Below are 71711 nucleotides of genomic sequence, written 5' to 3'. Positions count from 1 at the left end.
CAAAGATGTTTATAGCATCACTATTCACAGTGGCTCAGTCTTGGAAACAACCCAAATACCCTTCACTAGGGAAATGATTAAACCAGCCAGGGAACATGAGCACAAAGGAATAGTATACAGCCAGTCAATCCTCAATGAAATCAACCCTGAATATTCATTGGAAGCACTGATGCTGAAGCTCCAATACTTGGGCCACCTGATGAGAACAGTCAACTCATTGGGAAAGATTGAAGGGAAAAGGAGATGGGGGTGGCAGAGGATGAGATGGTTAGATAGCATCACTGATTCAATAGACATGAGTTTGAGCAAATTCCAGGAGATAGTAGAAGACAGAGAAGCCTGACACGCTGCAGTCCATGGGTTCACAAAGAGTCAGACATGACTTAGCAGCAGAACAATAACAAATTCAAATTGCTAACTATGACACAGACAAGCAGCGGAACATAACATCTTCCTTGGTGAAGATGCTGAGCAGTGTAAAAATATCAATATTCCCCAAGAAAATTTACAGACTGGATTTACTAATCAAAATCACCCTAGAAATTTTCTTGACCTCAGAAAAAAATTATTCCAAGTTTCACATGAAAGAGTAAATAGGTGAATATATCAGATAACTTTCTAAACAAGAGCAATTTTGACTAGATGTTCAAACATTTTGTTATAGAGCAACTAAACGGAAACAGTGTGGTGTGGCACCAAAATAGACATTGAAATCAGTGGGACAGAAGAGAGCCCAGAAACAGACCCAATCACACATAAGAATTTAATATAGATGTTTGAGCACAAGGGAGAAGGGAGTGTAACTCAATAAACAGAGTTGGGGAAAGGTTTACCGCTTGAACAATAAGTTATTTTATATCATAACATTTAACACAAGAGGGACTAAATAATTAAAATGATGACTAAGAGGATGCAGGGAAATGAAGTACAATGTAATGTTAAATTTTAAAAATTCACAAAAGATTGTATGTTCTTGCTGACTATAGGGGCTTCGCTGGTGGCTCAGACAGTAGAGAATCTGCCTGCAAAGCAGGAGACCCAGGTTCAATCCCAGGTTGAGAAGATCCCCTAGGGAAGGGATAGGCTACCCACTCCAGTATTCTTGCCTGGAAAATCCTATGGACAGAGGAGCCTGGTGGGACATGACTGAGTGACTAACATACACACTCACTGACTACAGTGCTGAAAAAGTACAGGTCACAACCTTGATAAGGATCAAGGGGTGGAACATTACAATTGCTGTAATAGTTGATGTTTCAAACTGATGGAATTTTTTGTTGTTGAGAAGATAGGAGTTCGATAAAATAGGGAAAGGAGAGGGTGTGAGTTATCCCACCTTTCCATTAACACAGAGAAGTTGGTGCTGCTTGTAGAAGGGCTAGGACTACGTCTGCCCTAGGTCAGATGAGGGGACCCTGGCAGCAGAGATTCAGGACAGCTAGGATACTCGCTGCCTTCCAAATCTGACTCCTGAACTTGGGCTTCCGTGTCCCCACGCCAGCTCCTACCAGCTGGTTATACTCACCAGCTCCCTAGAGGCTAGATTGCTGGGTTCCAATTTCAGTCATTCATCTCAAAACTGGGTGACCTTAGACTAGTAACTCAACCTCTCAGGATCTCAATTTTCTCATCTGTAAAATGGGGATAGTAGTAGCACCTATTCTCAGAATCATTGTGAGGATTAAATCATTTAATTCATGTAATTCCACATAATAGTATGTGGCCCAGAGTAACTGCTCAGTAAAAGTCAGTCATGATTTGGGGGAATTGAAGTTGATGGAATTCTAAGGGAGAAGTCAGAAAACAGCATTTGATTTCTGTGATACCTATGTCTTCTGGGTCTCCAGCTGGTTGTGAAGCTGAGCCCACCTGGCTCTCTCCCTCATCTCGACTGATGAGGCAAGAGAGACTGGGCCAAGAGGGGCCCTCCAGTGCAGACTAAGAATCCAGTGCTGACACACAGGGCTCAGCTGCCTCAGATTCCTCCTCCCTCCATGGGGGTTCGGCCTCCCCTCCCCACCCAGGGACAAAGACCAAGCCAAGTCACCATCGGGAGTTTGGGGGAAATAGGCTTTGTTCCTGGGGGATAAAAAGGGGCCAGGTTCTGGGAGCTTGGCTGCAGGCCATGTCTCACTGGCCAGAGGCAGCTCTCCCAGCCAAGAACTGGGCACTACCCCCCACCCCAGCGAGCTCTGTCCCACTTGGAGTATGTTTGTGTCCTTCATCAATCCCTCCCTCCTGTTCAATTCCAGCCACAAGTCTTCAGGCTTACAGGAAAATGGAGATGCTTTTCTTGTACTGTTTTCCCCTGCTCCTCTTGCTAAATCAGCCATAGATGGGTGGCAAGGGTAGGGGTACAATGGTCTGTTTCTCTGTATACTCCTCACACATAAACCTGGGAGTACCCTTATCTTTTGATGAACACTTCTGTGTTTATTGCTATATGGCATTGTCATTATTACATTTATTATCATTAGCCAAGGCAGGACTTCCCAGGACCTACTTAGTGTCCTCCAGGAGGGGCAAAGAGAGTGACTACTGGGTTCATTCAGGAGTGAGAGACATACAGGGCAGGGCTCTTTGAGAACCAGATTGCAAAGCACTTTCTTCTCCTGGGGACCAGACCAGGGGACCCTCTAGGAACAAATGTGATTATAGAATAAAGTGAATGTCAGCCCTGAGGAGGGGCATCCAGAGGGTCAGCTGCAGAAAGAAGAGAAGGAAGAAGCCTGAAAACGGCTGAGGGTCCTTCCTAACTCCATAGTGAGGCTAATCCCACAAACGTGTTGAAAGACTTTTAAATCCAGACCCACGGAATGAAACCTTCTTTTATTCATCCATTCACTTATTTATCCATGCAGCCAACTTTGTGCTCTGTGCAGACGAACACATATAAGGACAGCAGCTGGGATGCCCACCACTGACGACCATTTCAAAGCCACTGACCCAAACAACGTTTTCTCCAAACCAGTTACTGAGTTGGACAGACCTCCTGGAGGGGAGTTCACAGCGGGCAGGCCCAGAAACACTCTCATTTCTGTCAAAGCCGGAAACAACCACTTCTCAACCTTTCTGGAATTCCTGGTGACTTTGTAGTTCGCCTGTGTTTGTTATTTTTGCTAACCCCTGTTTGCCTGTAGTTCCTGATGATTAGAAAAACAAGCAAAGCAAGCCTTAAACACAAGAAGGGGGACATATGCTTGTTACAGAGCTCAGGAGCAGGAGACCTGGAGAGGTAGAGAGAGAGAGAAGTCAGAGCCTCCTCCCTGTCCCCACTACTCCCCCATGAATGTCCCCAACCTCCACCTCACATCCTCTACTCCTTTCTCCTCCCCCCGCTCCCTGACATGTACCCTAGCATCATACAGGGGCTCAGGTCCCCTCCCCCTCCCCCGTGGGAGTCTGGTCTTGAGCCTGGGGTGCTGGAGAACTTGGGCTGGGCCTGAGCACCCCCTCCCCAGCTAATGAGCATTCGTTCTGGGATGAGCCCTGGCCTCCAAGGGTCAAAGGTGGCAGCTTTATTTACTCACAGCCATGCTCTCACTGCTCCAGTCCTTTCATCATTTTTTTATAATGGAAACAGCCCAGTGGCCACAGGCGCCCTGGGAGACCACCCCACTGCCTCCCTTCTCCCCGCAGCCTCCAGATACACAGACACTTGTATCCCTCCAATAAGGGCTCAGATTTCTCAACAAAGTACAGCTTTGCTCTCAGGACAGTTCTCAGCTGTCGATTTGATCACATTCCTCTGTCTGTTTAGAGCTTGAACCAGAGAGGCTGGGGGCTGGCCTCAGCCTGTGAGAGTGGGCACGGGAGTGTGAGAAACGGGTGTCATGCATGAACCTGGGGGTGCATGGTGTGAGGGTGCATTTGTGTGGGAAAACCAAGGTAAGTATAACATATCTGTCTTGAAAACATGTTTGTGTGTGTGAGAACCCCTGTGAGTGTGTATAAGCATGAGTATCTGTGTGTGAGTATTTATATATGTGCATGATAGTCACTTTTGTGAGTGTAAGAGAATGTGCACATGTGCATGAGAAGCTGGGTGTGTGTGCATGTGCTTATGTGTGAGTTTGTGTGCATGCTTGTGGCAGAACCATGTACACATGCGCCTGCTTGCCTGTGTGTGAGCACACATATAAGTTTGTGTGCATCTCCAGGTATGAGTAGTGCTTTTTTTTTTTATGAGTAGTGTTTAAGGCTGTGTCAGCACAACCTAGAAAGGTCTCAGAACTAATATTAAAGCAAAGACAGACACAGAAGTTAAGGTGCTCTATGATGCCGTATGTATGAAGCATGTGTGCATGCATGCTAAGTCACTTCAGTTGTGTCTGACTCTTTGCAACCCTATGGTCTGTAGCCCACCAGGCTTCTCTGTCCATGGGATTCTCCAGGCAAGAATACTGGAGTGGATTGCCATGCCCTTCTCCAGGGGATCTTCCCAACCCAGGTATTGAACCTGCATCTCTTTTGTCTCCTGCATTGGCAGGTAGGTTCTTTACTACTAGCGCCACATGGGAAGCCCTTATATGAAGAATAAAAATAGGCAAAACTAATCCATGTATAAGAAGTCAGACTAGGGTATTGTGCCTGGAAAGGGGGCATGAGGGAGTTGCTGGGGTACTGATAATATTCTTCATTTTGATCAGGATACTCTCTACATGGGTGTGTCTACCTTGTGGAAACTCACTGAGTTCTATTCACATATACAATAATAAACCATAAGGTGCATAATTTAGATATTGTCTGAATATATGTTGTAATTCAATAAAACATTTACCCCCAAAATGTACATGAAGACTGTCTCCTGAATCTCCACCCACATGCCTCACACATGCCCCCATCATCCCTTCTGGCCACTTGCTCTGCATTCTCTTTCTTCCCCTCCTCATACCCCATGAAGGTGGGGGCATCTGGGTGTTTAAGAGCTGTATGTGTCAGGGTTGCTGAGTCTGGCGTCCTCCCCAGCTTCATGGCCCTCCTCCCTACTTCCATCTCACCTTCCTTGGCCTCTTCTTAAAACTCAGGGACCCCATCTGAGACAGTGTCCTGGGGGGTAGAGCTCAGATGAGGGGAGATTTGGGTCCACCCTGTAGGAGCCCTCACGATGAAATTCTGCAATGGGCCAGACCTCAGGTGTATACACTGACGTGACAGTGTTAGAAGTCCAGTCACTCTTAAGAGGGACAGAATGCACATGGGAGGGAGTAGGTACTGCAGGGCATGTGTTCAGTGTGGGTTTTTAGGAGAGAAAAGTCTCAAGAGGGTCTCTCTTTGGAAACTCCCAAAGACAGACTTTGGCCGCACTATTTAAGCTTGGGATCTGGTTTCTTAAAGTGAAAGAAAGCATTCCAGGCTCCCGCACCGTCCCTGTGATTATGTGTGTACGTGATTGTGTGCACGTGCCTGTGGGTGATGTGTGACCATGCGTGTGCTTGTGGCTGTATGTTAGGACACACACATGAGCCCCTGTGATTCCAAGGGGAACAAGAGTGCTTGTGCTCCATAAGGGGGACAGAGTAAGTACGTTTCCTTTCAAATTACTTTGCCTTGTGAGTCCCACAAACACTGGCCTGCCACACATCCCAGTTGGGGGTTCAGACCCTCAGATATCTGCAGGTCTCCAGGACCTGCGGTCTACACTGGGAAGGGGGCTGTGCCTCTGAGGCAGGAGGGTCAGCTTGGCTCAGTCCTCTCAACCTCCTCCAGGCAGACTCATTCACTCCCTTCCGCAGGCTGGTGCCTGCCCTGGCACCCTGAGGAACCCGGCTCTGTCAGCTCCATCCCAGGCACCCCCCCACCCAGCCCCCTGGCCCTCCCTGAATCAGGGCCCCTCCCACCCTCTCCCAAACCTGTTCAACCAGCCTGGCGGCCCAGCATCTCCCAGAGGTGCCTCCTGCACCCCTCTTCAGGGGAACAGCCATCATACAGAACCAGGAGAGACAATAAGAGCTGGGAGTGGGGTAGGTGGCGGGCGGGCTGACCCCTTCAGAAGGGGTGGGGAGATTGGGCTCGCGGCTTCCAGAGCTGTCCTGATGCTTCTCGCAGAACTTAGCTATATGGCACCCCCTCCCCCATTGCCCAGGTCTCTCCTGCCAGTCAGGACTCTGATAGTAACCTCCTTCTTCCCACCCCCACCCTCAGCGGCTCAGTCCACCCTGCGGGCTCAGCTGACATTCTATCTAAGTGACCCAGAGGGGCCACTGGGACTTGCCACACCCAGGAGTGTCCTGGAAGCATGGAAGGGGTGAGAGACAACTGTGAGTCACCACACCCCTTCCCAGGGCTCCCTTTGAGGATGGGGCCCTGGCTCTGGACTCTTGGAATACTGACCCCAATTTCCTGAAGCACCGAAGGTCAGTAGGAATCTACAAAGGGCGGACAGACCCACCCAGTCATCGCCCCCTCCTCGCTGGAAGACAGGATAAGATAGTGTTCCTCCCTTTGAGGGCATGAGAAACATTAACATGTATACACAGATACTCAAAATAAAGAACAATTTGTTGAGTGCTCATTATGTACCAGGGACCGTTCTAAGAGTTTTATACAACTTAGCTCTTTTTGGGCTTCCCTGATAGCTCACTTGGTAAAGAATCCCCCTGCAATGCGGGAGACCTGGGTTTGATACCTGAATTGGGAAGATCCCCTGGAGAAGGGAAAGGCTACCCACTCCAGTATTCTGGCCTGGAGAATTCCATGGACTATATAGTCCTTGGGGTCTCAAAGAGTTGGACATGACTGGGCAACTTTCACTTTCACTTTTGCTAGCTCTTTTCACTTCACAGCAATCCTATGGCAAAGGTACATTCATTATCCTCATTTTAAAGATAGGAAGACTGAGGCAGAGAGAGGTTAAGTAACTTGGTCAAGATCATATCTCCAGTAAATGGTGGGTTCAAACCCAAGCAACACAAATTGCACTCTTAACTGCCACCCTATGACATTTGTATAATTACCCTTAAAGATACACACACCTACTCATACTTAGGACAAGCATAGAAATACACCATTACTCAGATGTTAATCATACCTAACATTCATACAGCAATTCATTTACAAATCACTTTCACGCCTGGACACAATACCTACTGAAGGAGGGATTGTTATCCCATAAACAGACAGCAATTTAAACTGCCATTTACTGAATCAACTGAAGTTCAACTATTTGCTGGAAGTGGTTCATCTTCTCTTTCCTTTCTCTCTTTAAATAAAGGTAAAATATGATTTTACTAAATTAATTTTAGCAGTAAAATTAAAACTGTACAAATGAGAATAAAGTGAAAAGTAAAAGTCCACCTTCTTCCTCCCGATAGTCCCACTTTCAGAGGTAACCACTGTTAACAGTTTCTCTGTATATCATTTCAGAAATTGTCAATGCACACAGAAGCAAATAGTATTAGAGATTATATGAGGATCTAATCCTTGGGAAGAAGCTTTGCTTCTCCTCTTTTACAGATGAAAATTTCTTAAAGGTGGGGCAGCTCTCCAAGGTTGCTCAGCTATGGCATCGAGCAAGTTTGGTTGCGAATCCACCTACCTGGCCTGAAACCTGTGTTCTCATTCCCTCTGCTCCCCAGGCCCATTGCATCTCTTTCACATGCTGGAACTGATGGCCCAGTCTAGGTGAGAGGTTCCATCGCCCCCATAAGCAGGTCTGGCCCCTGCTGCTCTGAGCTCTAAGGCAGGGTGGGGAGCTCAGCGGGAGAAGGTCATTCCCTCCAGCAACTCAATCCGGGGGACAAGTAGCTGGGCCAATCCCTGCTAAGAGGAGGGTAGGGAGCAGGCCTGGGAACCTGACTGAGATCCCTGCATGGTCCACGTCACCAGAGGAACGCATCCCAGGGTGCCCCTCTCGAGTCCACATTAGGCTCCCCAAGGCCTTGAGGATTAGGGAGTGCTGCGGGAGACAGGCCTTGTCTTCACGGTACTCCCAGGCAGGTTCACAGGAGCAGGGAGCAGGGTGAGTCCAGGGCTCCCAAGAAGGAGAGGGATGTTAGATATAATGTCAGTTTTTAGATACGAACTTCAACCCTCGGCTCTGCCTCCAGGAGAGGCTGACCATGGACACAGCAAGGACTATTCCTAGCTCCCGGGTGCAAGAGGCTCTGGAAGCACCCTGCCCTCTGGGTAAACTTTCTGTGACTGCTCCTGGGTCAGCCTTCAGAAGGACCTCCCTTCAACCTGTCCTCAACTTCTTTTCCTACAGAGCCTGCAAGGGTGGGACCTGGGCAGGTGTGAGTTGCCAGGGTTTGGCTGCAACCCAACTGCTGAGACTTTTAAGACTCCCAAGTGGCTGTTCTGACTCCCAGTAGGTGTTCTGACACAGTTGGCCCAGGCTGTCCCTGATGGTCCTTTGTGCGTTGGAGTTACCACCTAGTACCCACATTTCCTGTCCTTATACATAATCTGGAGAATGGGCCAGGGCTGGGATGGGACCACTCTTCCCCAGTCCTCAAGGGAGACTCTTTGGGATAGAATCCTCAGCAAGTCGCCCCCTTCCTATGTGAACAAGAGGGAGTGTCCATCAGGAATGCCTGAGGTCCTTTCTGAGGGGAGGGCGAGAAAGCCAAGGTGAGGCTTGCGAGGGCCACAGGAGGCACTGAGGCTTTACCCATTGCTTAATCATCTCTGGGCCATGCTGACTCCATGGGACAAGGCGACTCCTCAAGAGCTCACCCTCTTCCTCCTCTGCGCATGGCAGGGCCTCCCCAGGTCCCTGTCACTCCCAGGATCACGACCACACACCTGAACAGGGACTGTTTTTGAAAGCCCACAGCTCTGTTGTGCACAGGATGGGTGTTTGTGGGACACCCCATTTCTGTCTGTTGATAGCACTTGTGCTGGACCTGAAATACAAGGACACAAGTCTTTCCAGCTTGGCTTGACTCTGGACTAGTCAGTTTCCCACCCTGAGCCTCAGTTTGCCCATCAGTAAAATATGATTTGGACTAAATTTAGAATCATGGGAATCTGGGAATGAGCTGGGGTGAATGAAGTTGGCAGTGGGGGTTCTGCTTGTGGAAGTGAGCAGGATCTCTCTCCAGGGGGAATACTGTGGAAGGCAGGGGCCCCTAAAAAGACATCATTAGTCAAGGAGAAAGGAAGCATGTATGTTTGTTATGAGTGTTTTTACGAATGTATATGTGATGTGCAAATGTGTACACAGGGGCACGGACTTATGTGTAAGTGTGTGTGTGTGTGTGTGTGTGAGCAGCTAATTGATCCCTCCCTCCCAGTTGGGGTGGGGGGAGGGCCAAGAAGGCAGTCGCTCATTAGGAGGCAGCTAATGGGCCCAAATGGCCGTGTCAGCAAAGGCTGAGCTCAGATGAGCTGCCTCCCGGAGGGGGAGGGGGAGAGATGTGAACTAGGAGGAGGAGGGGAAAAGAGAGCGAAAAAGATGGGATAAGGAAGGGGGAAGAGTAACGCTTTCCCAGAAGAAACTAGAAGACTTGACATGTCTCCAACGCTGTCCCCATTAATAAACCCTCCCACCTGTGAGGAGAAAAAGCTCTTTGACCAGAGAAGTGGAGATGGAGAACCGGTGGGAAAGAACCCGGAGGGAAAGGAGGCCTCGTGGGTTCCTGCCCCAGACACAGGTAGATCAGCCTGCACTCACAGTCATAGAGACACGAGGACACAGACTGCATATCACACACCCTCAATATGCATCCATGCATGTAGGGGGCCATGTGCTCACCCTGGGACATGCCCCTAGGGCATCTGTGCCCACGAGAAAATACGTGTGTGTTCACCCAAGGATGACGGCTCTGTGTCTGGTGCAAGGGAAATAAAAATGAAGAGTCCCTGCTCCAGGAGCTGACATTTAGTGGGGACAGTGCTAAGGAAATAGACCTTTCATGTGGTGTGTGTGACACATGCTGTACCGTAGATGCACCTGTAAAGACCATGAGGGGATCACCAGCAGTTTTTCTTGCCTGGAGCCATGTTCAGACTGAGGAGCAGGGAGCGAGAACTGAGGCCTGCAGCCCATACTTCTCTTCACTCAGCTGAGTCCTGTGAGGGGACCCTTCACGTCCCACCCACCCATCTCCACCACCACACCTCCTTCCCCACACCAGATACCTGCCATTGCTTACAGTCGCTCACTTCCAATTGTGAAAACACTACCGGGCAAGCCCTGATTTTGGCAAATCAGATTCCTAGTCCAGGGACCCCAGTGATGGTGGAGGAGGTCTCCAAACTTTACGTATTTCTTTCTATTTTGCACCATTCACAAAGTAACCTCCAGAGGAAATAACTGTTAGACCCAAAAATGCTTGAAGACACGTTAAAATTAAATAATTTTGGATTAAAGAAGGCTGTTTAAAGCAAGATACAAGCTATAAAAGCCATAAAGAAGAACACTGACAAATAGACTACAACTAAATTTAAAACTGCTATGTGACAAATGGTCAGAAATTGCATAGAAAGACAGGCAACTGGAGCATAACAAATGTTAACATCCAGAATAAAGAATGCTAACACACTAAAAAAGAGATTTTTAAAAGCACATTAGGTGGGAGTTCCTTGGTGGTGTAATGGTTAGGATTTGGTGCCTTCACTGCCATGGCCTGAGTTCGATCCCTGGTCAGGGGGACCGAAGCAAGCAGCATGGTGCCACCAAAAAAACATGCTCTAGAAAGATGGGCAAAGTATAGGAATAGGCAATTTATAGAAACAGAAATACAAAATGTCCAATAAACTTAGGAAAATATACTCAACATTACACATATACAATTCTAATTATAGAAACGCAAATTAAAACAAACACCAGATTCATTTTTGCTTAATCCAATAGATTAGCAAAAATTCAGAAAACTGATGGTATCCAGTGTTGGAGAAAGCATCCATAACTGGGTGGTCTCATTGGTAATTGGAAGCACTGTAAACAGATCCAGTCTTCTTAGAGGGTACTATGGCAGTTTCTATTAAAATTAACAATGGCCATCTTTGTCTTAGCAACTTTATTTATACTCATTATCCTAACGAAATATTCATGTCTGCCCACAGAACCATATACCAGAGAATTTACTAAGCATTGTTTATAACAATGAAAAATTAGAGGCAACCTAACAGTCCACTGGTGAGGGGTGGCAAATAAACAGTGAAACCCCATGCTACAGAATATTTAACATGTCACAGTTAAAAATCAGGAAGTAGATCTCCAGGTATTGATTCAGGAAAATCTCAAAGACATATTTTTTCCAAGCCATATTTTTAATTAGAAAAGCAAATTGCATAAGAATAAGACTACTTGTCTGCAGAGATAAAAACACACCCCAAAATGGTGTGTTTCTTTGTATATATAACATAGAGATAAATGCATAAGAAATGGTCTGGAAGGATAACCAGTAAACTGACCACAGCTGTGAACTCTGGGGGGAGATTCTGGAATTGGAAAGGGTGCTTCATCTATATTTCTTATAGCAAGAATTTTGAAATTTAAATTTGAATAAAAGTTTACTGAATGAATTAGTAACAGGATCAGCAGTGAGACTTGACATACACATGAGACACCAAGAGTCTTGGCCACTGACTGCAGAGGGAGGCCCTCTTTGGCAACAATCCTGCTTTGGCAAATGTCACAAAGGTTTGCCTTCCATTCCACTCCTGGAAAGTGAAAATTAGGGAGCTGTCCAGATGAACTGGCATGGATTCCTCATTTTACAGAAGTAAGGAAAGATGGCCAGGGCTCAAAACACAACTGCTGCAAGATCACAAAAGGTTAATGGAAGGGGGAGAGTGGCAAGTTGACCTGAAATTTGTCATCTTAGATATGGGAGACCTGGGTTCGATCCCTGGGTTGGGAAGGTCCCCTGGAGAAGGGAAAGGCTACCCACTCTAGTATTTTTGCCTGGAGAATTCCATGGACTGTATAATCCATGGGCTCCCAAAGAGCTGGACATGACTGAGTGACTTTCACTTCACACTTGTCATCTTAGATATAAGTCCAGGCCCAGGGGCTCCTGGTTGTACCCACAGCCTCTGAATTCCGCCCCAGCAATCATGACAAATTTTTTAAAATTCTTTTTATGTTATATATTTATTTATTTATTGGCTGTGCCTTGCAGCATGTGGGATCTTAGTTCCCTGACCAAGGATGGAACCCATGCCCCCTGCATTGGAAGCAGAGTCTTAACCACTGGACTGCCAGACAAGTCCCATAACAAATACTGAGCAGTGGCTGGCGCTAACAGTCATTTCATCAGACAGCCCTCTGTAGTCAATAGGATCCTGCCTTATATTGGTGCATTTCCCCACTTGTTCCTCAGTCCAACTCTGAGAGGTAGCTTCTGCTGCTACCCTCATGTCACTGATGAAGAAACTGATGCTCAGAGAGATTCAAGATTTGACCAGGTCCACTCAGACAACAAGGGGCCGAGCAAGACAACCTCAGTCCTTTTGAATCCTAATCCCCAACTCCTTCGGCTGCAGCAAAATCCCTTCTGGAGTTCTCATCTGTTCCCCACCTAGTTTTTCTGGGCCCAAGATTTAGACCTGGCCTGATATTTGCTCTGGGAATAATCGAGACTCTGAGGCTGATCCCAGGGAGAGGACTTAACTGAGGCCTTGGGATGCTGATGAAGACCACGAGAGGCAATACTGAGTGGCGGTTAAGAGCAGGCACTCGGCATTAGATGCAACAGGGCTCCAGTCCCAGTTTCTAGCCTGGTGACCTTGAGAAAGTTACTTAACATCTTTGCCTATTTCCTTATCCAGAAAATAGGAACAATATGAGAATCTCTCAGGGTTGTATTGAACATGCACAGAGATAACACATGTCAAGTCCAGTATATTAGTTCTCACTAGTATGCTGAAGATGCTATGGCAAATATTCATGGTGGACGGCCCAACCACTCTGGTCAGCATGACTTGAATTTCAGGGTTTTTTTAAAATTTCTTTTTTAAAAATAATTTTATTTATTTATTTGGCTGTGCTAGGTCTTCATTGCTTCAAGTAGGCTTTTCTCTAGTTGTGGGGCTCAGGCTTCTCATTTCGGTGGCTTCTCTTGTTGCGGAGCACAGACTCTAGAGCACAGGCTCAGTAGTTGTGGCACATGGGCTTGGTTGCTCTGTGGCATGTAGGATCCTCCTGGCCCTGGGATTGAACCTGTGTCTCCTGCATTGGCAGGTGGATTCTTTACCACTGAACCACCAGGAAAGCCCTGGATTTCAGTTTAACTGCACACTTGTACCATAGAAGAAGTGGTATCAGAGAAAGATGTGACGGAGCAGCTTGGAAACTGTAGAGGAGCGCCTGGCTCTAGGAGATGCTGAGTAGGCATCCAGTTGCAAACAGGAAGTGAGTCCTCTCAAAGATGAGTCCCCACACAAGAAAACAGGTCCTTGGAGTGGGCAGTCCAAGAGGCAGTCTGCACTCACTGTGGGGCGATGGGGGAGGGCTGTGGTCAAAAGCAGGATGGGCCAGTATGCCAAGCAGAGTTGCCAGGAGGTATGGACTGGAGAGGTCTTGTGATACTTCGGGTCCAAAATGAGACTCTGCCAGATAGGAACCATGGGCCCAGGTGCTTCGTGGATCCGGATTTCTCTTCATCTGGGCGTCTGTGTCTGGAAGGAAGCCAGAGAGGGATAAAGAGAACAAGGTATTCAGAAGACTTCATCCCCAAAGCAGCCTCCAAGTCTTGGCAACTGCTGACAGGGAGCATCCAGAGCTTCCGAAGGTCAAGGAGAGAAGCTAAGACATCAATTCCACATCACTTCCACAAGGCTGCTTCTGTTGCTTCTCCTCAACCTAGTCCTGCAGGAGCCTAAGGCCTAACAGCTACTGGATCGTGGGGCAGCAGGTGTGGAAAGAAATGTCCATCTTGCCAAGGCATGGGGGACTCCTCTTCACTAGCTGCCAAGTCAGCAGCTGACCCAGGGGCCACTCTTAAGCCTCCTTACCCTCCACCTCACCCCACATCCAACTGATCACCAAGCCCTCCCCAGTACTACTAACTTCTCTCTCCCTCTTCACCACCTCCTTCGCCTAGGCCAGCACCTTCCTCCTGGACCAAGGCAACAACCTTCTGTGCTGTGCTGTGCTTAGGCGCTCAGTCGTGTCCAACTCTTTGCAACCCCATGGACTGTAGCCTGCCAGGCTCCTCTGTCCATGGGATTCTCCAGGCAAGCATACTGGAGTGGGTTGTCAGTCCCTTTTCCAGGGGATCTTCCCAACCCAGAGATCAAACGCAGGTCTCCCACATTGCAGGTGGATTCTTCACCATCTGAGCCACCAGGGAAGCCCAACAACCTCCTGGCTGGAATCTAATTCTCTGACCCACCTCCCACATGGCCACAAGAACAATCTTTCTAAACTATGTGTCTGAACAAGCTACCCTTCTGTTAAATACCCTCTGGGGTTCCTTATTGCCTTGGAAGTGAAATTCAAGTTCAAACTCTTTGTCAGGTTTTCAAGGTCCCTGTTTTCTTCTCTAGTCCCATCTCTGATCATTCACCATCTCGTAATTTATGCTCTGACTGGACAGAACTACTTAAAGTTCCTCAGACTCTCTCCTCAGAACTCCTGAACCAGAATCTGCATTTTAACCTGATCCCTAGATGAGTCGCCTGCACATTAGAGTTTGAGAAGCACAGCTCTAGGCTAATTCTCCAAAATTCCCTGAGAGTTAGAATTGCAAATGCTTGTTCCTGTGCCCCATCCTAGCTACACCAAGTCAGAATTTCCAGGGCAGGGGCCTGGGAAGCTGTGTATTTATCAATACACAAGTGATTCTTTTTCACCAGGAAAGTTTGGGAATCATTATCAATGCTTCTCAATTTCAACTACACATTAGAATCCCCTGGTTGGTTGGGGGGAGGGGGTTGTAAAACTATTTCCATGATTAGAGAGGCTGGTCCGCATGCAGCCAGGCACCAGGCTGGTTCAGATCATCCCCAGGTGATCCATGTGAGATGTAGAGGTAGAGTTGAGAACCACCACACTCAGTAGATGTTTCCAAAGGCAGGTGTGTGGACTAGTAGCACCAGAATCACCTGAGAACCTCAATGAAGGCTGGGACCAGGGCTGCCATAGACCTAGAACCCTGGGGTCTTAGTGGGAAATGGTCTGTAGAAAGTTAAGTGAGAGACCCAGCGAGAGAGCCTCTACCCTGGGGCCCTCACCTCCATAGAGGGAGGCAGCAGTAGTTTCCACAGTGTGGTAGGCTGTGGCAAGATGGGGGTTCCCTGGAGCAGAGCAGAGGAGGATAGTGCAGATGGGAACCTGAGTTCAGCACGCAGAGCCAAGATGGACAGACTTTGCAGCTCTGCCTGCTCACTCTCTCATCTAACCAACCCTCCTGAACCTGGGCCTGGAGCCTCGTCAGGTGGGCTGCGGCTCTGGCATGCTACCCCACCCCAGCTTGGAACCTGGCTGGGGTATGAGCCTGTCTTGGAGGTGGGAGTCAGGGAAGGGAGGCAGAAGATGGAGAGAGTTCACTGACTTCCCAAGAACCTACAGCTGACGGATTACAAAATGCTCTCTGCCCTATAACTGCATTTGGTGCTCACGGTTACCCTGTGAGAGGTTTTCTCCATATTTGTAGGTATGGAAACTTAGAGGAGGGATACATCCAAGCCACAGAGCTGGTCAATAGCATAGCAGTGATCGGATCCTGGACTTCTGGGAATTTTTACCTCTAAGATATACCGACAGGAACAGTCTTTCCCACTCAGGTTGGTGCTCCCACACCACTGCACGGTCATTTACACTCAGAAGCACCCATACCCCACACAGTTACTCGTGCACATGCCTAGTCACACTTGCTCTTTCTGAGACCCACACATTCACACTCTCACACTGATGAATGCACAGCCTCACAGACACACACACTCCCAGTGGCCCGCTTACATACTTGCACAGGCCCAAGTGCACCCACACTCACCCTCATAAGGCCCTGGTGACTCACCTTCCTTCCCAGAGGCCAAGTCTCTAACCATAACCTTGACCCCACTACAAGTCTCCACTTACTCATCTGTAAATCAGGGCTGCTATGTCTACCTGCCTGAAAGGACTGACATGAATGTCAAATTACAAAAGCATTTGGCACAACACATGGAAAATACTCAATAAATAGGAGCTGGTTTTGTTACCCTTGCTTTCGTCGTTGCTCAGTTGCTAAGTCATGTCTGACTCTCTGCGACCCCAAGGACTGCAGCACTCCAGGCTCCCCTGTCCTTCATTATCCCCCAGAGTTTGCTCAAACTCATGTCCACTGAGTCAGTTGTGCCATCTAACCATCTCATCCTCTGTTGTCCCATTCTCCTCCTGCCCTCAATCTATTCCAGCATCAGGGTCTTTTCCAACAAGTCGGCTCTTCGCATTAGGTGGCCAAAGTATTGGAGCTTCAGCATCAGTCCTTTCAATGAATATTCAGGGTTGATTTCCTTTAGGATTAAGTAATCTCCTTGCTGTCCGAGAGACTCTCAAGAGTCTTCTCCAGCACCACAACTGGAAGGCAACAATTCTTCAGTGCTCAGAATCCTTGATATTATGATTGTTATTGAACATGTCCCAGCTGTGGCCTATTGTAGAGATCACCCAATGGGCATTTGTGCAAAGGTGACTTTTCCTGGGCAAAGCAGAAGGGCAAGGGTAGGGGTAAAAGCAGGCACTGGGGTGAGAAACCAGAGAGCAGTGAGTCAGGGGCTCCTCCCACCTGGGGGCAGGTACAGCTGGTTTGGAAGGCAGTTCCTGCCCCATCACGGAGGCCCATGAGAGCTGGGGGCCTTTCCCAAGTCTTGGCTGCCTGGCATCCCACCCCTCCGAAGCAATAGATAGAAACCAAGGCCCGCCCCTCAGCAGTACCTGCCATCATCCTCTTTATTTCTGGCCCCAGAGCCCCAGCCGGCGCCACAGCCTTCTCACTGTTGCTCCCCCAGAAGCTTTGCTGCATTCTCCAGGCACCCCAGGAAGGTTTGAAAGATTGGGACTTTCTTCCTCATGGACAGTCAGACTGGGAAGCGTTTTCTGCTAATTGACCCTGAGATGGGAAAATGAGGTTCGGGACCGCAATCCAATCCAGAGAACGCATCCAGCAGAGCTGGGCCCAGAAGCCCGGCTGTGACCTCCATCCTCAGACACTGAGTAGCAGGTCTGTGCCAGCCAGCCTGGGCTGAGGAGTCCAGCCTGCCCCTTCTGGAGAGGAAGGACAGACTTACTTAGCCAGTGACTGGGTCAAGACTTTAGCCACCTGATGCAAAGAACTGACTCATTGGAAAAGACCCTGATGCTGGGAAAGATTGAAGGCAGGAGGAGAAGGGGACGACAGAGGACGAGATGGTTGGATGGCATCACTGACTCAATGGACATGAGCTTGAGTAAACTCCGGGAGTTGGTGATGGACAGGGGAGCCTGGCATGCTGCAGTCCATGGGGTCACAAAGAGTCAGACACAACTGAGCGACTGAACTGAACTGAACTGAACTGGGGCAAGACGAGAATTTCCAAACCACTCCCAGGGCTCTATTAGATGAGAATGAAGGGAAGCTAGAGGTGGGAGGGCAGGGCCCGGAGACCAAGACTGCCCTCTCTTGGCAGTCTGGGCCTGGCTGAGGAGGTCAGTTACCCACGAGTCCCCGCTCCCCAGGGCCCCATCACTAGAAGCGGCTCTCGCTCTCATCGCCTCTAAGCCCAAGTGGATCCTCCTTTATCAGCCCCCCTGGCACCAGCCTGTCTGAGCCTCCTGCATCTCTGTCACCTGGGACATTTGTTTTGGAATCTGTGGTGACTGTGGTCAGAGCATAATTGGGATTGAAATGCCCATTCGGACCCCCTGAAGGATAAACAAGCTGGGCTGGGGCAGCCCTGGAACCAGTGCGAAGACAGACATGAAGACAGTGGTCTGAGGAAGCCAGGCGAGCCGGGTGTGGCAGGCTGGCTGGGAAGGGAGGGGGCGGTGAAGAGGCCTGCAGTGTGCCTGCTGCCAGGGCAGCTGCTGCAGGGAAGTCAGTCCTGGAGGCCAGCTCCCCAGCTGCCCTGGCCCGTGGCTGCCTTCAGGAAGCTTTGGTTTTACGAGGGCTTTCCTTTGGCTCCAGGATGGTCTCTGGTGCAGACTTTAGGAAGCTTGGAGACAGTTCCATTCCCTGGACTCCATCCCCACAGCTTGGTCAGTAGGCCCAGGAGTCACACCTGGAGAAACATGTGTTCTTTGATGGGGACTTCCTGACCTTGTCTTCAAGGAGCCTAAGAGCAGGAAATAGGGTCCTGCCTGGGTTGGGAGATTCCATCAGGACACAAAGACCCTGGTAGGAGCCAGGAGGGGCACCCCAGGATCCCAGCTAACATCTGCTGAGAGACAGGGTGGGTGTGGTTTACAGCAGGAGAACTGCAGAGGGGACAGTCATTCCAGTTGTTTTCCTAGGACTCCAATTGAGGCAGCTGGGCTTGAAGGAGGCCTGGCTGTCCTTCTGCCAGCTCCACCCTCAGGGCTCAGGACGTTTAAAGGGCCTATGTTGCGGGTATGTGTGCTCAGTAGTGTCCGACTCTTTGTGACCCCGTGGACTGCAGCCCTCCAGGTTCCTCTGACCATGGGATTTTCCGGGCAAGAATATTTGAGTGGTTTGCCATTTCCCCCTCCAGAGGATCTTCCTGACCCAGGGGACTGAACTTGAGTCTCCTGCATCTCCTGCATTGGCAGGTGGATTCTTAACCCCTGAGCCACCTGAAAAGTCTAGAGGGCCAGAGCCCAGCATGTCCGGTGGAGGTATTTCATTGGCTAGGGAGCCACGCAGTGCCATGCATGCTGTGCACACCATCACTTTGCAGTATCAGCCCAGCCTCAGTAGATGGCCTATAACTGTACCCTCAAGGCACATGTCGGGGCTGAGTGACTTGGGGAAGGGTTAGACTGGGGGTCTCTGGAAAGCCCAGTGTTTAAGCCACAAGTCTCTTGTATCTTAGGAAGCATTTGCCTCTTTGAGCAGCTGACCACTCTACTCGGAGGAAGAAAGAGGAGTGGGTCTGTAGGGGAACAGAGGTCCTTGAATGGAATGAGTCCAAGCAGCTCACAGGCCTGTGATGGGTTTGTTCCAGATGCTGAGAGCTGGGTTTTGCTGGACACCTGCTGACCATATTATGCCAGTAACTCCTGTCTTGGATGCTACCAAGGGTCTCCCAGCCAAGAGAGAAGGAGTGAGAACTGATGGACTTGAGTGTAGGAAGGCTGGTCATTTCAGGGGAGCTTGGCCAGGGCCAGTGAAGCCAGGACTGGCTACTTGCATCCCTGCAGGGGTCCCACTGCCCACATGCACCTCCTGGGCTTCCAATTCTTCTCCTGAGAGCATCTCACTTGGGTATGCCACCAAATGGTTTTGATGTGAGATGGGCCCTGTCTTTTGGTCCCGCCAAGGTTCAGGGCCCTTTCCCTAAGTGAAATTCCCCTATCTCCGCTCACTCCCCATCACTCTTCTTCTCCTCGGGGCAAGCTGCCTTTCCTTTTACAGAGTGCCGTTTCCCCTCCTCGGGCAGCTGCCATCCTGGGTTTTAGGTCTGCCATCTGGTGGACATTGCCATAACTACTGCCACCACCTTCTGAGGCTGAGGCCAGAGGCAGCGGCACAGACCCCAGGATAGGACAGAGGGCTGGGGCAGGCAGGACTTTAAGTCCCGTGGACACACCCACATCCTGCTTCCTGGGACCGGGAACTCCTAAGGGCTGGTCTTGATTGGCAGCAGAGACTCGGGTGTTGAGCAGGATCCTCCAAGTAAAGTCTCACTGCTCTACCCAGCCCAGTCTTAGGAAGCCCAGGGGCCACCAACAGGCCCCATTCTAAACCCCGTTTCTTCTGTCCAAAACTGCAGAGGTGCCTGAGGGCTTAGCTCTATTTCCTGGAGCTGAAAATTTCCTCTGAGTGCTCTTGGGTAGAACAGATACTCATGAATGCGGCCCCTTTCTCAAGGGGATCAATCCCCCTTGATCCCCTTGCCTGGGGCTCCATGTCTAGACCAAACTAGTGAATGGCACGGCTGCCATGCAGACCCAGAGGTCTGAGGATCCACATTGGAGAAGGAAGGATGGAAGCCCTCATTACAGGATTCCTCCATGAGGCTGGCAATGGTGAATAATTTATGTACAAGGTGGAGAAGACAATAAATCAGCTGCAATGATTAACATGAGCTATTTTATGTGTGAGAAAGATCTATGGCAGGAGGCTGGTGATTAATGCTGCTGTTTGAGCTGGCTTCTGGGCCTTTATATTCAATTATGGTCCTAGAGTATGTGGGGGGTCTTGGAGCATGTGGAGAGTCCTGGGGATGGCATGAGGCAGACAGGGAGCCCAGGGAGGGAACCGTAGATTCCTAGGACCAAAGTGAGATGACCACAGGTGGCAGCCTAGCCCTGTGGGCACCCTTACTGATGAGAAGTTTCAGTTAGTGGGATGAAATAGTGGCTATTTCTGTAATGGAAGTCACAATGCCTCTGGGGTCACCTCTAAATACTTCGTCAAGGGGATGCCCTGGGAAGGGGACACAGATGGAAGGTGGCATCCTTGGGAAAATCAGACTCTTCTGGCATCAAATGTTGGGTTTCTGAGCCCCCATCCGCCCTCTCCACTCCCACCCCTGTTGCCACCACCACCATGCTAGGAGTCGAGTAACATCCAGTCAGCCAGCCTGGGGCGGGTGGGCAGTGGTGAAGACTAGAAAAAGTTCCCTGTCAGCAACAGAGCTGGGGAGCCAGGTTCTGGCTCCAGATCCTCCGCAGTGATGGTGGCAGCCAGGCAGGCGGGGGACGAAGGCTCGGGGTGTCCCCCTCCCAGCTGACCCCAGGAAGCCCTGGGACACCCCCTCCCTGGATTCCCACACTGGGGCCTCTCGTCCTCAGCCAGCTCCAGCTGGCCCCCATCAGTACCGGGGGTTCCAAGGACCAGTGGCGGCTCTGGGGTTAAGTGATTTCGCCCTGCCCTGCCCCTCCCAGCCCTGGCTCCTATCAGCTCCCTCCTCCCTTTCCTCCTCCTCCTCCTCTTCAGTGACCTCTGTGCATGTGGACATGCCTCCCCTCAGAACCCAAGGGCTTGTCAGGAGGCCCAGGGTTGGGGGTGGGGGTTCTTCGGGGAGCTGACCTGACGGCTGGGCACAGAGACCCTCTGGGGGACTAGGGGCTGTGGAGTAAGAACTCCCCTCTCTCCCCCAGCCTGGCTGGGAGCCTGCTCTAAGTCATTCTACCCACAGGCCAATGCTTCCTTCCAAATCTCAGTCCTGGGGCAGGAGGAGTTGCTCAAAGAAAAGGGAAAAGAACATCATCGCCCTGGTCGAGGTGGACGGGCATCAAGGGAGGCTGTCAGGGGCAGACCAGGGTTTCTGGCTGGAGAGAGTCTCTGGTTCATCTCCCCCAAGTCCCCAGCCTTGCAGAGCCCGCAGCTTCCAGGGAAGCAGTTCTGAGTCAGGACAGTGTGAGCCTCTGTGTGTGAGCCTGCATGAGTATGAAATCTGTGTGTCTGGTGAGTATCTGGCTCCAAGGCGGCGTGTGTCTGTACGTCTGAGCACCTGCTCTGTCCCTGAGCATCTGTGTGGTGAACACACACACACATACTTGACGCTGATCCCCACCTGGGGCCCCACTCACAGCCCTGTTTAACCAACCCATCGTTCCCCAACAACAGTCTTCCTTGGCCCCTAATCCCCTGTTTACCTGGCTCATCCCCTGGACTCCTTGGGACTCCATTAATGAGCCCTGGACGCCCCAGGACAAGCTCCAAATTAACCCCACTGCTGACCCCGACACGGACACCTGTAATTAGGCCAGGAGTGGCTGAGGCAGAGAAGGCCCTGGGGCTCAGTGGGGTGAGGGCAAGGCTGGGCTGGGACAGGGAGCCTAATGCCCAGGAATGCTCTAAAAGCTGTGCTTGGCTCCAGGGCCCGCCGCCTGGCTCACCTCTAATACCTCACAAAGCCTCCCAGACAGGGCTCCAGAGGGATTACCCCATGGAGGGGCCCTGAAGTCCAGCAGGACTGCACAGCAGGCCCACCCTGCCAGCTCTGGGCTGAGAGGCCCTATGGAAGGTGAGGACTGCTCCGTGGTCTCAGAGCCCAGCAGCTGGCCATCAGGTCTTTAGCTGCCCAGAACCCATGCCCATGACAGCAGCTGCCCAGGGAAGAGCCGAGTCGAGGCTGCCTGGCGCCCACTGCCAGGGCCAGCCCCTCCCTCACCCTAACTTGTTTTGTTTGCTCTGCGCAGCGTGTCCAGTAGCTCCATCCGCATTAACCCCTGACCCTGACTGTAACTCTTCCTCCCCTCTGACAACTGTGTTTACCCCGTGACTTTCTTGGGAGCAAAGAGAGGACTTATGCCTTTCCTCTCCTGGGGAAAGCTGCACTCTCCTCCGACTCCCTGATCCAGCAGCTGCTAGCAGAACCCGTCGTCCATAAGTGCGCCTGAATACAACTGATGTGGCTGCAGCTAAGGCCTGGGAGGCAGCACCTACACCTGTTTGGGAGTGAGACTAGATATATAATCATCTCGATGTGAAATCTGGCAACATCTGTAAAAAACTTTGGCTGGAAACCTCATTTGACCCAGCAATTCTACTTCTAGGAATTTGTCTATGTATGTCCTCAGTTGTACTCAGAGGCATTGTAAGAGCTAAAGACTAGGGACATTCTCAGTGTCCACCTAGAGGACAAGCTATAATAATGAAGCCATAGCCATAAGGTGGGATAGTATGCAGCCATTCAAGAGAATAATCTGCATGTTCCCAATGAGAATCATCTTCAAGGTAAACAGATAGCAAGGTGTAGAACAGAATATAGAAGATGCCATCATTGGAGGGGGACAGGGAATAAGGGAAAAACAAAAATAAGCATTCACATATCTTTGAAAATATCTTTTCGGGGGACTTTTCTGGTGGTCTAGCAGCTAGGATTCTGTGCTCCCAGTGCAGGGGGCCTGGGTTCGATCTCTGGCCAGGGAACTAGATCCCACCTGCCACAGTGAAAATTGAAGATCCTGCATGCTACAACTAAGACCTGATCCAGCTAAAATAAATAAAAATAAAAAATTATTAAAAATAGGCAAATGTTTAAAGAAATGAAGGTATATCCAAATTATAATCACTGAGGGGCCATACAAAAATGAAGCAGACCTCTGAATACTGGCAGGGAAACACTACAAAGACAAATGTTAGGGAAGAAAGCAAACCGGCAAAACAACATAAAAATGTCATTCCACTTATATAAAAAGTAAAAGAAACCAAGAAAACAAGACTGTTTCTCCGTGTAAATATATATTACATAAATGTATCCCCGAAAACCCTATCCCCCAAGATAAACACCAGTTGATGACAGGGAGAAAATGAGATGAGGAGGCTCCCTCTGTACATCTCTGTATATATCAACACAACAAGACTTCAAGCATTTCTTGTATAATTACAAAATAAGGTAAAAGCTTCTAAAAATAAAAACAGCACCACAGTCACTCTTTTAGTTTCCTCCCATGTCAGCTTTCAGAACCCTCGTGACCATGACATTACAATTCTCATGTTACAAAGGGACAACTGAGGCTGAGAGAGATCACACAGCTCCCCCGAGGTCACATAGCAGACACCAGCACAATCAGGCCCCAAAGCTAATGATTTGTCCATACCATCACTCCCCAGAGGTGATGTTTCGTCCACATTCTGAGCCTCTTCAAGAGTGTGTGCACATTGAACCTGGCTTAATAACATCCCCTGGACTCTTGCCTTTTGCACATAGTGAACCCTCTTTCCCTCCTGTCCACCTCACTCCCTCCATCCCCCTGAGGGCCTGCTGGTGAGCCCAGCTGGGCATGGGTTCCAGAAGTGGGTGCAGCTCCCTGCCTTTGCGTGGCTGCCAGCTTCCCCATCACCTGCTCCTGTCCTGGCTCCTTCTACCAGGGAGAGCTCAGTACTCTTTCCCCGCCAACAACACCCCTCATAGAGCACCCCCGTAATTACACTTAATGGCAAAGACCATAAGAGCTTTATTAACTTTATTACGGACCCAATTAGCAGCTAATGCCCCATGACTACTGTCCCTCCCAATAATCCCATTAAACATAATGAAGCAGCCATCCCCCCCACCCCTGAGGGGTGGGGGCCGAGGGGACAGGGAAATCCATCTTCCTGGGCCTGATCCTGCCCCCTCAGGCCCATTGGACACCAGCTCAGGCCCAGAGCTTCCCAGGGACCAGGGCTGGGTGTGGGAAGACAGAGATTAATCAGTAAGTATTTTGATGCCAGCCATTGAATCTACACACATGCATGCACACACACACTCACATATACACACAGCCTGGCTGATGTCCAAACAACTCCTTTCTCAAAGCAGGGATGTGGAAACACACACAGCCCTCAAACACAGCCCTGTCCAGGACACAGACATTCTCCCAGCCTGTCCAAGAGCTCCTCAGAGCGGGATGTCCAAGTCAAGGGCCTCTGCCTAAGCTTGTCACAGAATGAGGGATGGGAGAGCCGGGAATCAGGGAAGACAACATCTCCCCAACGAAGCCACACCTTCGCCACACCCCCAGCCCTTCCTCTGCTTTGGCTGATGGTTTCAAATGTTTATTCAGCACCTACAATGTTCCAGACACAGTCTGAGGCCCTCTCTGCCATCTCTCTTGAGCGTCACCCCAAACCAAGGAAGTAGGCATTATTTCTCCCATTTTACTGATGAGGAAATGGAGGCCCAGAAAGACAGCCAGTTTTTGAAACAGATCTTCTACATGATTTGCCTTAAAAGATCTCTCCTCTCCTTGCACAGCACCCCACCTTTCCCCAGCCTAGGGCAGAAGGAGCAGAGATCATGGAGATATCTGTTACCTTCGGATGGAAAACTATGGCACAGAGAATGTTCGAAGGACCATTGTGGTAATCACGGCAAGACAGCCCTTGGGGATCTGATCCCGCATTCACCTCGATAGGGTGAGAGAATTAGCAATCAGAGAACATCCCCATTCTGACACAAAAGGCCCCTGAATTGGATTTCCCTGGTGGCCCAGTGGTTGAGAATCCACCTGGCAATGCAGGGGACACGAGTAGGATTCCTTGGCCCAGGAATATTCCGCATGCCTCAGGGAAACTAAGTCTGTGCACCACAACGACCGAGCCTGTGCTCTAGAGCCCCTGAGCTGCAACTACTGAAGCCTGTATCCTCCAGAGCCCATGCTCTGCAACAAGAGAGGCTACCACAATGAAAAGCCCTTGCACCGCAGTGAGAGAGCAGTCCCTGCTGGCCCCAACTTGAGAAAGCCCGTGCACAACAAGGAAGACCCAGTGCAGCCATAAATAAATTAATTAATTAAAAAAAAAAGGCCCCTGAATTACTAGATCCCAGGTTGCAGATCCAGGGTCTGGCATGAATGCAAAGACTGGTGGGGGTGGGAAGTAAAGAGTACGTGAAAGCAGCCACAGCAGATAAGTCCTCAGCCACCCCAGTGATCAAAACCTTAAGACTTGGGGATTCTGGTCCTGAGGGTCTATGCCAGGGGTCTCCATCCACCCCCCATCCCAAGCACAAGAATGACCTCAAGATGGGATGGGGGTGGCACATAAAGTCCTGTGGCCTTAGATCCCTCCACTGGCCTTGGCCCCGGGAAAACGGGTAGGGAGTAAACACCGCCAAGACTGACAGGGTGGAATCAATGGCTGCCCTGAGCAAGGGGGCGGGGGTTCAGGAAGGGAGACCCTTGAACCTTTGCTTGGAAACAGACTCCTTCTTCCCTTCCCCCCTCCCCCTAGCTGGCCCAGCCTGGAAGCAGCCACTTGAAATGGGTCCCAGGGAGCCTGGGAGAGGGGCTGGCCTGGCTCCAGCCTCCAACTCCCAACGCCTCAGCCAGGCCCCCTTCCCCAGCCCCCCTCAGGTCCAGCCCCAAATGGGGTCAGGAGGTGAGAGGGAGAGCTTTCTCCCTCTCTCTCAACCAAGTCAGGATCTACAACCCCCAACCACCACCACACACTCAACATGGCACCCCTCCAACTGGTTCATCCCTGGGGAGGGCGGGTGATGCAGGCAAGTCAGCCCTCTCCTTTCCCAAGAGGCTCTGGGAACTGGTGAAGGGGGCAAATCCTCCTCCCTGGGGTTATTGCAGGGCAGGGCCCTGGGTGGGGCCCCTATTCTTCCCTTGGCCCGGGATGAGTGTTCTTTGACACCAAGCCCCCATCCCCACCCTCTGAACAAACAGCACCACCCTTCCCGCCCTCCTCATACCCAGAGGGATCTGCTTCCCAGGGAGCCTCAGCTGGAAACATCCAGAACCAGCTGATAGGGGCTCTAGGGAACCTTGGTGGAGGCCAAGTGAAGTCTGGGGGCCTTGGGGGAACATCAGCTTGTGCTGAGACTCTGGGTAGGGTGCAGGAAATGGCTTTATAGTTTCCTGGCTGTCTGACTTCAGCAAGTCTCCCAACCTCTCTGAACCTCAGTTTTTGATCTGTAAAATGGAACTGAAAATAGAACCTACTTCACAGTGCTTTTTTGGTAAGCATTAAAGTTGTAACATATAGAATGCTTAGATACTTCAAATCCAATGAATGAGAGCTGTGTTGCTGCCAGGGATGAGGTGGTACCTAGAGTGGTAACAATAACAATAATAACCGGTGATGTTAGAGCATTACAGGGACCACCCCTGCCCACCCCATGCCTGATCCTTACTGAGAAAGGAGGATCCAGCTTGTGTCTCCTCACCTCGGCCCTCCAAGGTCTCTGCTTCCTAGAGCCCATCCTGGCATGACAACCTCAGAGGGCTGACTTCGTCCTGGCTCACTTCCAGTAAGCCCTAAAGGTGCCCCCACCTCCATCATATCTTCTTATGCATGCTCACGTGCTCTCACACACACACATACACACACACACGCACAATGTTCCTTCCTTTCCCTGAAGCAAGGAGGAAGAAAGAGATATAAAGGTTTGAAGGATGAAAATTAGCTGAGAGAGGTGTCAACATCAAGGTAGCACCCCCTCCCCCACCCCTTCTCTGCCCAAGGGAGGGTGTTTCCACAAGTCTCTGCAGGGAGACCCCCAACCCCACCCCCAGGTGTGGACTGACACTGTCAGGCGAGAAGGAGAGTGAGCAGGAGAGGAGGTGGCTTGCCAGGAAGAGCAGATACCCAACCCAGGGGCTCGAGCCAGAGCTAGGGCCCCCACACAATCCCCCCAGGACTCAGATTTGTGGCCAGGGTCAGAAGAGGCCAGAGGACAGCTAAGTATGACCTTCCGGATCACAGCTTCCTTGACCAGAACCGGAAGTGCCAGGGGCTGAGCCAGCTGGTTGGGGAGCAATTCTTTTTCCAGGAGGCAGGAGGGATCTAGGACGATGATCTCCATGATCCTAGCCCCACCGCTGGCCTGTCTGAAGCTCTCATTGCAGTCCCTGCCTCTATTTCCCCACCTCTTAGAGGGCCAAGAGCTGTTACTTGCTCTGCTTTCTAGAAGTGGTCAAACCGAGCGAGGGGTGGGAAGTCTGGGAGAGAAGGGCCCGGCAGTCCCCTCAACCTGTCTCTGTCATCGTTAACAGTCACAATTATTATTATTTGGAGAGACAGGCCAGAGGTGGTCAGGGACGTGGTTGGGGTGAATGAAATGAAAAAGTCCTCGGTATGTGCCGTCTAGCCAGGTTAATACTCCTGCCTGTCGGCCTGACAGCTGCAAGATTGATTACTCAGGCCTCTCGCTCTTTATAACTCGATCAGTTGAATTAATCTCTGGCTGTCGGCCCATCTGATGCCTGAATCACAAATTTAATTTGGAGGTGTACAGCTCCTCCCCCATCCTATCTCCTCCTTCCTTCCAGCCTCCTCTCCTCTTCTTTCTTCCACTTATCCACCGTTTCCTGTTCTCCTGCCTCTGCTTCCCTCTCTGCCTCTCAGGCCCCTCGAGGGGGCAGTGGTGGAGGAGGGAGACAGGAGTGGGTGGCCCTGAGTCAGCAGCCCCTCTACCCAGGCCAGGGGAGGGGTCATGTTCACCCACCCACTGGGCAATATGCCCACCCCACCATGCTCCACCCCAAATGGAGAAAGAGGCTTAGCTGACACTAAGTAAGACATATTAATGTACTAAAGACTTAATGAAGTTGCGGGGGGGCGGGGGCAGTGGTGAGGGGTGGAAAGTGCTTGCTTTATTAGTTTATGGCCGATTAATGGGGACGCCATTACTGTGATGGAGATGGATTGCTGCTGTCAGCAGCCTGGGCTTAGGGCCGGCCGCTCCTTCCTCGGGTGGTGGGTGCCCCGAATAGAGTCAGAGAGAACTTCATTAGAAGAGCCTATGGGGTCCCACTTAGGGAGGCCTGGGGTGAGCCTGGAGGGGCAAGGGCAGGGGCTCAGCTCTAGGCTTTGGGAGATAATTCCAAGGGCTGGGGAGCTGGCAGCTCTTATCAGCTGGGAACTCCAAAGGCAACAGGGTAGGGAGGTAGCCTGACTCCAGATCTTTACACATCAGGGCTCCTTAATGTCACCTGGAGGAAAGGGAGGGAGAAAGCTAAGAGAACAGAATAACCAGGATCCACTTGATCTGCCCAAGATGAAGGGAGGGAAGAGCAAGGAAAGTGAGCGCTATTCCTTCCATCCTCCCTCAGAGTGGGACATGTCCAAAGACCCCTGGTTCGCCAGCCCCAAGGACTGGCCCACCAACACTGGCTGGCTGCATTCTTCTCTAACTCTAGAATCCTCAGTGCTGGAGCCAGATACCACCCCACACTCTGAAGACAGAGTGGAGGAGAAAGCCGCACTCCCTCAATTACCTGGCAGCTGCTGACCTCCCAGGCAGCCAGTGGGGAGCAGTGAGTGTGGCGGGGGGAGGACTTCGGGGAGAGCAGTGGGGGCTGCGAGGCCAACACTACCCCACCTCTTGGTTTCTCAGGTGGCTTCCTACTCTCAGCAACTTCTTACCTCCATGCCCCAACCCCCACCTTGCTTTCTCTGAAGACGGAGAAGGCTGGATGTGGCACAGCTCTGCTCCAAGGGACCCCTTTCTACTGAAGGATCTCTTCATGTTGAAGTATATGACACTTCAACATGGCCATTTTGATGCAGGAACATTAAAATTGCACTAATTATTATCAAACAGTGTTCAGAACAGCCCCTCCACAGCCCCTCCCTAAGCCCCACTCTGTCCTGAGCCTCTACCAACCCGACCCTATCCATGAGAAGAACCAGGGATGAAAAGAGACCCCAGGATGGGCTCAGAACCCAAATATTCTGTTGACCAAAATACACGGTACTAAAAAATATTTTGACACTTGCGTGCCTGCTCAGTCATTCAGTCATGTCTGACTCTTCATGACCCCATGGATTGTAGCCTGCCAGGCTCCTCCGTCCATGGGATTTTCCAGGCAAGGACACTGGAGTGGGTTGCATTTCCTCTTTCAGGGGATCTTCCCGACCTAGGGATCGAACTCAAATCTCCTGCGGGTCCTACATTGGCAGGAGGGTTTTTTACCCCAGAGCCACCCTGGGAACCCCATATTTTGACACGTTAGGCCTAACAGTTATGGCAAAATGAGCTCCAAATGCCTTATATGGTCTCTTGACACTGCTCTTTACTGCGTTTGCGATTCTATGTGGGCAAGTGTGCCTAGCTCCGTGGGCTACCCCACGTCTATCTGCCAGCCCTGGGTCTGAGCATGCCATGAGTCTGAGTATTCTGCAAGGGCTTGCTTCTGTGAGTGTCAGGTATCTGTCTGCCTTGTAGCGTGGACACTCCCTCCTTGGGACGCTGAGCTTGCCACTCATGTCTGCTCAGGCCAAGGGCCAACCATTGGTTCAGGGGTCACCACCCAGGCTCACTCCCCAAGGTAGAAGCTACCTGCTTGGCCTAACTGGGAAATAAATACCCTGTTTCTGAGAGTAATTTAATTATTGGCTCCCATGGACTAGTGGGTAATTAAATTCCGTAGCTCCCAAAGTAATTAATTGCTATGCAAATAGTAATGCCCTCTGCTTTGGAGAGGAGGATCTCAGCCTGGGTTTGCCCTGCAATTAGAAGCTAATAATTACCCTGTCAGTTCCTCACTTCTGCCGGGTAATTACCTGCTGAAGCCCCACCGGTCACTGAGAACATTCCCATCACCTGCTGTTGTGACTCTGGCTCTGGTGGCCCAAACAGCCAGGGCAGGGCATCCCCAGAGTGCTTGTTGATCTCGACATCTTTTCACCCTGCACCACATCCACAAACCCCAAGACCCTTAAAGAACTGCCCTTCCTTCTGACCAAGAACAATTAAGGACAGAACCTCTTTAGCTTCCCTTTGTTTAGGAAGAGGAGCCCCAGCCTCTGGGTGTATAAATTATTGTTAGGTGGGTTTGACTAACCTATACTGAGATTCCTAGATGTTGGGGACTTTCCCAAAGAGTATCTAAGAGTTAATCTTCATAAAAATAATTTTCACCATATGATGGATTTTTGATGTGTCAACTAGGCTATGAGAATGGAAGAGAAGGCTGCTGTCATTTCATAGCAAACACACACCTTCCCCCAGTTATTCAACCAAAGAGTAACCTAGGTCCTGCTGAAAAGGGATTGTGAAGATGTAATTAAAGTCCCTAAGCAGTTGCCTTTAAACTAGAGAGGTCCTTTGTGGGCCTGACCTAATCAGGTGAGCCCTTAGAAGGGACTGAGCTATTCTTGATGGAGGAGACTGCAAACAGCAGCTGGGCTGACACCTGCTCTGTACAATCAGTATATCTTCCCTTCCCTATTGTCTGGGGACAACAGACTTGTCAGTGCTTGGGAGGGCAGGGGGCAGGGGGCATCCAACTTGTTCCTGATCTTTCCTTCCTGATTGACCTACAGATTTTGGGCTTGCCCTCTCAGGCCCACCTCCTTAGGAAAGAGTCAGAGCAATAAGAACCCAGGATGTCAACCCCCATAATCACACCAGACAATCCATCCTCAACCTGAGTGATACACCCCTTTTCAGAGGTTGGAAAACTGGAATCAGGCACAAAACAGTGGCTGACCAAAGATGTGATAACTGTTAAATGGGAAAACAATGTTTGAAGCTAGACACCCCCCATGGACCTGGCCCGAGGTCCTAAGTCTCAATGAGCTTATACCTGTGCGCAAGTGGGAAGGTATTCATGGATCCCCCACTTCATAACTCGTAGGTATCACTGTGGTTAAGCTGAGTTTTCATGTTTTATCTGAATCTTATTCTCTACCTCAGCTCTAGGCCCTTTGTCCCAGATTCTTGATGCTGTCTGATTCCTTCCTAAGCACATGAGTCTGACAGTGGTAGCACCTATGTGTCTTTGAGGCTTTGGTCATTCTTTTTGAGAAACATCTAGACTCCACTGCCTCTGAGCCCTCCTCCTCCAGGTCTGAAATCTTTCAACTGAATCCCTGGAGGATAGTGTCCTGATGGTCCCAGAGTTGAGAGTTCACCTCCAAAAGCTGGGTGCTGGACAGATTGTAAGTAAGGGAGGATGACTTTGGGAGACTGAACTGAAGGGCAATGAGCCAAGAATGGGTCCCAAGAGCCTGGGAAATAAGAGGTGAAGGGAGCAGAAGGGACCAACAATGGTGAGAATCCTTACCCTCCACACTTGGGTACCCCTCTTCCCTTCAGGTCTCAGCTTCAGTGTACTTCCTCAAAGAAGTGCTTCCTTGTCCCTAGAAGAGGGCTGGCCTCATGCCCCACATTCTCCCTCTGCTATACTTCTGTTCTGGGCCAGGTGAGCAGGAAGGCAGAGGACCCAGGCAGAGGAGATGGACTTTGCAAAGGACCAGCTCTCGTCAGCCCACAGGACCGTATCTAGGACTAAAGGTGGTAGGAAGCACTACAGGCTTTGAGACCAAAGTCTAGCCCTGTAAATGCCTTGCCCTTGGGTCAGAAACACCCTGGGATGAGTGCGAACCACCTAAGACAGACCTCCTCCAGGGAGGATAAGAGAAAAATGGTAGGCAGAGGGTGGCATCAGGAAAGCCAGAGGTGGTAAACAAACATGCTTCCCAAATTTCACATGGGGATGTGGGCAGGAACTATAGGGAAATGCTCAAGATTCTCAATACAGGAGGTGAAGATCCCTTAATATCAGTGAGGGTCTTATCTATTTGGGAGAAGTCAACCTTGGAGAAGGCCCTTATCCCTTGTTTCACTCTGCCCAGTGCCCCCATGACAGAAGAAAAGCAATGGTGTCCATTGGTCTGGAGTCTGTACCCTGCCTTGTATTCACAACTTCTGTTTCTGATTTGTTGCAGGAACTGGTAGAAGTTGTGTTCCTACCTGTGCCTTCATGAGGTGGCAATTTCTTGCCTCTTGCTAGAGATTTTAGGACAAAAATGCATGATCACTTACAAGTTAGTACTCTTCAGACAGCTCAGAAAGCAGTCCACACGGGTGGGAGCCATGTCCCTCCCATCAGACTGGAGGTTCCCTAGACACAGGGTACCATGTATCTCCCCTCTAAATAGGGACTCCCAAGGGCAGTTGACATTTCTCTCCTGTTTTCCCCTCCAGAGTCTTGCCCCAAGGTTAATAAACAGTGATTCTTAAAAAACAACAACAACAACAACAATTATGACATAGTCAGGTAAGGACCAGGGGTCTCAGAACACAGTCAGGGGCTGACAGGCACCCTCCATGCAACCTGGCCTCCTGTCTTGGCTGGTTTGGTTACTGCTCCACTGACAGCTCTTTAGAATCCTTTCACAGTTTTGGCCCCACTGTAATCTCTGGGTGATGAATATGTCCCCTAATGAACTGGTGGGAATTGGATTAGGTTGGAATGCCCATGTGCTTAGACTCTAACTGATTAAACCCCCATCTGTGCAAGGCCTGATTATGAACAGCTCGTTACATATAATTTTTAAAAGGGGGTTGGGAATGATGTTGGTGTTTGAGTTCTGCAAAGGAGCAGGAAAGAAAGTGAAAGCAAAGTGTCTGTCTAGAGCTTTGGCAAGGTCTAGTTGCTTTTAATCTGACCAGGCCAGCACTCCCTTCCCCCAGGGCACACACACTTTCCCCCACTTATCCCAGGGGTTCAGGTGCCTGTGCCCTTACCCATGAACGCTGCCCAGGAGTCTCTGAGCCCACACCTATCTGTCCCCCGCAAGGAGCACTGACTGCACAGGGAGTTGTTTTGGGTAAAGGCAGGAGAGGGAGAAGGGGTTGGAGGGGGAGAAGTCGGACTTATGGATTCAGTTCTCACCACCACGTGAGGCTCAAGCTCTTTGTCCTTACTTCAGAATTATCCAGTTACCTTCAAAAGAAAGTGTAGGGAGTTTGGAGCCCCATCCAGGACACAGACTCTGGGCAATTCCTGGGTCCTTTATTGGTCAGGACCAAGGATAGCACCCCAGCCATTTCAAGGATCTCCAAAGTTCCACGTCCTTCCATTCACTTCTCTTTCTTCCTTGACAATCATGTTTCTCCGTTATTTTTTTTTTTTTATGGATTAAATTCATCATCTTATATGGGCACAGTTTGGGGTGCCTGAAAACAAACAGTAACAGCAAAGATCACAGATTACCGAAAGAAACATAATAATGAGAAGGTTTGAAATACTGGGAGAATTACCAAACTGTGACACAGACATGAAGTGAGGAAACGCTATTGGAAACATGGACTTGGCCCACATAGGGTTGCCTCAAACCTTCAGTTTGTATAAAACACAGTGTCTGTGAAGTGCATTAAAGTGAAGGGCAATAAAATGAGGTGTGCCTGGATTGTTTTTTTTCCCCTGTGAAAATCTCTTTTCAATTTAAGAATTGTCTGATGCTGCTGCTGCTGCTAAGTCACTTCAGTTGTGTCCGACTCTGTGCGACCCCATAGATGGCAGCCCACCAGGCTCCGCCATCCCTGGGATTCTCTAGGCAAGAACACTGGAGTGGGTTGCCATTTCCTTCTCCATTCTCCGTTCTTTAACATTCTCTTTCCTTCTCCTTCTCCTCCTCTTTCTCTTATTCATCCTTCTCTTCCTCCTCCTCTTCTCACTCCTTCTCCTTATTAATCCCAGGGACAGAGCCTGGCTTGTGGTTCTCCACCACCAGGTCTGTGCCCTAGAAATCCCTCAAGAAGAGTTATTTAAGTACCTCAAAGAAGACCATCCTACCTAACCTCTATTAAAGACCATATCCCCATGAGTTACTCTCAGCCATACCATCCAAGAACACATACACACACGCTGAAGTCTTGTGTCTAGCAGGAAGGAAGAGCAGAGATTGTGTTTGAAAGAATGGCCAACTATCCCTCTCCACAGTGCAGTCAGGGATCAGCCCACCTGATTTAAGTACTCCAGCATGACTAAGGCTCTAACTCCACAGCTTTCCCCTCCCTTCTCCTTCCACCCTTTCCCTCCCCCTCCCTTTCTCTCTGCTCCTCTCCTCTGTGTCTCTACAAAAAGTGGCAGCAGCTGCTGGAGAAGGCATACCCTTCAATGAACATCAGCAATTGTCGTGACTGAGTGTCCCAGCCTTCTTTCTTGGTTAATCTAACTTGGGAAGAGTTGAGGTGCACTCTGGCTCCGCTGCCCATGAAAGGCAGAGAATAAATAACAAGCCAGAGGCATAAACAGATGTGCAGATATATGCAGCTGGTGCTTTCCTGCCAAATTACTGCAGACAGAATGCTGGCAGGGGGCCAGGATGCCTCCCCCTCTGCTTGGAGTTCGGCCACCAGGACCCATCCAAACTCACCATCCATTTGGCAACATCTGAGTGAGGGGAGGGATGCCAGGAAAGGGAGTGGGGAGGCTGCAGGTGCCCTGAAGTTTGGTTAGGCACCCCAGAGGTTTATCCCAAAGGCTCAGGTGGGAGGGAGTTAACATCATGGGGGAGGAATAGGGAGTTCCAATTGGGTGTGCCCTCAAGGTTCCTGAGAGTCCTCTCCCCAGGGTGGGGTTTAAAGTGGCTTGAGGGTGCATTCTAACAACACTACATATATACATCACCACCCTCACTCTCACTCAAGGACTGGAAGTTCCCATGATCTCTAATCACATATGACACTGCTCTGAGGTGGCATGGGGTGCAGTAAGCAGGTGGCAGCTAGATAAGAGCCAAACATGAAAAGGTGTTCCTGAAGTCTCCAGGCCTGGAACAAGAGACGGAGGAGAAACTGGCTGGAGTTTTTGAGGCACCAGGGGACAAAGCAGGTGAGCAGGAAGAGACAGAATGCTCAAGGGGACTTCTCTCTTTGGACAACCCCAGATCTGAATTCAGAGAGACACCAAGTCACCTTCTAGGCTTCATCCCAACCACTCCATCCCACTCCATCCCAAGGAGTCTTTCTCTTCATCATTTTGTGGGGGTATGGAACAGTTTTTCCAGTGCCTGACTCCTGCTCCTCCTCCAGCTAAGGTGATACAGATTCCTGATCTATGGAGATGGGAGATACCTGTTCTGGTGAACTATAGTGTGATGATGGATCCTGAGTGCACTCAGTCTTGTAGGCAATGGGAACCAAGAGAGTTCTGTGATACAGGAAGTGGCCTAAAAAGACATGATGGTCAATAGAGTGAAAGGATGGGTCGAAGGGAGGAGAGATGAAGAGTGGGGAAGCTAGTTAGGAGGCTGTTTTTATTCAAGCCTGATGATGGGATCTAGAGCCATGCAACAGAAAGAAGAATGAAGGGAGAGTTGATGGGAGTTGGTGATGGATTGACTAGGAATCAGAGATGAAGAGGAATGAAAGTGAAAGTCGCTTAGTCATGTCCGACTCTTTGAGACCCCATGGACTATAGAGTTCATGGAATTCTCCAGGCCAGAATGCTGGAGTGGGTAGCCTTTCCCTTCTCCAGGGGATCTTCCCAACCCAGGGACTGAACCCAGGTCTCCCGCATTGCAGGCGGATTCTTTACCAGCTGAGCCACAAGGAAAGCCCAAAGAGGAATAGAGTGGTGATTTAATTTATTGCCCAATCCAGAACAGTTTTGAGTACAAAGAGGTACTATCAATCATTTTACCAGGGCAGTACACATATACTGGACAATTATGGGCAAATCTGGACACACAGACACCTTGGTAAAGATGATCCAAGGTGTGGGGCTTGGGCAATAACATATGTAGGGTGATGCTGACCAAAGCAAGGAGGCTGGGAGGCAGGGAGCAGGATGGAAGAGGAGGGGATCAGGAGCTTGGGATTGGACTTTCTGCATTTGAAGTGTTGGGAGACATTCGCCTGTAAATACTCAGTAGGCCTGTCTTTCAAGCATCTGTGGACTCTTGCTTGGAAATGTGGGTTTCAAGCTTCAAAGAGAAAGTCAGGGTTAGATATACATACACTACATATCTCTTGACCCAACAGTGCCACTTTAAGAAATCTGAATCTCAGATATGCTCATTCTTGTGCAAAATGACATAGGTTTATGGAGGTTTACTGTGGCATTGTTTGTAAGAGCAAAAACTTCAAAACAGCATAAAAGCCCAGCACTAAGGAATTGGTTAAATCTATTATGAAGTACTATGTGAAATATACCTATATGGATCAAGATATATCCTTATGTGCTGACCTGGCTAAGATGTCTGACATTTTTAAAGTGAAATGAGCAAATAGTAAAATAGTAGTATGACATAAATCAATACAATAATTGTTTTAAAATCTAGTTTGTGTGTGTTTGTGTGTAGTGAATATGTAAAAGACCTAAAAAGACCTAGAAGAATACATACGATATTGTTAACCCCAGTAACTCATGGAGAAGAGAGAATTAGTGGGAAGGAGGAAAGGGGATTTTGCTTCTTGCTCTACACATTTCTGGATTGCTTGAAATTTTCATAAGCATATATTCATGTACTATATTTTAAAAGTGAAGAACATTAAAAAGAATTCTTGAAAAACAGACTAGGGAGTTATGAAGGTGATGAGTGGGGGAAGTGGGGGTTGGGGTTGGAATTTGAGACCTATTCCCACAGAAGGGGAGCTGGGAGAAAGGAGGCAGGGCTAGAGAAGAAAGCCCGGAATATTCCCCAAATGACTGGAACTCATTTCTGACCTCCAAGGCTGAGATAGACTCTCCACTCCACAAATAAGGCTGCTTGAACCATTCTCTCCAAACTCCAAGCCTCTCCTTCACCAGGGCTGAGCCTATGCAAGAGCCTAGATTTGTTCCAGGGCCCCTAATGGGTCCCAGCTGACCCACTGCTGCTCTGGACTCCATGCTGTTAGAGAAAAGTCCACTTCTCTCTTAAATGCCACACTTGCCTAGGAGACCAGCTCCATCCTAGGCACCACATGCCTCTGGGTAACACAGAGCATCCTAGGTGACCCCAACCCGGGCAGTCTTGACTTCTTCCTGCTTCTCTCCTCTCCCCTGGTGCTGTCAAAATGCACAGCATTTCTTCAGGTGAGGAAAATAATAGCCAGAAATGAATTCCCTCTTTTAGAGCAGGGCTGTGTGTTTAGGGGGAGGGGAGGAGAATCAAGGGGACAGACAGCAGCGTGACTCACTGGGGTTCCTCCCCTGGGGAGATGGAGCCTGGCAGACCAGGGTGTGGGACGCTTTGAGGTGATTTCCTGACAGGGCTGTCAGCGTCTCACTCCACACTCTCAGCATGAGTCCCCTGCAGCTGAGCAGAGGCTTCTGCTTCTTTCTCTCTCCTCACCTCTCCAGGGCTCTCCTCCCTCTCCCAAAGATCCCTCTCCCCACTTGCAAGTCCTTTCCGGAGCTAGCCTTCTGCCTCAGTGCTCCACACTCCACTCTCTGCTAAGGCATTTCCGTTTTTCTTTTAACAGAAATGTATACAATCAGCTTTTCTGTTGGGGTGCCCTGGCCCTGGGCTCCTTCCCAACCACAGCACATTTCATAGATGACTGGAAGTCCAGGGATGCACAGTACAAGGGGCAAGGAGGCTCTGTGTGTGAGAGAGAGAGAGAGAGAAATGCACTCTGGGGCTGTGTCTGTGCTGCTCTGGGGTGGGAGGGGTCCACAGCACATGTGAGGGGTGGTGGGGGCACAGCTGAGCCTGCTGAGGTTCCTCAGATCTTGCTGGATTACAGGATGTGAGTCTTGACAACGTCTATAGAGTTTCTCTTGTCAGTCCCCCCTCAACTCCCCACCCCTGCCACTTTACAAATGAGAAAGCTGAGGTCCAGAGAGGTTAAATGACTTATCTTCTGTCACACAGCTAGCTACTGGCAGAACCAGGGTGAGAACCAGGGATGCTGACTCATGAACAACGCTGTGCCCACCACTCAATCAGGGACCTTAGAGCAAAGGTCCTGTTTCTCAGACACTGCAGATGACAGATTTGAGTAACACCTTCTCAAAGAGATAGAGAAAGCTAGAATCTCTTGGCCTTCAGGCTGCCCAGGGGACAGGCAGGGCCCTTCCCCTCTGCACCCCACCCTCGGAGGGACCAGCAGTGACAACACCTCTCCTTCCTGTCTCCTCTCTACTCCCTCGACAAACCCCAGCGCTTGGCAGTCTGGCTGCTGGGAATGCTGTAGTCACATTCGCCTCCTTGGCTGCAGGTGATTCTTGCCTGACCCTGAGTCCCACCTGCTTCGTCCCAGGACCCAGCCCAAATTTGTCTTCTTCCCGTACAAGCTCTGAGTCCAGCCACCCCCACCCCGACCTTACTTGACTTTTTAGAAGCATCCTCTATCTCCCACTCCAAATCTGGAGTCCTTTTCAATGGTAGCTCCTATGAGACTGATCCCTGTTCACTGATTGGAAGAATAATTCATCCTTAACACAAGCATGAGTCACCTGCCACAAATGAGAAAAGCCAGCCTGGCATCCTCTTCCTCCTCCTTGTCCCTGTGCAACACTAGTGTATGAAGGACTCCCCCTCACACCACTGTGCTTCCAAATCAGCCTCCAGGCCTTCAAGAGAGGCCTGAACTCCCAGCGGGAAGAGGTGAGTGCACGTGGCTTTCTCCCTCTCTCCTCCCTCAGATCACTTCTCCCAACTTCCCGCAGTTCCCCAGGAAGAGAGTGGAGAGAAGGGTGCAGAAAAGAGGCTGGCAGGGCAATAAAAACGTCAGGGTCCCTCCTCTCAGCGCGCTTCTCCAGCTTCTCCCGCTCTCCCTTCGCCCCCTCCCTCTCCTCCCCGCCCCCCCCTTTCTTCACTCTGCAGACCCTGCAGTCATCTCTGCTGGCCAGCCAGGCAGCCAGGCAGGAAGGCAGGCAGGCAGGCAGGCAGGCAGCCGCGTTCGGGTATGAGGCTATGAGGCGGGAGAGGTTAATTATTGCTCCCCCGCCCCCCACGCCCCCCCACAAGATGTATCTGACTGTCAGAAGCGGTGACAGATGAAGACAAAGTACAGGTATGGCTCCCTCCCGCGAACCCGGCCCTCCAAGTATCAGCCAGGGGTGGGAGTGGAGGGGGGGGGTGCGCTACCCAAGTTTTAACCCCTCTGACGCCAGTCCACACAGCGGGGGAGGGAGGCAGGAGGTGCGGAAGCCTGAGTTAGAACCCAGTTCTGGCCAGGGCAGCTGAGCCCAAGAAACCTGTTGGCCTTCTCCCACGCCTGGGGTGGGGAACGGGTGAGAGGCAGGGGGGACTGTCCCAGAGGCTGCAGAATCAGGGTCAGGAGAGATGGAGAGATTGGTCTAAGAATGTTACAGGCACAGAGAAAGGGGCACATGGAGTCACCTAGCGGGTAGGTCGATTTGGGGGCCCTCTTTCTCCATGACAGAATCGCATCTCACCCCCAGTTTTGTTGCCAGGTGTCCTTGTCGAGGTGCGCTTGAGTCTTTGATTTCTGTTTGTTTGTTTTGGCCTCACAAGGCTGGCAGGACTAGGCCACCAGGGAAATCCCGGGCTTGTGTGTTTGAGGAGAATTGTTTGTCTCAATCTGTATGTACTGATGATGATACAACTCAACTGTCTTGAAAAGGTCTAAATATGTTGGAGGTGTGTGTGTGTGCACATGCGTGCATACCCCCTGATGCTTGGAAGGGGTATATGAGGGTACCTGTGAGGGGTGAGGGGGGCCTGTGCTGTGAGCCTGATGTGTCGGGAGTGTTTGTGTAGGAGAGAGAGCGTTCGCCTGTAACTATGGCGGTGGCAAAGGAGTTTATCTTCAGGAGGGCGGATGCTCCAAGCTTGCCAGTGCTGAGGTGCCTACATTTAGGAGGGTGTGTCTTTCTGTGGGTACACAATGTGCATCAGTGTGAGGGGCTTCGTGTGGTGATCGAGGCTGCTGTGAGTGTGAGCCTGATTGTGCGGGCCTGTCTGTAGGGCATTTGTGTGTGCACATACACGAGTGCCAGCCCAAAGCTGCCAACCTCTTCCTCTTACCGGCATCCCTCCCTTTCCTGACTCTCCTCTCACCATAAGCAAACGAGGTAAAATAATTACTTTTCCATTTAAATGCCCCGTGTTCAAGCCAGAATGAAAACAAAGTGATTTAATAAAATTGTCTTTAAAAAGGAAAGGAGGAAAATAAACGTCTACTCTGCTCCTTTCCCTGGTGTTCAGGGAGGCCCCAAGCCCTTCAAAGTTAATTAAAACAGGAACTAAAATCGCAGGATTGCTTACTAACCTTTTCACCATCTTCGCCTTAAGGGGAAGATAGGCCCCAGAAGCCCTGCCTCTGGCCTGGACACTGTTCCCAGGCTGTTTCTTCCGGGACCGACCCTCATCCTGGACAGGCACCCTGGCTTTCCTGCAGCCACATCTAGGGCAGGGGGCTCGGTCCCTTCCTTCCTCCCAAAGAGTCATTAAAGGCCTCCGCTGGCCATTTGAAGTCCTTGATGGACATCGCCCCCATCAGAAGCTTCCGGACCTCGCCTCCTCCTAGGACAGGACATAGCCTGCCCTCAGCCCCTGCTGCCCCTCCCCACGAGTCTCCTGAGTCCCCAGCTGCTCTGAGCTTTATCTGTCTTCACTGACCCCCTGGCCTGGTCCTCAGCTCCAACTCAGCACTGTTCCGGCTGCTTCCGCCTGGTCTGTATCTGTTCCCCATCAGAGGCCCCATTGGAGCTCCAGCCCTTCAGCAACCCAGATAAAAGAGATGGATGGAAGTGAGTTTCCAGGGCGCCCCTCCCTCCAAGTACAGAGCTAGAGTCCTGGGTTCTGACAGGGGGTCCCTGAGGGGGTGGGGGTGAGGGTGAAGGCTGCCAAGCTCTCTGGAAGCCCAGTCCCTACCCATCCCCACCTTGTCATAGCCCTTCCCCTCCTCCTAAGACAGAATTCCTCAGGCCTCCTATGGGCAGGCATGGGACTGTGATTACCCACACACCTCAGCAGGGATCTCTGTACTAGGTACTTTGCCCCATCTCCATGCAACTCCCCCACCCAGAAAAAGTGATAGTAAAATTGACCATTTGTTGAATACTTATTGTGTTTCAGATACTACTTACAAGATCTCTAATCTCATCATAGCACTTATAGGGGACATTTTATCAGTATTTTGCTGAGGACTGGGAAGAAGGGAAGCTTAGAAACTTGCCCAAGGTACGCACTTAAAAAGCAGTACCACATACCTCATGTTTCCTTGCCAGCCTGTCCTTGCCCACAAGAGCCCCAGTTCTGTTCCAAAGACCTAAAATTACCCTTCACTTGATCTTAGCCCAAAGACTAGGAAACGATATCATCATTACCCTTCAGAGACCACTTCCACTAGAGATCCCCACTACTGCCCCCAGAATTTAACTAACCCCTTCTGGTACTAGGAGAGGGGCATGGGAAGCAGGGAAGCCAGAGTTAGAACTGGGCCCCTGTGAGAGCCAGGTGCATCCAGAAGAACTAGGGGGCCTTCTCCAGCCCTGCCCTAATGATCTAGGGTTGGAAAGGGGGAACGAAGGGGAAGCAGGAAGTAATTTTCCCTAGAGCCCTCAACCCTCATCCTGGAAGACCCCCTCACTTCTCATGACCCCATTTCAGTACCCTCAAGTCCATCCTGCTTCCCTTGGTGCTGCCCATCAAGATAGAGTGAACCTTGATTGTGGGGTAGTACTTGTTACCAAAACAGATTTTCATAACTGTTCACCCTGTTCCGAGAGCTCTCAGTTGCCCAGATGGCAGAGAAAATACCAAAAATAAAGCCAGGCCAGGAGCCAGTCTGTGTCTTAGTCCCTGGGGTCACAATCTGGGGACCTAAGATCTCAACTCTGGGGAGAAAAGGACTCAAGAAGGGGAGGCGAGTCAATGAAGGGACATAAACTCTGACTTTAGGATGAAGTAGCCCAGCACAGGAGGCTGAGAAGTAAGGGTCAGGCATGAGGTGTTACCACAGAGCAAGAGTGAGGCTGGCACCTGAAGACTTCTGGCCTCGACCGTGTCTGGAGAACATCCAGCGAAAGGAGGGAAGGAAGGAATGATTCAGAAGCACCTTTCCTAGTTCAGTCTCGGAAATGTGTGTGTGGTGAGGGGATGTTCTGTGACCTTTCCAGGTCACAGTTGTTTGAAACCCCTGGGCTGAGCCCAGTCTGGAAGCTGGTAATGGCAGTGGGGCAGGCAATGGCCCAGAGGGCTGGGATGGAGCTTCGTGGGACAGGGGTGCTGTGAGCTCTGCCTCCTTCAGCCACCAAGGAGTTACCTAAGGCAGGCAGAGTCCTGGAGCCTGAGCTCTTCTCCTCTGTCTATAGCATGTCTGGGACCCAGCTTGAGGAGAGAGGACTAGAGAAGAATATTAGGGGATCCCGCATAGAAAAGGAAGGAGTGGCAGAAAGGAAAGGATGACTCCATCAGAGCTGGCCTCCAAATTCCACCCCAAGAGTGGTTTTCCCTGCCACCAGAGCCTCTGCTTCTGTACCCTTCCCCAAGCCCATCCCTTATCCTGACCTCATTACTCCCCTCAGACCCCATCTCTGTCCCCCAGCTCATCCCTCCTCAAGGGTTCTCAAACCACCCCCATTATCTACAACTGAGTCCCAGAGCTCCCATCACTACCTCCCAGATCAGATCCCTTCCAGCTCTAAATGCCCCTACCACTGTCCTCCAAGATCCTATTCCTACCTCCAGTCTTCCAGACTCCATTCCCACCCCCACTCCCCCAACCCATCATCCTTCCTCCTAAGTTGCTCTGCTTTGAGTAAAGGTGAGACTCGATCTTCATTGACATTCCATCACTCTAAGTGAACTTACATAGCTGTTCCCTGTTTAAAAGAACCTAGTCATTCAGAGGAAATATCCAAAACTTATCCTAGAAGGTTATCATCCTATGTCTCCAGGCTCTTTCCCTTTGCCTTCAACTGCCTACATACTTAAGAGTCCTAGGCAATGGGACCTGAATGTTTAAGCAAAAAAACAGCGAATCTCCAAGCCCACCAGAGTATTTAAGCCCGTCTATTCCTCACACATATATATGTAAGCAGAGCTACACAACATGCACATGCAATCCTGTAAACATACATGTATGTAATTAATTCACATGCATATCTTCGAATAGAATGTTAAGTTCCATGAGGGCAAAGACAATGTGCTTTTTTGTGGTGTATCTCCAGCCCCAAGAACAGTGTTGGCACATAAATATTTGGTGAAAGAATGGCATATAATGGAATATGTATTTGCAAACACATATATGTATACAGCTATATACACATAACAAGAGGTTTCTCAGGTGGCTCAGTGGTAAAGATTGATTCCTGGGTTGGGAAGGTCCCCTGGAGGACAAAATGGCAATCCACTCCAGTATTCTTTCCTAGGAAACTCCATGGACAGAGAAGCCTGGCAGGCTACAGTCTATGGGGTCACAAAAAGAGTCAGACATGACTTAGCAACTAAAAAACAACAAAAACACAAATAACAGCACATCCATATATACAGTGCTTATATACAGATATACATATATGCACCTACATGGTTATCTACATACATATATATGTCTTTATATAATTTAAATACACAACATACTGTGATGTACACACATATGAAAGTATGAAAGTGAAACTTGCTCAGTCGTGCCCGACTCTTTACGACCCCATGGACTATACAATCCATGGAATTCTCCAGGCCAGAATACTGGAGTGGGTAGCCTTTCCCTTCTCCAGGGGATCTTCCCAACCCGGGGATCAAAACCAGGTCTCCCACACTGCAGGTGGATTCTTTACCAGCTGAGCCACAAAAGGAAGCCCGTACATACATATATGTGTATATAAAATGTATACAGTGCATGTAGACACACATATACACACATAACTACTACAAACATATTAAAGATATCATATATATAGAACATATACATGTGCACCTTCACATACATATATAAACACAAATCCAAGCACCTTTTTACTCAAATTTTTCCAAATTAACTGTCTCAAGACCCTGGACCCAGGTTTGGCTGCCGCAACCAGAAATAACCACCAGATGGCACTCTTTCACTACTTCCTGTACCCGTCGTCCCCACCACCTACCCCCGCCCTGGCCGGGGTTGCCAGAGGTGTCTCCAGAGACATCTCTCCGAGAGGCACAGAACTTGCCGAGCAGATGTCCCCTACCTACCAACGCCAAGGACTTGTCCTTGGTCTCCAAGGTCTGCAGTCTTGGTCCTTTTTGAAATCAGATTCATCCTCTCGGGCCTCCAGGCTTCTGTTGGAGAAGTGGATTCCCCCTTGGGGCTCCAGTTGTGCTCAGCCCTCGAGTACACACACACACACACACACACACACACACACACACACGAGTTCACCAAAGAGCTACACCAGTTGTGCTGAGCCCTCGAGTACACACACACACACACACACACACACACACACGAGTTCACCAAAGAGCTACACCAGTTGTGCTGAGCCCTCGAGTACACACACACACACACACACACACCGAGTTCACCAAAGAGCTAAGAGTTGGGCTTTACCTGGACTCCCTCTGTTCAGACCAGCTTGGCTCAAGGACATTTCCTTGAAGCCTTCGAGCTAACAAACAGCAACTGGTTTCCAGTGGCTCTATTCCCCAAATGGTCTGAGGAGTGAGCCAGGGTCATTTGAACACGTGTAGCACCTACACACCTGTACACACAACTCCCTTCCACAAGTTACCGCCGTATCCTGCATGGACGCCCAGCCCGGGTCAGCCGAAAGCCGGGAGGGGAGTGGCCAAGCCCTGAGACTGGGTACCCTCCGAGAGGGAGGGGCGGGTCTCGGTTTAACCCTTCCTGTTCTGGTCCAGTCTTGACTCCAGACCTCTGGTTGAGGGCTGGATACAAGTTCATTCCACATCTTAGGCAAACTACTTAAAATCCCGGGGGGGGGGGGCGGTGAGGAGGGGACAGAGCCTCTCCCGCCTCAGTCCTAGACCACTAAGAGTCAGCTCTCCTGGAACCTCACATGTCGGGTGTGAGCAACCTAGGACGAAAGCCGAGAGAAAGGCTTGGAAACCCGTGGGGGAAGCGAAGCCGGGAGTTGTGGCAGCAACTCGGCTTCCCCTTCCCCCTCCCCCTTCTCTCTTCTCCCCTGGGAGCGGCGGGAAATTATTTATTAAAACGCCTCGCGAGCTCTCATTTATTTGCGGAAAATAATCCTCGGCATTGCAGCGCGTTTATTAAACCTTTCCCGTCCCCGCATTACTTTAATAATAAATCGCGTGTCACTTTCCAGCGACGTTATTAAAGCCAGTCCGCTGGAGCAGAGGCGGGAGAAGGAGTTTGGGGGAGGGGGAGGCAGGAGGGGTTCCTCCTAGTCAAGGCTGTGGGGCCTGAACCTGCAGCGCCGCGGAGGGGAAAACTGAGGCTAGAAGGAGGCTGCACCTGAACGTCCTGTAAAGTCTGCAAAACCGATCAGGGAGTACAGGTTCTGGGGACGAGTGTGACCCTCTAGGATCTAGTAGAGCTTCTGCTCCCCAAGCGGGCGCAGTAGGATTGATGGGCCCGCCAGGGGGCGTCTTTGTGCCCAGCTGGCCCGGAGTCGTGGCAAAGAACAAGTCAGGGGCGGATTCCCAGGCGGATTCCGAGGACCCAGACCCCCGTCCCCTCTTCCAGCGCAGAGCAGACCTCCTTCTGGTCCAGACTCTTAATGGCCTGCTCCTCCCCCCAATCGCCGCCACACCGCTCACATCCCTATTCCTGATTTCGCTGTCGACTTAGAATTTGCCCCAAGTATGCATTCAACCCGCTCGAGCTGTTGAGCACAGCTCCAGGAAGCGCCGGACTCCAGCCAGAACTCGGCAGTGAGGTTCCACGGGAGGTGAGGCCAAGCCCTTGGGTTGGGGTCTGGGCCACACCCCTCCCAAAAGGCCGGGCTCCCTGCGTTGGGCCTCAGAGGACAAGCTCAGACACCGAGCCAACCACGACTTCTCCCGTCGTGGCGCCAGGCTTCGGGCGGAGCCCAGGCGCGTAGGAGGCCCTTGACATCCACACACAGGGTCTCGGCCTCTCGAACTTAAGCTTTCATTTGCTCCTTCAACCAGTCAATAAACACTGCGCCTCACCAGTGTCCCTGGGATAGGTAAGAAAGGGTGGAGAGAGCTTTCGGGAGCGAAAGAATACGGCTCTGTGAGGGACCTCCAGAGAGAGGACATGTCAGTTGGGGCAGATGAGAATACAGACTTAACATGACTTTGTCTGAGTTCAGCTGGAAAATGGGCGGATTCATAGGGAAAACCTAGGGTGCGGTTCATACATGTGACCAAACTTCTCCCCTCCTCCATCCAATTTATGCTTTCATATTCGGTCCTACCCACATAGATCTGGTTCCCCACACTGCCTGGGGAGAAGACAGAGGCACAGGCAATCTGTCTCTAGGTCAGCCCCAGTGGAGTGCAGACTGGGAGGATACCCTCCCTCCCAATCTGATGGCTCCAGCCGTCCTGCCGGTGGAGGAGGGTGAGGGGGTGTGCAGCTCAGACTTCCTCTACATCTGGCAGGCACGTGCTTAGAGAGCAGGACCTACAACTTCTGGAAGCCAGATTCCTAGTACCCTGGAAGGCCTCCTAAAGAAATGTGGTCTCTGTGTGCAAATCTGCATGAACCATCTGTGTGGCTCAGTTTGTTTCATAAGTCTTTATTGTATGCCTACTGTGCCTAGTTCTGTGCTAGGCACTGTCCAGTACAAAGTGGTATAAGATATGGTGCTGCCTTCACGGAGTTTCTAGAATGACAGAAAAATTAGACATGACCAAATGCCCATCTTACTGCACTGAGCTAAATAAACTATGCTCTATCAGGCTCTCCTGGACAGCAGATGGCAAACACCACTTAGTAAGTGAACTGGGATTTATGAGAGGGAAATTTTGTAGAAGGTGAGTTTTGAGGAAGGGTAAACAGGTTAGAGAAAGACTGAGCTCTAGAATAAGAGCAGGATCTATGCAGAAGAGCAGTCAGAAGACTGGTTGAGCAGGGTTGGAGGGAGGGCTGCTAAAAAGAAGTGGAGGATCCTGGTGTTTGCAAGCCTTTGTCTCAGCTCTGCTCCTCCCCAGCCAGCCAGCCAGCCAGCCAGCCAGCCAGCCACCCACCCACCCACCCACTCACCTAGCCTACAAACCAGCAGGCAACTGTTACATTCTGCCTAGTCAGTCCACACAAGAGACTATTCTGGCCAGAGCATCTCCTGAATGGGCCCCTTTGCATCACACCTCCCTTAGACTCTGGCTCTCTTCTTACCCTCCTCCAATCTTTGTCTCTCCCATCACCATCACATCTCTCCCACTAAAGGCATTAAATCAATCTGTGAAGGGGCCCTGCTCTGCCTTTCCAGATCTTTTCAAGAGCAGGAATGAAAACTACCCCCACTCACCCACCCCCACGTGCCACAGCTCTGCACCTAGTAGTAATCTTCACCCTCTTCACTTTCAGCCTCCTCCTCAGGAGCCAGGTGCAGAGATGAGAGCTGGGGGATGCCTGTGGAGTTCAGCTGGTCTGCAAACACATATGGACAAAGGGGAGAGAACAGGAGAGAGGTGCTGTCAGTGCCCACGTATCCCAGTCTGTGCAAAAGCCATGCTTGTGTGTGTACCCACATGCACATCACACCTGGACACAGTCAAGGGCCTGAATCTACCACCTTCCCCCAGCCCCCAGAGCTCAGGGCTTTCCCTTACCTGGTGTGAGGACTGTCAGGCTAGCTGGGGCCTCAACCTGGCCTAGGGCATTGCGGGCCAGGCAGCGGTAGGTGCCCTCATCACTGGGACGCACAGCCTGGATCTGTAGCCAGCCCGTCACCTCAAACCTCTGCGGTCCACCCCTAAACTGGAGCCAGGAGGAGTCAGCAGTATTCTTCTAGGAGGACCCTGGTGAAGGTCTAGGAGGACCTTCTAGAGGGACCTCTGCTCCCTGCCCCTACCTGCACTGAGATGTGGGGGTCGTCCCCTGGCAGCTGAATGTCCAAGCCGTCCTTTCTCCACTCTATGGAAGCCATGGGATAGGCAAACACTTCACAGCCAAAGATCACATCCTGCCCTGTCACATTCCAAACGTCATATGGGTGCAACAGGATCTGGGGTGCTGGAGGTAGAGATGGGAGGCCTGAGAATAGAATGGCACACCCAGCCCAGCAAGGACCCCATATAACAAACCATTTTGAATGTGTTTGTGAAGGAACACAATATATGCTGAGGTAAATACACATGCATAAACACGGCAAGTACACACAAGTAGTACATACAAATGTAGCTGCAGATACACACGAGTAGGAATGCAGAGATGGAAATGGACAGGCAGACAGGATGCATGAACAAGCACAGAGACCCACACCTCAGCTTGGCCGCCACAGGCTGCCCCTGATTGCTCCCCTGTCCTCATTCTACCCTCCAGGCCCCTATCCTAATGTGTTCATAACCAACACCTCCCTCCCCTACATCCTCCCCCTTCTCCTACCAGGTGCCAGCTGCCAAAGGCCAGAGAAGCAGCTCTTTCCCCACCCCACCCTGGAGAGGTGGGGCAGCCACATGGCAAAGGCAAAGACACTGAAACCAATCTGGGCAGCAGGCAGAAAGCCCAGAGTTGTTGTTTTCCCAGCAGCCCCAGCCAAACCAGACCCCTCAAGGGGGCTCAGGAAGTGAAGGTTACTAAAGCAGCCAAAGAAAACTTGAGGCTTGAATGGCCCTCAGCCCCCTGGGATGGGGGAGGAGAAGCTGGGAGAGCCCCCCTCCCCCACTAATCCCTAAACGAGAGGCTCGGCGCCTAGGTTAACTAAGCACTGTCTTTAGGAAGCTGCTCAAAGGAAACTTGATTGCATCTCACAGGAACCCATCTCCCTGCCTGGATTCCAGAGGCCTGGGCAGTCTGACAGTCTCCCTTCACTCGCTCAAAGTTGAGGCCAAGCGTTAACTATGTGCCTGCTCTCTCAGAGGGTTGGTCTCTGCCAGGCGGCTCTGGAGCTTGCACGCACCCCAGCGCACGCCGCTTGCTGACAAGCTCCGGACCCCCACCTTCAGGCGGCGGCCTCCGCGGACCAACCCCGAGAGTAAGCTCATAATGGACTCGAGGCCTCCCTGGCCTCATCTTTTTCACTCCGCTGGCCAGACATCCATGCCGTCTGGGACCCGGGGGCAACGCCAGAAGAAGCCCCAAGTGCCGGGGGTCGGGGCCCTGGACCGTGCGTACCGGATTCGCAGGGCCCGGGGTGCGCCACAGTGAGGTTGGCGTCCGGGCGAGCACGGGCCGCCTCCTGCAGGCGGCAAATCTGGGCGTAGGTGCGGCCGTCGGAACCGCAGAGCGGGCGCTGCGAGCGGCAGACACACAACGGCTCCGGCACCTCTCCGCGACTCAGGTCGCCACCTGCGTCCAACCGGCACTCAAGCTGCTCGCCGCAGCGCCCGTAGAAATGGGCGCTGGGGTCCAGGTCGCAGAGCTGGCCCTCGAGGTTGGCGCATTCCCAACAGCAGCCGCACGCGTCGCGCACCCGGCCGGCCAGGCAGCCCCGCGGCGCGGCGCACTCTTCTTGCCGGCAGGGAGCGCAGCCCTCGCCCTCCGCCAGCAGCCGGAGCCAACCGCGCCGCAGGTAATCAGGACCTGGGGGTGGCCGCGCGCCAGTCGGAGGCGGCGTCCGCACCACCAGCAGTAACAGCAGCAGTAGCAGGGGCAGCGCCAAGGCAGCGGCGGGCGGCTGTGGCATGATTAGCTGGAAGCCCTGAGAGCACTTGGGGCATCAGCGCGTGAGTGGCACCCTGCCGGGAAGGAAAGCCAGGTCAGGAAGGTCAGAAGCAACCTCCCTGTTCCTCTTACCAACCTGAACCCTAGCACTGCCCCCTCCCCTGCTACCTCGGAATCAAGTAGACCCTGGACACGGAGGCAGAGTGACCCTGAAGGGGTCATCAGTTATGCTGGGTGGGAATTGATTGGGCTGTTCTTAAGGGTTAGGGAGAGATGAGAGGAGGGAGTGGTAAAGCTCAAGCACACAGAAATCACCACCACCACCCATCTAACTCTGAAGCTTCCTGCCCCAGAGGTGGATGCGGACGGATGGTCCCAGGAAAAGGAGTTGTTAACAAGGGTGGAAAGGGAGTAGGGCGGAGGAGTGTGTGTGTGTCTGTGTGTGTGTGTGCGCGCGCGCGTGCGTGTGTGTTGCGGGGGTGATGCCCTGGGGCCCAGAGCAGCTCACCTAGTGTCCGGGACTATGCCCCTCAGAGCAGCCGTGACTCCTGTCCAAAAAAGCAGGCAGTGGAAAGGGCCCGTCAGCCACCTCTGCTCCGACTTGAGAATCTGTGACAGAGCCCACGGACTTGCACTCGGAGATCAGCTCCTCCGCCCCCTCTCCCCGCCCCCTCGACGTCGCACACCCCACCCCCTCCCCTAGTTCTGAAGCTGCCAATTTTATGCAACCGCACGGGACCCTCCTGGGCCACTTCCCCCTAGCCTGGGCCAAAGTCACAGAACAGAAGAGCAGTAACCGGACACCCAAGCTGGAAAGGGCTAGAGTTGGGGTGGGGTGGGCTGGGATGGACGTAGGGACTAGGGGGTAGGATGGGAGAGGAGGGTAGTTGAGAAGCTAGAGTTGGTTGAAAGGCTAGGCCCTGTAGCATCTGACTTTACAGTCCCATCCGCTACAAGAGCTGCATAATGGCAAAGCAGTAAGAATTCTGGTGCCAAGTCGAGCGCTCCTGCAGGGCAAAGCCAACTAACGTCTCCCCGCTGCCCAGGGGCAATTGCAGGCCTGTCCACTCCACTTTTCTGCCAAGTCGCCAAGAGACTCGGCGCTTAATTCTGCCTCCTCACATTTGGCCGCCTCCTCCCTCCCCACATCCGGCAGGTGCTTCAACCCCAGGAGCCGGGTGATTAGAAGTCCCAGCTGACTAGCGGCCGCAGGGAGAGGTGGGCGGGGCAACACCCCAATGGGCAGTGCTCCTGGTCGGAATTACAGGTTATGCTTGCGAGGCAGGCAGCGCCGGAGGCATTCGGTCTCGAAGCCGCCACTAGCGCCAACGTGGCACTTTGGGCTGGGGGCGGGGAAGAGAACATTCCTGGAGGCTTGCCCGCGGTACCCGGGGTCTGCCAGACCCCGCCCCGGCCTGCCCCCAGCAGCCTACAGAAGCTGCGCGGCAGTACAGTTCGTAGAGTCGGAAACTGAGCTCTGCAGCCAGGGAGGGGACGTTATTCAGTCAGGCTCGGTCCAGAAGGAGCTGGCCCGAGATAGAGCGACTTGGGCTGGCCTCTTCATCAACCCCGAGGTTGGGGGCCGGGCCTCCGCCTGGGCCTCTGGACCGCCCAGAGGAACAGGATCCGCATGCGCACCGAGGGCTCGTGAAGTCGAGTTCTCGGAAGCGGTCGGTAACTCTCAACGCAGCCAAGCGCTTTCATTCAGGGGTTCCTTAGCCGCGTAGACGCCACTCCTGACTAGAGGAACGCTAATGAGGTGGGGGTAGGCAGAGACACAGTCATGCAGGTCTATAAAACGCAGAAGGGGTCGCGAAGCAAACTTCACGCGAGGCCTCCTAGCTGTCGCGAGAATCAAAACAGGAAGTCTAGGAAAGCCGAACAGGAAAAGCCCGCGGGTTTTAAATTGGAAAAAGAATGGGCGGAGCCAGGTGTGGCTGTTATGGGTAATTCTTTGTCCTTGGGCCTGGGGGCAACTGAAGTGTTGGTCTGGAGCAGAAGCGAACTGTAAGAGAACTGCGGGAAGCCCTGAAAAAAGGGAGAGGATGGGGGACTTGAAATTGCGGGGCCAACTATTGGAGCCACCTAAGGACAGGTCTCTGGCTGTGGTTTACGAAGTACCTTGAAGGCGGAGATCGATGTCATGGTTACAGAGCGCGAGCAAGCTGGGATCTCTTAATGAATTGTCTGTTAAGTCGTGTCCTACTCTTGCAAACCCATGAACTGTAGCCGCCAGGCTCCTCTGCCCATGGGATTTTCTAGGCAAGAATACTGGTGTGGATTACCATTTCCTTCTCCGGGGGATTTTCCGGACCCAGGAGTGGAAGCCGCGTCTCCTGCTTTGGCAGGCGGATTCTTTACGACTGAGCCACCTGGGAAGCCCCTGGCTTCTAAAACCAGGAGCCAGTATTTAAATAGCAAACTCCACAGATCTAGAAACTTCACTTATCCCACCTTGTTGCCGGCTATTTACTTTCAGCCTTTGCTATGCTCTTAGCGTCTGGGTTTAGGAATTGTGACTAACACAATTCTGATCTTGGGAACATAGCCCTTCTCCTGGCAGCACAATAAATTCTAGGTAAATATTTATGGATTAAATGTAAAAATTTTCCAGAGTGTAAAAGTCAAGTTTACCGTGAATTTTCAGTTGCTGACAAAGGCTGGATCGACAGGGAAGGAGCGCCCTCTGGTGGTCTTGTGGTTGGTGACTAGAACATGACCGTGAATACAGTAAGCATCAAAAATGTTGACTCTGCTGCTAAGTCACTTCAGTAGTGTCCGACTTTGTACGACCCCATCCCTGGGATTCTCCAGGCAAGAACACTGGAGTGGGTTGCCATTTCCTTCTCCAATGCATAAAAGTGAAAAGTGAAAGTGAAGTCGCTCAGTCATGGCCGACTCTTCGCGACCCCGTGGACTGCAGCCTACCAGGCTCCTCCGTCCATGGGATTTTCCAGGCAAGAGTGTTGACTCTACAGATCTGCTTTTATCTATTTTTTTTTAAGGTTATAAAGGGGACCTGATTTAAATCGGAAGAGGGGTCAAAGTGGACAACTTCATTATTTCTTTTTTCTTTTTGGCCTCCATACCGCACAACCTGTGGGATCCTAGTTATGGGACCAGGTGACCAGGGATGGAACCCCGCCCCCTGCCCCCAAAGCGCTGAGTCCTAACTACCGGACTACCAGGGAATTCCCAGGAGATCTGATTTTATTAAGTAGAGATTTGTTCCAGGAAAACTCCACATATTGTAAAAATCCTTTCAGAAGGAAATTTTTTGCTTAAGACACAATTTGAAAGTTTAGATTCTTCTCCATTTCCTTATCATCTGACACTTTGTCCACTAAGGCTCCAAAACACATTCAGTAACATTTATTTGCATCATAAATAGTAAAGAAACAGCAAAAAAAAAAATGTGCATACTCATACTTTGAAAATGTTGACTCAGTTTGACCAGACCATGCAAAACTGTTGAGCCACAAGAAAAGGATTCTTTTTTTTTTTTAAACTGGAAGATAATTATTTTACAATATTGTGATGGTTTCTGCCATACATCAGCATGAATCAGCCACAGGCATACAACTGTCCCCTCCTTCTTAAACCTCCCTCCCCGTCCCACCCCTCTAGGTTGTCACAGAGCTTTGGGTTCCTTGCATCATACAGCAAATTCCCACTGGCTATCTATTTTACATATGATACTGTATATGTTTCAATACTACTCACTCAAGTCATCTCACTCTCTCCCTCCCCCACTGTGACCAAAAGTCTGTTCTTTATGTCTGCATCTCTTTTGCTGCCCTGCAAGTGGGATGATCAGTACCATCTTTCTAGATTCCATATATATGTGTTATTATGTGATGTTTGTCTTTCTGGAAGGATTGTCTTAATTCAGATGATGTAGCTACAGCAAAGGATGCTGGGTGACAGCATCCTTTTGCATCAGCATGAGGGAGACTAGTTCAGAAGAGGAGGGTTAAGTTAAAATTTATTGAAGAATAGACAGTCCTGCCTCTTACCCCTCCTCACTTTTTCCTGTAGATGCTTGTACTGAAGAAGGAATGAGGTATAGAATATAGTGGGCTTTCCACTGTGAATCATAGCCCGGAGTTCACAGGTTATCATACCTTTACTTTCTTTCAGTCCCTGACCCATGAGATAATTTTTAAATATAATGACAGTATGAAATGGGTCCTAGACCGATGAGCAACATAAGATGAAACAAGGCATAAAGGATCAATGAGGCAAAAAATTTCTTGATAAGATACTTGGGAGGACTCACACATTCTAACCTGTCACTTCTTGAACCCTGTTTTGACATGACTGGTGAAAATAATAGGGTTGCAACTTTGAGGAAAAAGCAGAAGTGAAACAATTGGTCCAGACTGACCCATTAGAGATGGATACAGAGGAATTGTGCTTGCCGTGAACATTAGAATCAGTTAAGTCAAAAAAGGCTCAGCATAGATAATTAAGATAGAATACCTTGTAGCTAGCTGGGTCTTCCCAGGTGGCACCTAGTGGTAAAGAACCTGCCTGCTAATACAGGAGATGTAGAGACATGGGTTCAATCCCTGGGTCAGGAAGATTCCTTGGAGGAGGGCATGGCAGCCCACTTCAGTATTCTTCCCTGGAGAATCTCTTGGACAGATCCTCTGCCCATCTCTGGTGGGCTATAGTTCATAGGGTCGCAAAGAGTCGGACATGACTCTAGTGACTTAGCACGCATGCATGCACCTTGTAGCTACCTACTATGACAAATATGTGAACTCAGTCAAAATAAAAAGTTTGTGTAGGAAAATAGGGTTAAGTGAAAAGGAGAAGTGTATGAATACTGATTACAGCTGTATAAATACTTATTACACATATCATCAACAAACACCCTAAGAAAATTCAGAATGAGGCATATGGTTGAGTGTAATGCTTACAATCCTTTATTTTGTAAAATTATTTTTTATAATAAAGTAGAAGCTGTTTTTATAGGTAAATTAGAATGTAGGATAAATGTAAAACGTTGGGATAACCAGGTGAGAAGGTAGGCATTATAAGTTAGCTGCAAAAAATGGTACCAAATGAAAGCTGCTATCCAGTAGACTAGCTATCTGGAAAACAGAAGCATTAACACAAGTTGAATGAGCTTTAAGACATGCAGAAAGAAATCAGGTGAAATTTTTCTTCAGTTTACTTTTCTTATGTCAGGGGAGGCAACTCCTCCCCCCAGGTTCCCATTTTCCCATGCACCGTTGAGATGGAAATAATAGTTCCATCTAACCTAATAATTTGGCCAGGTTTTTGTATTAGTAAACTTAGAAAAGATGTTAAAATCATTGAATCTTTCTACATTTCTGTTCACTTTGTTTTTAACCTTTTTATTTCACTTCAAAGTATAACAGACAAGAGGAAAAGTGCACAAAGTAGAGTTCAATTAATTAATACAAAATGAACACTCACATGATCATCTTCCAGGTCAAGAAATACAACATTGTTTACACGCCCAGAAGCTCCCATCATGAATAGTCCCCCCTTTTCCTCCTAGATAACCACTTCTAAACTCTATATTTCAATTTTACCTGGTTTTGACTTTTATATAAACCAGGACACACCTAGGAATAGAATCACTGCTTCATGTGATATGCTTACATTCAACTGTAGTTAACTACCAAACTACTTTTCCAAAATTTCTTCCCATTGTGCCACATCCTTGCCAACACTTGGTATCATCAGTCTTTTTCATTTTAGCCATTAAATAAATTAGAGATTATGATTCTAAGATGGCCAGTTCACAAGGATTTCCTCCCCTTTGAGAAATGTTTAGACTTGCATAGAAATTACAAAAATAGCACAGAAGGTTCCCATGTACCTTTCACTCATCCTGTCCCAATGATAAATCTTATATGACCATGATATAATTATCAGAACCAGGACACTGACATTGCTACAATACTATAAACTATGGGCCTTAATTCAGATTTTACCTGTTTTTACATATATTCATGTATGTGTGTGTGTATATAATTAAAAATTTAAGGTGAGTTAATGGGTCTTCTGGTGTTTGAGAGGTAAAGTTCATGCTAAGGGAAAAGCCAGTAGAATCTGCAATACCAGACAAAATGTCCTTTAATATGTAAGTTGCTTTTCCAGTTATTACCCAGAGTCATTGAAGGGAAGGGAGGCTAATTGTCAGGAGAGCTAGACACTCTCACACATTTCACAGTCCACATCTACCTGCTGGGATGAGTCCCAGGTTCACCAACTGAAGACTACATGTTGTTACGGCACCCTCAGAACGGAAGATCTGGTGATGACAAATAATGTTTCTCCAAAGCAGCAGGCTCTTCAGTCCTGCCTGACTTTTTACTTGATGATTTTGTGTGAGGCCAGTGAGACACCTTCCTGCTGACACCTCTACGGTGATCCCTCATTTCTCCCACCTTTATTTTATATAACATCCAAATGATTACCAAACTATCTCTGGTACAGACCTTTATACTGAAAGTCACACCAGTATATCCAAACTGATGAATCTATTTCTCATATTTTCTTCCAAGCAGCCAAGGAAGAAGGCCATAAGCAGTTCCAGCCTACATTATACTTATGGCCCCCAGAAAAAGCATTAGTACATCAAATTGCTATAATACTTTGGCCACCCGATGCGAAGAGCTGAGTCATTAGAAAAGGCCCTGGTGCTGGAAAAGATTGAGGCAGGAGGAGATGGGGACGACAGAGGACGAGATGGTTGGATGGCATCACAGACTCAATGGACATGAGTTTGAGCAAGCTCCGGGAGATGGTGAAGGACAGGGAAGCCTGGTGTGCTGTGGTTCATGGGGTCGCAAAGAGACATGACTGAGAGACTGAACGACAACAACAACATCAAATTGCAGGGAACTATGTTCTTGACTCTGCTGGGGTGATGTGCTCAAAAGGAATTAATCACATGGCCAAGGCCTGACCAGCCTGGAGCTTGTTTCTCCTGCATCAGGGGCAGTCGATGCCCTGCTCATTTACCACTGACCACCTCAAAGATTACCTGCAGATGGTTCGTGTGCCATCTCATGGGTTTCTCTACCTGTTGAGTCCTCTGGCCCTTAGACTGAGCTCAGCTAGCAGGGCAGGCTAAAAATGCCAGAGTTAACTCAGGAGCAAGCTGTAGCCAGTGAAGCCAAGAGTTGGAGGATAAATACCCCTGCTTCCTTTCCTTTCAGTGGGATAATTCTGTGCTGTATTCTGTCCAGGCATGTAGAAGGGTTCTCCCTCACTTGTGCACCCTTTATTTGCTTTCCCTCACTTCTCTCACTTCCTCTTTCCCTCATTGTTTTCGTGGATAACCTCTTAGGTCAGGTTCTGCTTTCTGGGGAACCAAAATTAAGATAGGTTCTATAGAGGGAGGAGGCCAACTGAACAGTCCCATCAAGACCACATGGGCCAGGAAAAGTTCTTGGACTCCAAACTACATCTGTTAGTGGCGATAGCCTTGTTTATGTCCCACTTTCAAATAGACCTTAGCATTGGCTTCTGTGGCCAGTTAGACAATAGGTTAGTATCCAAGATTCTCCTGAGCTGGTTGTTTCCCTGAAGCCAAGGAAGAAGCTGAGAAATGTATGCTAGAACTCCAAGGAAAAACTGGTGGGAGGCTTTTTCATGGGCTGATGGAAAATGGAGAGGACCTAACAGTAAGCCAGGAACTACTTGGCTTTTAGGTAACCAAATCACAGAGAATCCTGGACTCAGAGAGCATCACAATATGGTATATATAACGCTGAGCAGAGAACAATTGCCACCTCTGTTCAGTGTGGACAATTTGCTACTAACAGAACAAACATGTTAGAACATGGGCTAGAAAGACGAAACATGAGGGTCAGCATAAACCTTAGAGCATGTTCATAAGTCCATAAACCATTAAAAAAAAAAAGTCCATAAACCTTACATGTCAATGTGAAACAGCCTTACAAATCCCCAATCCCTTAATGTATTTTCCACCATTCTCCCCAGGCATAAAATACAGGAAGAGCGGCACCTAAAGATGACAATCAGGCAAACTCTGCCTCACAAACCTCCTGCTGGTTCCGTCCCCTAACTGGGGGACACCTCAGGGGGAATTTGTTGAGTAGATTCACACTGAAGTTGAGCTCAAGAATTGTGTAGAAATACGGCGCTTTAAATTAAGGAATTAAGATCTTAGGGGCCCTGGGACTTGATTTGCTGCCACACTGCCCTTTACAACATTTTTTTTAAAAGATTTATTTATTTTTTTATGGCTATGCAGGGTCTTTGTTGCTGTGCGAGGGCCTTCGAGTTGTGGCAAGCCAGGACTACTTTCTAGTTGCGGTGGCCAGGCTTCTCTCATTGCAGTGGTCTCTTGTTGCGGGGCACGGGCTGTAGGCTCGTGGGCTCTAGCTGTGGTGCATGGGCTGAGTTGCTCTGCGGCATGTGGGATCTTACCTGACCACAGATCGAACCCATGCCCCCTTGCATTGACAAGCAGATTCTTTACCACTGAATCACCAGGGAAGCCCCTTCTACAACATTTTAAAAGAATCTAGAATCTAGATTTATCACAAGAGAGAAGGCTGCTGTATATCAGTCTTGTGCTTTGGGAACTGTCAAGCTCCCAGCTGCTGGGTGCTGTCTGCAAAGCAGGCAGCAGCTGCAGTGGGAGGCAGCTTAAAAGACTCCATAATCTAGGAAGGGCCTCTGAGAAGTTCTTATTTTACCGTAGAATTCAGGCTTTCAGTCAGCTTGGCGCAGCTGTGACCCATCTGAACCTCAGTTTATTCTAAGAAACAAGGAATTCAGCCTTCAAACATGTTGTATTTAGCATAGTGGGTTTTCTTCTTAATTGCCAATATTTAAATAATGAGAAATTTTGTATAAATTTAGGGGCCAGAGTCATCAGGCCAAGATGTTCAGAGAGGCCTAAGGGAGAGTTCCTAGTGCTGTTCCTAATGCTGAGGTTAGGAAGTGAGAAAAGTTGGACCTAGTATCTAAGCTCTGAATGCTGCCAGATTTTTTGGAAAGAGAAGAAAACCCAGGGAATCTGGTCTACCCTGCAACCATTGAAGATGAGCATTGGCTGCTATTGCAGTGGGGCTGGCCCTACCCAGCTCACCACAGTCCTGACCAGGCTTACCTCCCTCACTTAAGATTCCTGCTGGTCCATCTGGCTTTTGAGTTTATGATCCTCAAACTAAATGGTTCCTTCAGCTCTAACATGCAGTAATAACAATGACAATAGTTACCGCTTATCAAACCATTCCAGTGTTTCAGGCACTGTGGCAAGCAATATACATACATCGGCTAGTTTCAGACTTACAAAGGTGGTATTATTAACCTTACTTTTTAAATGAGAGGACTGAGGTACAGACCTGGAGGTAAATTTGCCCACTATCACACTGACCAGTAAGCAACAGAGCCAAGACTAGAACCTGGGGCTAACAACGTCCAAGGCCTGATTCTAACCATCACATTATCCTGACATTATCACTGTATCTTTGTCAGCCTCACTCCAGTGCAGCTGGAGCTGGAACTGCAGCTGGTGTCTTATCATTTAAATACCCCATATTCAGGAGCCAAGCTGTAGAAATGCAGGTGAGTGTGTGCCCAGACAGCCGATCAAGAGATGGGGAGATGATGGGGAACCTCTTTGGTCACAGCATCTGGTCACCTGAGACCAAAGTGCTTCAGAGCTGGCATCAAGAGGGGGAACTTCCCAGGGTCAGTGTTTTGGACTCCCTGCTCCCAATGCTGGGGCCCAGGTTCAATCCCTGGTCAGGGAACTAGATCCCACATGCAGCAAATAAAGGTCCCACATGTTGCAACTAAAACTCAGCACAGTCAAATAAAATATCTTTTTTCAAAAGAGAGATCAGCTTGGGTTTCTGAGGAGGCAATAGGGGAAAGGCAGGCTAGTCCCCTGTTAGAGGCCTTGGAGAGAACCCCCAGCTGCTCCTAGTGCTGGGAAAGGCAAGTGGGAGGTGAGAGCATTTACAGATGGCTGATACCTGAGCTGCTGGTATTGGCAGGAACCATCCTGGGTATATGTGGTCAGGCTGGAGGTCCTGGTGAGTGGGAATGAGGTGGTTTCCTGAGCTGGGGGGCAGTGTGAGCCTCAGAGCCATGGGGCTTCAGGGACTCTCTACCCTCCTTGCTTGAGTGGTTGGTCTGTGGTGACCAAGAGGCTCCTTTGCAGGAGGCAGCCCAGCTACCTCACAAGAGAAAAAATAGCATTGGAGCCCTCCTTAGGTGCAGAAACACAGCAATTTACCCAAGGCCTCCGGACCACGGCCACGTGCAATAATACATGGAAGTGGGAGGGGAAGGGAGGAAAGGTCACGTCCGAAGGCGCCTCGGCTCGGCCCAGGGGGCTGGAACGCCACACACCTGGCCCGGCGGGGAGCAGGCAGGAAGAGGCGCTGTCTGGGGGTGAGGGCACCAAGCGGTTCCGCGGGTGACCCGGAGCCCTGAGCCCGGCGGCTTGGCTGAGGTCCCACATGGGAGACCCGGAGCGGCCCCTGCGAGAGCCGAGAACGCCGCAGGCAGGTGGCAGAGCCGGGCGAGGAGGCCGACGGAGGCAGCTCTCAGCCCCGCCGGGGAGCCGGGTGCGTCCGCGTCCCACCTGTGTGAGGGCACCTAGCCCGCGGGAGGAGGCGCGGGAGTCCGAGCGGGTCGGATTCCCAGCCAGCTCTCTCCTCACAGGAGGCGGCCCATTATCCGGCGTCGTTAAAGAGCAATTAGATGGAAATTAAGCCGAGAACAAGTATTGATTATCTCATTAAGGCCGGGGGAGCCCTGTCTGTCGGCGAGAGTTTACCGCGGCTCACCCCATTATCTGCAAGGTGAAAGCCTGCGGTCATCAACACCTAGTGAAGTATCGATCTGGTCCCAAACCCAGTCCCACCCCTTCCCCCTAGAATGAGGGTTCTAAGAGGTGACACTAGGGGTGTGAAAAGGTGGAGGAAGAACTCGGCCCCCCACTCTCTCTGTCCTAGCTCTTTTTCTGTAGTTGCCTTCCTTTCCTGCTCCCAAATCATTTCACACCCTGGTGCTGGCCAGGGGCGTGGCTGTAGGTGTGGGGACTGGAGAGGAAGGTCAGAGGTAAGTCACAACCCTCCAGACCTGGAGAGATGAGACTCTCCTAGTTTTACATCTAAGGAAGAGAAACTAGAGTTGAGACTTCGTGGAAAGAATTTGCCCCAGCTGACACAGCGTACAGGGTGCCTCCAGGCCCCAAGCCCCTGGAGGGAGGGGGAAAGGCTTCGTTCTGGTTGACCACCATCGCCAAAGGCAGAGACACCTGGGACCACCCCACAGATTTTCCAATGCTTAGAAACCTCAGAATTCAGAAGACATTTTCTCAGGATCCCAGATGATGTGACATTTGGAGAAAAATCACAGTGTGCTGGAGACAAGAATTTTTTTCATCCTAGCTTTGCTTCTAGTTTGGTTGTGTGATCTTGGACAAGTCACTTTGCCTCTCCAGGCCACAGAATCCTCTAAAGAATGGAATCAAAAGAGCTCTATGGCTCTTGAGTCCTCAGACACCATAATCTGACCAACGAACTGCTGAGCTCCTGCCTGGTAGGGGCTTCCCAGGTGACTCAGTGGTAAAGAATCCACTTGCCAATGCAGGAGATTCAGGTTCAATCCCTGAGTGGGGAAGATCCCCCCTAGAAGACATGGCAACCACTCCAGTATTCTTGCCTTGGAAGTCCCATGGACCAAGGAGCCTGGTGGGCTACAGTTCATGTGGTCACAGTAGAGTTGGACATGACAGTGACTAAACAACAAGAACTCACAGGTAGACACTAGGGAGGCAGCTGAGTGCCCAGCTTCTGCCCACACTCCACAAGCTATGACCTCAATGGAGAGAAGATATCAAACTGATAATCACAGAAATAGTAATTCACAATTATGAATTAGAAGAGTACAGATGCTGTGAGGGTGTTTAAGAAGAGGGTGGTGGAATTTACATAGGAAACTATTTCCATTAAACACACACACACACACACAGGGAACAAGCCTGTTGCCCACTCATCCACTGACCACCAAATTACTGAAGGTGCTCCACACTTGATCCTAGCTAAAAGGCCGAGGCTCCACAGCCCATGGTGAGTAAAGCGATGGTCCCTTCCACCTGGAGGCCGGCTTCAAGTAGGGGAGGGAGACAAAGACATAATAAACAGATAAAGGTAAAAGTACACACATGGTCCCTATATTGAAAAATATGACATGGGGATATGAGTGAGAATAAGAAAAGGAATTTACTTGGAAGAGGGGGTCAAGGGAACCTCTCTGAGAAAGCAAAGATCAGTCCATAATTTAAAATCAAAAGTCCTTCAATCAAACCCGCGGGAGGAAGGGAGAGGGCTCACCTTCCTCCCCTATTGGCCTAGCCTCAGACCTGTGCCCAGGTCGGAGATGGAGAAGGGAATAGAATTGCGGTCTCTGGCACTCCTGACCTTCTTGTGGGGCTCACCTGATGGAAAGGAGGTGAAGAGAGGGATGGCGGCGGGTGGTGCGGCAGGCACCAGGTTGGCCAGCGCGGAGCGAGCGGCGCTGCAGCGATGTCTGGGCTCATCTCCCTGCCCCGGAGCCAGGCAACTATTAATCTTGGTTGACGGTTTTTAATGTCCTAATTGGTAGGTGGGGAGAGCGGCCCAGTCCGCCCTAAAGGTAGAAGCAGCTAATGGACCTCTTCATCACCGCCAGGAGCGAGTCCCTGGCGGAGAGCGAGGGGCGCTTCAGCAGGTGAGACGCGGGGCTGGCAGCGACCCTTAAGGAAGCTGCGGGAGCGGCGGCGGATGGTGAGGGAGCCGGGGAGGGAGGTGGTTCCGGGAGTGAGAGAAGAGGTCGCCCATTCCCGCCCGGCAACCCAGCTCCGAGGCTCACCTGGGCACACATTACCTGAGACCTCCTGGGGGCTCAGTGTTGGGGGTGAAGGTGCTGGGTTAGCCTTGCGCAGATAGGACTCTTTTCAGAGGTGACAGGAGCTGGGTAGGATATACACGGGGAGGAGGACTGTCTGAAAGCCCAAGCCCCTCTACCATAAGCAACAGCTGGGCACGAAGTGGGCACTCTGATGTGTGTTGACCTAGGAGGCCTGGGCCCTACGTGTGCGGGTAAGTAGATGTTAGGAGCAAGTGTGAATTCGCGGGCCTCTGGGACCCCATGACTCCGGAGCTCCTGGTCTTATCATAGTTGTGTCCCTTCTCCCTCGGAGACTCACTTTCCCTTCTGGGGAGGGTTGGTAAGCTCTCAGTCCAGCTCTCAAGCCCGTCTCTTCCACCAGCACCTGCTAGCGGAATCTGTGTCTAACCCAATCCTTCCAATGCAGCCCTCCTCACCCCCGCCCCCATCCTGGTCCAAACTGCCCGAGGAAGAGAAGCGGGGCGGGGTGGAGGGGGAGGTGTCCCCCACGCAACCGGGTGGACGCCTCTCCTCCGCCCTCCCCAGGGGCCTGCCGCGCTTCTCCGCGGGATTCGCTGTCTCTCACTCGCCGTCAGCCTCTTTCCCGCCCCCTCCCTCTTCCAGCCGCATCAGAAATATATTGTATTCTCACCTAATCCTGTTCAATTACAGCATAATAAAACACATAATAAAAACCTAATTCATTTTTCTCCTGCGCCCCCCATCTCCCGGCATCTTCTTGCTCGGGATTAAAAATTTGTCTTCATGTTTGTGGCACCGCAGTCCCGGCGCCTCCGCATCTTTAATGTATGAGCCGGGAGTTAGGGACCCGCGGGTTCTGCAGTCTTCGCGCCGGGAAGGCGCCCACCAGTCACCTAAGGACGCGGGCGGGGAAGGAGAAAGAAGAGTAATCCAGCACCGGGCCTCACCAGCATCCACCCGCTCCCTCCCCAGGGAGAGGCGGATTAAAGGCCAGCAGATTTCGAGCGACCGCGAGATAGCGCGTCCATTCTTCCAACGGACCCAGCGTGGCCTCCAGGGGGCTTAGTGTGGGGCAGGTCTCTGGGGATTTTACCAAGGAGGCTGGGCTACCTGATGCAGCTCAGCTGAAGGTACAGAGCGGAGCCAGGCAAGGAGGGGACCCTGCTGTCTTCAGCCTCCCTTCTCTCCTTTGCTTCTGATCTGAGCTGACCCCATCAAGGCAGCTCTGGCTTCCAACTTTAGCAGCACCATCCCCAGTCCCTAGGGACACTCTACCACCCTCTGATCAGTGTGAACCACTGGATCACTGAAACAAGGTTAGAACTCCCCAGAAGGAATTATTAAGAATTTAGTAAGAGGACTTCCCTAGCAGTCCAGTGGTTGGGAGTCGGCTTGCTAGTTCAGGGAGCATGGGTTCGATCCTTGGTCTGGGAAGATTCTACATGTCTTGGTCAGCTAAGCTCCACACCAGCTACTAAAGCCTGCAGGCCTAGAATCTGTGCTCTGCAACAAGAGAAGCCACTGCAACGAGATGCCCGTGCACTGCCACTAGAGAGTAGCCACCACTTGCCACAACCAGAGAAAGTCCACACAAGACATTTAAAAAAAAAAAAACAGCTTTACTATTAAAAAATAAATTTTAAAAATTAAATTTAAATTAATTTTTAGAAAGGAATTCAATAAGAGAAAATTTTCCCACAAAGGCACAGTATGTGGGGAGCTTAGAGAGGGCAAGTCTGAGACCCAAATGCAACCCAGTGATAGTCCTTCATTTCTTCCTTCATTCATCTAGGGCAGGAGTTACCAAATTTTCTACGTTAATAGAGCCCTTAGTTTTTCAGGATTTTTTTTCACAGTACTCTAGGCCAAAAGAAATATCTAACAATTCCCTTTAAATACTTAGTTCCACAACAACTTAATATTTACATCCTAACTTCTTTGTGCAGCTGTTTGAAAACCTAACACACATAAATTGGAAGAAAAATAGAATGGTTTTACATTATCCTTAAGTCCGATTATTTACCAATGAATGGAAAGTGTGTGCCTGTTGGGCTGTGCATACCTTCTCAAATCTTGGAATCAGCTTGGATACTGCCATCATTTCCTGTTCCACAGTGACTTTTGTGTAGTTCTTGTTTTTTGTCATAGCAACCATCAAAAACCCAGTTTTGCAAAGACACCTTTGAAAGTAAGGTTCAGTTCAGTCGCTCAGTCATGTCCAACTCTTTGCGACCCCATGAATCGCAGCACGCCAGGCCTCCCTGTCCATCACAAACTCCCGGAGTTTGCTCAAACTCATGCCCATCGAGTTGGTGATGCCATCCAGCCATCTCATCCTCTGTTGTCCCCTTCTCCTCCTGCCCTCAATCCCTCCCAGCATCAGGGTCTTTTCCAATGAGTCAGCTCTTTGCATCAGGTGGCCAAAGCATTGAAGTTTCAGCTTCAGCATCAGTCCTTCCAATGAACACCCAGGACTGATCTCCTTTAGGATGGAGTGGTTGGATCTCCTTGCAGTCCAAGGGACTCTCAAGAGTCTTCTCCAGCACCACAGTTCAAAAGCATCAATTTTTCAGTGCTCAGCTTTCTTCACAGTCCAACTCTCACATCCATACAAAACCATTGGAAAAACCATAGCCTTGACCAGATGGACCTTTGTTGGCAAAGTAATATCTCTGCTTTTTAATATGTATCTAGGTTGGTCATAACTTTCCTTCCAAGGAGTAAGCGTCTTTTAATTTCATGGCTGCAATCACCATCTGCAGTGATTTTGGAGCCCCAAAAAATAAAGTCTGACACTGTTTCCACTGTCTCTCCATCTATTTCCCATGAGGTGATGGGACCAGATGCCATGATCTTAGTTTTCTGAATGTTAAGCTTTAAGCCAACTTTTTCACTCTCCTCTTTCACTTTCATCAAGAGGCTTTTTAGTTCCTCTTCACTTTCTGCCATAAGTGTGGTGTCATCTGCATATCTCAGGTGATTGATATTTCTCCTGGCAATCTTGATTCCAGTTTGTGCTTCTTCCAGCCCAGCGTTTCTCATGATGTACTCTGCATATAAGTTAAATAAGCAGGGTGACAATTTACAGCCTTGACGTACTCCTTTTCCTATTTGGAACCAGTCTGTTGTTCCATGTCCAGTTCTAACTGTTGCTTCCTGACCTGCATACAGGTTTCTCAAGAGGCAGGTCACATGGTCTGGTATTCCCATCTCCTTCAGAATTTTCCACAGTTTATTGTGATCCACACAGTCGAAGGCTTTGGCGTAGTCAATAAAGAAGAAATAGATGTTTTTCTGGAACTCTCTTGCTTTTTCGATGACCCAGAGGATATTGGCAATTTGATCTCTGGTTCCTCCGCCTTTTGTAAAACCAGCTTGAACATCTGGAAGTTCTCGGTTCACGTATTGCTGAAGTCTGGCTTGGAGAATTTTGAGCATTACCTTACTAGCGTGTGAGATGAGTGCAATTGTGCGGTAGTTTGAGCATTCTTTGGGATTGCCTTTCTTAGGGATTGGAATGAAAACTGACCTTTTCCAGTCCTATGGCCACTGCTGAGTTTTCCAAATTTGCTGGCATATTGAGTGCAGCACTTTCACAGCATCATCTTTCAGGATTTGAAATAGCTCAACTGGAATTCCATCATCTCCACTAGCTTTGTTTGTAGTGATGCTTTCTAAGGCCCACTTGACTTCACATTCCAGGATGTCTGGCTCTAGGTTAGTGATCACACCATTGTGATTATCTGGGTCATGAAGATCTTTTTTGTACAGTTCTTCTGTGTATTCTTGCCACCTCTTCTTAATATCTTCTGCTTCTGTTAGGTCCATACCATTTCTGACCTTTATTGAGCCCATTTTTTGCATGAATTGTTCCCTTGGTATCTCTAATTTTCTTGAAGAGATCTCTAGTCTTTCCCATTCTGTTGTTTTCCTCTATTTCTTTGCATTGATCACTGAGGAAGGCTTTCTTATCTCTCCTTTCTATTCTTTGGAACTCTGCATTCAAATGGGAATATCTTTCCTTTTCTCCTTTGCTTTTCACTTCTCTTTGTTTCACAGCTATTTGTAAGGCCTCCTCAGACAACCATTTTGCCTTTTTGCATTTCTATTCCATGGGGATGGTCTTGATCCCTGTCTCCTGTACAATGTCATGAACCTCCATCCATAGTTCATCAGGCTCTGTCTATCAGATCTAGTCCCTTAAATCTATTTCTCACTTCCACTGTATAGTCATAAGGGATTTGATTTAGGTCATACCTGAATGGTCTAGTGGTTTTCCCTACTTTCTTCAGTTTAAGTGTGAATTTGGTAATAAGTAAGTAAAAAAAAGTAAGGTAGCACAATCTAATTTTGAAACTGTGAACTACCTTGAGCTAGTAGTTTGTGCAGTGTCCCAGAAATATTGAGTATTTTGGGGTTTCCCTGGAAGTCCTGAGTTTACTGTGGCACTCTGGGGTGCCTCAGTATACAGTTTGGAAACCACAGACTTAGAGAGTCTACCTGTTTTCTTTAAGCAACAAGCCTTCTCAGTAGTCTTAGAAAAGTTCAGTTCAGTTCAGTCACCCAGTCATGTCTGACTCTTCGCGACCCCATGAACTGTAGCACGCACCAACTCCCAGAGTTTACTCAAGTTCATGCCCACTGAGTAGGTGATGCCATCCAACCATCTCATCCTTTGTCGTCCCCTTCTCCTTCTGCCTTCAATCTTTCCCAGCATCAGGGTCTTTTCAAATGAGTCAGCATCAGGTGGCCAAAGTATTGGAGCTTCAGCTTCAACATCAGTCCTTCCAAGGAATATTCAGGACTGATATCCTTTAGGATGGACTGGTAAGAAGTCATCTGATTTAGCCAAAGGAAAAGAACTAAAATCTTATCCACAGTTTGTGGGTCATATAAACAGGGGAGTCTGATAGCCTGGGGGTTCAGGTGTTAGAAGCCAGAATGCAGAATGTGGCTCTGAAAGAAAATCACTAGCAGTGATGATCAAGTCTAGCAGGATGAACCAGACACAGAAGGCTTGATTATCATAAAAAGCAGTTCCTTAATCTTTTATCACCACCACCCACCACCACCCGTGATCCTACTGTGCCGTGATACCCTGGAAAGGAGGTCATGACAATGAAAGTATATCACCAGAGACCAGCAACTCTGCTGTGGGAAACCAAACAAGAATGAGGTGATGTCTCTTTCCCAGCATACCTTAAAAGATGGCAGCTCAGAGCCAGCTCCAAGAAGCAGAGGCAGAAGGCAGGTCAGCACCACAGAAACTGCCAAGAGGAAAAGGTATTGGTGTGTAGAAGGAAGCAGATAGACAGCAGAGTTGGAGACAGTGGCTCTGATTACATGTTAGATATTCTGTCCCTCACCTCCCTGCATTTAGGACTCCTAGAGAGACACAGAGAGGGAGGGCTGAGTTCCTTCTCTTGCTGGCTATCACATGTTGGAACATCTCTAGGAACAAGCTTCACTTTGCCTAGGGGACTTATCAAGTCACATTACTCCCAAGAGTCTGACATATCTCCCTGGGAGGATAGGCTGGAAATCCCTGAAGCTGTGAGCCACTGTTTCTGTTGTGAATATGTCATGTCTTTTAAGTTTGTTGAGGAGTAAAATAGATTGAGAGCCACTGTGTCAGTAAACTAACTAACCTTGGACAAATATGTGAGTGGGGTTTACAGCACTTTTGGATTCCACATTCATTTATTCAGGAAACATGTAGCGTATACCTACTGTGGATCAGGCACTATTACAGCTGCAGTGAAAGTGAAGATATGAGTGGTTGCTTAATGGGTATAGAGTTTCAGACGTGCAAGATGAGAAAGTTATGAAAATCTACTCCACAATGATGTGAATATACTTAACACTACTGAACTGTACACTTGAACGTGGTTAAGATTGGTAAGGTTTATATTACATGTTTTTTTAATCACAATTTAAAAAATAGTGAAGATATGCTGCCTGCCCTCAGCTTTTTCATTTAGATTGGAGAGAATCATTTGTATAGGATCAATAGGAAAACATATTGTAGCAAATACCACTCAGGTTAATTCCCAGCTCAGGATAACTGCCCTTCTTTGAGAACAGCCCCAACCACAGAGAGGGACCTGAAGGATGATGCACAATGCCCTTTGACCCTGACCTCTGGCTACCTCCTAGGGGCAGACAACTGATCTAAGCTGCACCAGTTTTTGAAACTTGAACAGAGAGACTGAAGCTGTTACCTTTTTGACAGTGTCTGAGTACTCCCGTTGCTGAGGCCCCCGGAACTGCTCAGCTTCTTGCCTTTTCTAAGGCCTGGTTGATTAGCTCCATCTCTGGTTCTGAGAGCTATGGCAGAATCCTTTCAATTTAATGAAGCTATTCACAATCATTCGCTACTGCTGTCCACAAATAACTTCAACTATAAGCCAAACCAGTAGTGCTCCTTCTAGGAAATAAAAGTTATCAGTTGAAGATTTGCTGGTGACAGAGGAGGGGAGGTCTTCAGTCAGAAAACAGCATAGGTGGTTAATTTATAGATTGAAATAGCAAATTCTTGTTTCATAAGCACTTTACCCTGAAGGAGCTGCAGTGTTGCCTGTTACAGACGGAGTTATCTTCCTACTGGATGTGAGGGGATGTGGGGAAGGACAGAGTTGTGTGAATAGTCTAAATTATTCACAGTTCCTCCCCCATTCTCCTGGTCGTTGTTATTCAGTTGGGAAATGTTGCTGGGAAGACTGGAAGGAGAAAGCTTGAGGAGGCTGTGGCCTGAAGTTGTGGCTGCTATTGTCCTTCTGGCAGCCTGGACTGGGGCTGCCAGTGAGGAAAAAATATTTATAAAAGAGTGAAGGGGGCAGCTTCAGAGGCTCTCTTTGGCAAAATGATACAACTGGTTCGAGGCTCCTCCACAATTTCTAGCAAAAGATTGTTCGGCTTCAGGACCCGAGATCAGTGCAACATGCAAGGAGATTGACGAAGAGGAGACCGCCTGCCGAGCACTGGCTGTGTGCCAGCAGGTCGGATGGGACTCTTCACCCAACAGTCCATTTCTACTCAGCGCTGGGCACAGAGCCACACTTAGCAAAGTTTACTGAACTGTGGCACGCAAGGGTAGAGACGGAAAGACCGCGGAAGGCGCAAGATGTAGAGTCAACAGCTTCACAGGCCGCGGGGGGGTGGGGGGACGGAGGGGGAAAGAGGCCTTGGAACCCAGGAAGGGCCTCGATTCCTCGAAAACCTCGCGTATTTCTGGGCGGGAAGTCAAAAGGCGGACGCTGGGGCGCTTGTGGGTTTCGAAACTGAAAACTAGGGAGGGGATTTGGCGGATTTAACGGCCCAGGACCCAGATGATCAACGAAGCGGATCTGTGACCTGTGACGCAGGTTCCAGGCTCAGGTAAGCGAAGTGAACGGCATCCTCAGCCAACGGCGCTAAAGCCGTTGCCCGGGAAACGGGGAGGAGGCGGAGCCAACCGAACTTGGACTGACAGCAACCACGGCAGGGGCGGGACTCTGCTTCTGAGTGGTTATATTCCTCTCGAGGGGCGTGGCTCGTTTACGGCCAAGCGGCCGCTGGGGCGGGTTGGCGTGAGACTGACAAGCTTGACTGGGAGGAAATGGGACTTGGTTTTAACAAGTAGGGCACTAGCCAGGGCGGGACTAGGATAGTCTGATTGGCATAAGTCCACAGGGCAGGAGCTAAAGCTAGCCCGAACCACCTGTTCTACGCAGACATTTTAGACACAGTCGGGGAAAGGACATGGTGAGGTGATTTGGAAGAATAGCATTGAAATATATATTCAGTTCAGTTCAGTCGCTCAGTCGTGTCCAACTCTTTGTGACCCCATGGACAGCAGCACGCCAAGGCCTCCCTGTCCATCACCAGCTCCCGGAATTTACTCAAACTCATGCCCATTGAGTCGGTGATGCCATCCAACCATTTCATCCTCTGTCGTCCCCTTCTCCTCCCGCCTTCAATCTTTCCCAGCATCAGGGTCTTTTCCAATGAGTCAGCTCTTCGCATCAGGTGGCCAAAGTACTGGAGTTTCAGCTTCAGCATCAGTCCTTCCAATGAATATTCAGGACTGATTTCCTTTAGGATGGACTGGCTGGATCTCCTTGCAGTCCAAGGGACTCTCAAGAGTTTTCTCCAACACCACAGTTCATAAGCATCAATTCTTTGGCGCTCAGCTTTCTTTATAGTCCAACTCTCACATCCATATATGACTACTGGAAAAACCATAGCCTTGACTAGATGGACCTTTGTTAGCAAAGTAATGTCTCTGCTTAATATGCTGTCTAGGTTTTCAAAACTTTTCTTCCAAGGAGTAAGCGTCTTTTAATTTCCTGGCTGCAGTCACCATCTGCAGTGACTTTGGAACCCAAAAAAATAACGTTTGAAAAAATAAATAAATAAAGTTTGCCACTGTTTCCAACATATATATATATTACCATATGTAAAATAGCCAGTGGGAGTTTGATGTATGATGCAGGGAACCCAAAGCCAGGGTTTTGTGACAACCTCAAGGGGTTGGGATAGGGAGGGAGGTGGGAGGGGAGTTCAAGAGGGAAGGGATGTATGCATACCTAATGCTGATTCACATTGATGGGTAGCAAAAACCATAACAATACCGTGGAGTAATAATCCTCTAATTTAAAAAAAGAATTAAAGAAGAAGAAAAAAAAAGATGTTGGCCTCCATTGGAAATATATACATTAAAAAAAAAAAATGTTGAACTCATTAGCCCCAATGGCCAAGGAAAAGAGCAGGATATGCCTACCTGGCCCCCTCCTTATAGCCAGGGTAAGCCAGGTGTCCAGATCCAAGCCATTTTTTCCCCTTAGAACATGGACCAGGAGAGAGGAAGAAGGCTGGGGAGGAAGGCCAAGGATGCTGATACAAGTTTCCAGAGAAGGTACCCAGAGTCTGAGCACTGGGAGGAAGACAGGAGACCCAAGAATGGGGCAGATTACTTTCCAGTGAGTAAAGTGCTATCTCTGCCCAAATGCTAGCTTCCAAAGAAAATTCCAAGCATGTGG

At 49.9% G+C, this 71711-nt stretch overlaps 1 protein-coding gene across 1 annotated transcript; it reads right to left on the bottom strand.

The window, feature by feature from the left end:
• Positions 1-33202: 33202 nt before the first annotated feature.
• On the bottom strand, positions 33203-50959 carry KAZALD1 (Kazal type serine peptidase inhibitor domain 1). Its single transcript, XM_043926657.1, is given in 7 exon segments — positions 33203-33387; positions 47537-47631; positions 47814-47961; positions 48056-48216; positions 49318-49834; positions 49836-49880; positions 50315-50959. Coding segments are annotated over 5 exon segments (948 nt in total). The 5' UTR covers positions 49863-49880; positions 50315-50959; the 3' UTR covers positions 33203-33387.
• Between the last annotated feature and the right edge of the window lie 20752 nt (positions 50960-71711).

This window comes from Cervus elaphus, chromosome 15 (genome assembly GCF_910594005.1).
Source record: "Cervus elaphus chromosome 15, mCerEla1.1, whole genome shotgun sequence".
NCBI lineage: Eukaryota > Metazoa > Chordata > Mammalia > Artiodactyla > Cervidae > Cervus > Cervus elaphus.
The sequence above is the reverse complement of the archived record's forward strand: the minus strand, read 5'-3'. Positions and strand labels throughout refer to the sequence as shown.